The sequence below is a fragment of the Apium graveolens genome, chromosome 5 (genome assembly GCF_009905375.1).
Source record: "Apium graveolens cultivar Ventura chromosome 5, ASM990537v1, whole genome shotgun sequence".
Classification (NCBI taxonomy): Eukaryota; Viridiplantae; Streptophyta; class Magnoliopsida; order Apiales; family Apiaceae; genus Apium; species Apium graveolens.
In genome coordinates, this window is record NC_133651.1 from 31,174,471 (window position 1) to 31,246,559 (window position 72,089).

The window sequence follows — 72,089 nt, forward strand, 5'->3', positions numbered from 1 at the left end:
GAGCGGCATGAACTCCAAATCCCCACCCCGGACAAATATGAACTCCCGGTGCCATCCCTTAAGCGACGTCAACATGCTGACTGGGAGGACCATCTTATCAGAAGGATACCCACAGTCCTAGATCCTAAACATGAACTCATAAATCGGACGAGCGGTGGATCTCTTAATTTTGAAAATATGATGAAAAAGTTTGAAGGCGGGGAGGTAGTTTTTGGCATGACAGCAAGCTAAAAACCAACTTATCCATTTCATTGAATTCGGGGCTAGCTGTGTGAAAGGAATCCCATAAACATCCCGGCATAGGGATTTGGTGAACTGATGTAATCCGAGGTGCATGCCCCAGAGATGCTCTAATGGAATACCGACCCATCCCCCCTCCGGTCTGTGGTATACCCTTTCATGCTCCTCGGGCCATCTCCACTGGTATGTATCATCAAGGTTAAAGGCGAGTCTAAGGGCTCCATCTACCTCAGCGTCCGTATATTTCTCCTGGACCTCTTTATGAACCGCCCCAAACTCATACCTAGTCCCCGGGGCGGTGAAGAACTTCCTATTCATGTCATCTTCATTATAGGGCTCCCTGCCTTCCAAACCATCCGGGCCCCCATATGCCTCGGATAAGTCTCGGTAATAAAAGCACAAGGGCTTAGGATTCACGCGGTATTGGACAAAGTATTCGTCCACATCTTCCCAAGACCCATTCGGGTTGGACAGGGTACCCCGGGGCCTAAAACTAAGGTCTGGGCTAAAACTTGTTGAGGCTGGTCAACCCGGGGAGGCATCTCTACTGAACTACTGCTAGAAGAGGAAGAAAGGTAGAAGGAGTTAAGTTCGCCTAATCCGACAGGACGCTCAGGATACCGGTTCCTAAGGGTAGCAGTACGTTTAAAATGGGTACCCGGCATAAACTACGTGTATCTATATAAACGCACCCCGGGGTCAATGCCAAACTCGAACCCAACAACAACAAAAACAAAACAAAAATAGAAGAGTTTAGAAACAGATCATGTGCAAACCCAAACCCAAAAACAAGATCTGCAGCATATACATACACATACAACCAAAAACATATATCAAGAACACACCCCGGGCCCCTCAACTTTTTACACTACTAAAAACCCACTTATTCACATACAAAACTACCAAAATCCATGATATTTACATAAATCAAGCACAAAACCATTGCAAAAATTATGCAAAATCTACAAACTACAGAGATGCAAGGTCAAATAAACAAGACAGTCATGAAATTCGAGAAAGGGATATGAAGGGGCGAACCAAAACTCGCACAAAATGACTGCATGCATTGCAAGAACGAATGGAAAAGAAACGAAATAAGAAAGCAAAAGAATCGAGACAGTTACAAATGGGCAGGAGATAGAAATGGGGCTTCAACAACAAATGCTCCAAAAAATCTCTGTAAAATCTCTCTTAGCTCTCTCTGTGGAAATGTTTGCGTAAAATAAAAATGGGAGTGAAAATACCAGTATTTATAGAAGGAAGAAATAAGACGTGAGCGGTTTTTGGGTTAAAAGAACCGTCGGGGCCACGTGGCACCCCCTGATTGGCGTCAATTTAATAACTGCAGCAGTTATTACCACTACCGCAATCATGTCACGGCACGTCTTTTTAGGCAAAAAAGGGGGAAAATAAATAACTGGCAAACTCAAAAGATACGGATAAAACATATCTATCTTTGACCCCGGCTGGAATCCCAACAGTCGTTTGACACCCCGATTTGCAGCGTCAACTTTTCAGAGTCCGGTCAAATCAAATTTCAGGAATGTACTCGTCCACCGAACCGTGACCAAAATTCAAATTCAAAATGACTAGCCAAGTCAACCCCGGAGTCTCATCCCCATTGGACCCCGGGGTTAGGGAAAACAAATCAAACAACCCCCAAAATTTTTCTAAGCATTTCAAGGAATCCCACCTTAAACTCAAGTCAAATGACTAACCAAGTCAACCCCGGAGTCACATCCCCGTCTGACCCCGGGGTTAGGGAGAAACAAATCAAACAACCCCCAAAATGTTTCTAAGCATTTCAAGGAATCCCAACTTAAACTCAAGTCAAATGACTAGCCAAGTCAACCTCAGAGTCACATCCCCATCTGACCCCGGGGTTAGGGGCAGCAAATCAAACAACCCCCAAAATTTTTCAAATGCATCACGGCACAATGGTAATTACTCTACTCCCCCATCCGGGTAAACCCGCATAAGGGAGTGGGGGGCAAATGATAGCCTATAATAATTCTGGCCCAATAACAAAGGCCCAGGGCCCAATTACAAGAGCCAAAGGAATACTCAGTATTGACCTTAAGGAGCCCAGGACACGTGGCAACATCACCACCGTCCAGGTACCCGGGATCCAGAACGTTCCTACGGTCCGGATCTGACAGTACTCTGACGCATTCAGCTTTGACCTTGAGGAGCCCAAGACACGTGGCAACATCACCACCGTCCAGGTACCCGGGATCCAGGACGTTCCTACGGTCCGGATCTAATAGTACTCTGACGCATCCCAGGCGTCCAGATGCCCTACAGTCCAAAAGGCCAACCTACGGTCCAGATTAAAAGAGACAAACCCCTAAACCCTAGTAGGAGGCCTATAAAAGGTAGAACAGAAGGAAGGTTACAGGTTACAATCTTACATACTCTCTCTCATATACTTACATGCACACACGTACACCCCGTATATATATTCGCATAATCCCCACTTTGCCCTTCTTCTCCTTAAAAACCCTTTCTCATTCTCACGCCGGAGGTGCCGCGGGGATGCCACCCCCCTCCGGTTCTGTTTTGTAGGTTCTCACCCTACAGCTACACCGCACGCCGCCGCCGTCCAAAAAGAGTTTGAGTCCGGGCTCGGCAAGGAGAAGACCTCGGGGTGATTTAGGATTATCACATAACAACAGGATGGGCAATTTGATGATTTTCCAATAGTTGCATATCACTGGAATTCCGAGGGAGGAGCAGAGAAACAATTACGTTTAAGTTTTAACCACCGTGACCTTGCAACTGCAAAACATTATTTGAACACAAATTTTATTAGTTGATTAACCTTTGTCCATGTATAGTAAACATTATTTGAACACTGATTAACCTTTGTCCATGTATAGTAAAACCTCCATACAGTAATATTGTGGGGATCAATAAAAAATATTATTATAAAGAGTTTATTTTTTAGTAGAGGTTGACATGTAAATTTTGAATTTCAAAAATTAATTAAAAAGTATTTATTATAAATCTTGAATACATGAATTTAAAAGATATATTATAATTTTTTAAGAAAAATTACGTAACATAATATGGTAACTGTTTGGAAAATATTAAAATAAGTAACTTATAACTTAAAATGTATAAATGAATTATAAGTGATAAGTAAATTATAAATTATAAGTTATATAAGTGTTTGGATAACTTTACTTGAAAGTCTGAATTATTTTTACTTAAATGAACTACAAAATATTTTTTATATGAAATTATCTTAATTCATGAGTTTTGAATTAATATAATATTTATAGACATATATTTATAAATTAAAGTTAAAAAAAATCAAAAATCAAAATAAGTTAAGAAAAAATACGTCGTTGCTAACATTCAACTTATCAACTTATAAGTTGTAAATTCGACTTAAAAGTGGGGTCTACAAACATTCCTGGATAAGGTGTTACGAACTTATGAGTTATAAGTAGCTTATAAGTTGTCAGACAAACATGCCCATGAAATGCATGAATTTTTTGAAACAAAATGACAAAAAGGTGATCATATGGGCATATAATATAATATGCAGTGTTAATCAAAAGGATATAACGTTAAAAAAATATTTTAAGTCGTCTTTCATGTTTATTTATGTATGAAGACTATATATTATTAAATATACATTTATAACAAATACACACATATGTATATATATATATATATATTTGTATATAGGGTTTTGATCCACAACCCCGATGGTTGTAGTAACCACCGGGTGGCCCGCATTGTTTCATTGCAGCAGACCTCTAGCAATGAGACATTGCGGGAGGTACCTACCACAATGAAACAATGCGGCAGGATTCCTGTTTTTATTTTAGAACCACCGGGTGGCCCGCATTGTTTCATTGCAGCAGACCTCTAGCAATGAGACATTGCGGGAGGTACCTACCACAATGAAACAATGCGGCAGGATTCTTGTTTTTATTTGATTTCTAAAATAATAAAAAATCATATTTTAATGAATTAATTTTTTTCGATAATAACGGAGTTAGAAAATATATAATTAATGTTAACAATAATTTGTTCTATGGTTTCTAATTTTATTACTATTTCGCATTTATTATCAATTGTATAATGAGTTAAAATTTTAAAAATAAATTAGATATATAATCGAAAAAATAATTAAAATATTAGTTTTAATGAAAAAAATAAAAAACCTAAGATAGTAACTGAAATGTATGAATAGAGTACTGCAAGTATGATTGTTTATTGATCGAAATGTGTCTTCTTCTCTAAAACTTCTTTGAGTAAATTCTAATCAAATTATTTTAATTTAAATTTTAAATATGTCAAAATTATGTATAATAACACATTTGTACTCCTTAATGAAGTTATGATTAATTAAATATTTTTTATAAACAATTTTTAATTTTAAAAAACAAATGAGGATAAAATAATAATAAAAATCTCTCCGGCAATGCGTCATTGCGGGAGGTGTTCGGCCCAGTCTCAACATATATAAAATATTGCGGCGGGTGGTTAAAGAGCCACCTACAACAATGTTTCATTGCACTAGCCACAATGAAACAATGCTGTAGGTGGTAGAGGGTTTTTTTTTTTTACAAAAAAATGTTTAGTATTCTGGGGTTGAGTTGTTTTATATTTTTTATAGGTAATGAAAAATCGATCAAATTTTATTTATTTTAGTTTTCCACATTTTCAATTTTTAACATTATATTCGTTTATTATAAATTAAAAAATGATAAATTAAATTGGACAAGTATAAGAAAAATAAAAAAATATAAAACTCACAATATTAAAAAAAAAACATAAAACTCACAATATTCCGTTATAATAAAAATTCAAAAATACTATGTCGAATTAATAATTAAAAAAATACTTTTTTCACTCAAAAATTTAAATTCAATATTTAATTTAAATATTTTAGTTTAAAATATTAATTCAAAAAAATCAAAATATAAGTTCGAAAAAATATTTAAAAATATTAACAAAGAAAATAAATTAGAAAAAATAAAGCAGGCAAAAACTGTTATATTTAAAACAGCGTCCTCTAGCAATATTTCATTCTACTAGCCGCAATGAAACAATGTTGTAGGTGGCATAGGGTATTTTTTTTTATTTGTTACGAAAAGGTGTTTAGCATTCCGGAATCTGAGTTGTTTTATATTTTTTTATAGGTAACGCAAATCGATAAAATTTTATTTTTTTTAGTTTTCCACATTTTCAATTTTTAGCATTATATTCGTTTACTATAAATTAAAAATTGATAAATTAAATTGGACAAGTGCAAGAAAAATAAAAAAAAAACATAAAACTCACAATATTAAAAAAACATAAAACTCACTATATTTCGTTATAATAAAAATTCGAAAATACTATTTCGAACAAATAATTAAAAAATACTTTTTCACTCAAAAATTTAAATTCAATATTTAATTTAAAAATTTTAGTTTAAAATATTAATTAAAAAATATCAAAATATAAGTTCGAAAAAATATATAAAAATTCATTTTAATAAAAAAATAAATTAAAAAATAAAGCGGGCAAGAATCATTACATTTAAAACAGCGTCCTCCGGTAATGTTTCATTGCACTTACCACAATGAAACAATGTTGTAGGTGGCAGAAAATATTTTTTTTTATTTGTTACGAAATTTTTTTAGCATTCTGTGGACTGAGTTATTTTATATTTTATTATAGGTAACGAAAAATCGATAAAATTTCATATTTTTTAGTTTTCCACATTTTCAATTTTTAGCATAATATTCGTTTACTATAAATTAAAAATTGATAAATTAAATTGGACAAGTACAAGAAAAATAAAAAAACAAAAACTCACAATATTATAAAAAATATAAAACTCACAATATTCCGTTATAATAAAAATTCGAAAATACTATTTCGAACAAATAATTAAAAAATACTTTTAACTCAAAAATTTTAAATTCAATATTAAATATTTTAGTTTATAATATTAATTCAAAAATATCAAAATATAAGTTTGAAAAAATATTTAAAAATTCATTTTTAACAAAAAAAATAAATTAGAAAAAATAAAACGACAAAAACCGTTACATTTAAAATAGCGTCCTCCGACAATGTTTCATTGCATTAGTTGCAATGAAACAATGTTGTAGGGGCTGCCGACCACATGTGGTTGTGGAAGGGCACCCTTGCATATATATGTGTATATATATGCATATATATATATATGTATGTGTGTGTATATATATTAATGGAATTGATATTTTTTATGAATTTTTGATATTCTCTTATGCTGTGATTAATGATATTTGTAAATTTTTTTATGTGTTCGGGTTTATTATTCTCTAATAATTAGTTATCAACGTATTATTGGATGCGTACTAATAAATAAAAAAAATTCTACATATATTAATATAGATTTCAAAAATTAAAAATAATTCCTACCATTTAGGAACATATTTGAAATTCATTTTTATTATGTAGCGTTACTCTTGGTGTAATCGGATCCTATTATCTCAACTTCACTTGTATCTATCCCGGTCCCAATGAAAAAACTGCTGATTAGCTCACAGTGGGGCAAAAACGAGGGACCATGTCCCGGGACATTCAGTGGAAGTTTTGTGATGACTCAGCAGACAGATACACTTCTTATCTGTTTGGGACTGGGGACTTGGAGTTTCGATTTGGATTTAATTTTATTTTGCAGCAACTTGTATATACTTTATTATTTAATTCTGAATCAATATCAAAATAAATAAATTCATACTACTAGATTAAAGTAAATCTGAACCTTATCCAAACAGTTGAAGATAAATCAACTCTTTTCCAGGCAATAGTAATAATTTAAATGGATAAAAACATAAGATTATACCTTTTCAATTGTTAACATTTAAAATGAAATATTTGACACATATTTTAAGATTTTTATCTAGTATAATTATATAAATTATTTTTTAAATAAATATTAAATATTTAAACTATTATTCAGAAAAAAAAAATTCAAAATAAGTTATACAATATAGACAAGCCTTTCAACACTTAATTTCAAATGTTAATAATTAAGAAACTGAGAAACTATCACTGACATTATTGTTAATGTAATTAATACAGCTAAATCACATATTGTACTTGAGTTCAAAAATATGGTTGCTAGAGAGTTGAAATGCTTAATTACACATTACAAACAGTGACACACACGCTTGGATTGTAAACAGTGACACACACGATAGTATAGGATTTGAAGAGACAGAGATAGAGAGAGATGAAAGAGATCAGAACTTCAAGCTTAGAAGCAAAGGTAGGTTTGCAAGTTGAGGATTTGTGGGATGTTCAAGAACCTCAGCTTAGTCCTTCTGAAAAGCTTAATGCTTGCTTTGAGAGCATCCCTGTTTCTTCCTTCCCTCATTCTCCTAATACTCAAGGTATGTCATATGTGTATCATACTATCATGTATGTGTGTGTCTTTGAGAGAGCAGAGAGAGAGAGAGAGTGTCTGAGAGACACATATAGATAGAGAGATATAGAGGGAGAAAGAGAGATAGAGAGAGGTACAGAGAGCAGAGAGATAGTGTTAGTCTTTGTGTGTGCGTGTGAGAAAGGGAGGGAGGGAGGGAGAAAGAGAGAGAGAGAGGGAGGGAGGGAGGTGTATACCTGCCTCATGCAGATTTGCTACATTTGATGAATGGATAAATGTATTTTGATAATTTCTTTGGATGGTTGGAGAGAATTACATAAGTATGAGTAATGAGTTGCATTTTTTATTGATACTGAGCTGATGATCAGACATCTGCAATTTGTTGAATATTTCTTTAAAATCAATTTATGTTGTTATTCTCAGTAATTGAGATCAACTCAGATACTAGTGTTGCTGAAGCTGTCAAGTTAATGGCCCAACACAATATACTCAGTGTTCCTGTTGTGGATGTTGATGCGCCGGAGAATGCTACTTGGATTGATAGATATCTTGGCATCATAGAGTTTGCTGGCATTGTTGTATGGATTCTGCATCAGGTTCGTAACTGCATAATTGTCAAGTACAACCAGACTCTCTACATTTCTATCAGTCAAAACATGTTTATCCGTATCTTCGTAAATAGCTTTATATTTAATCCCCCTGTTTCAAGTTTACATCTTGTTTTCATAATTCCTGATCACAGGGTAACAAAGTCGAATCTTTTGACTAATTGATTACTGATATAATTTATAGGAGATAGATAGTTACCCGTGGTTGCTAATAAGTACTACAGGAAGCACAAGTTCTATCTCTAACTTAGTCTTCCATTTGATAATATAAATAATTAAAGAAATTGTTTTCAGCAACAAAATTCTATCTTTCCTTCATTACTGTAAATAAAGCTAGTTTACATGAGTTATATTTCCAATCTCTTGCAGTCAGAAAAGAAGGACGGATCAGCACACACTGATTTTATACCTGAATCAGAACCAGCTATGAGCTCTGCCATTGCAAGAGCAGCTTCTGGAATGTCTTCTCCAAGATATAATGGTGTGAACCCTTTTGATGAGGCCTCAATCTCTGGAGGTTTTTTTGTGGCTTTGACTAACTCTGAATTTTACAAGAATGCCAAGGTTTGTTAAACTTCTATATATACCTCAGTGTAATGTAAATCACTCTTTCCCCATTTGTATCCTACTTTACTTAATCTCCAACTACGCAGGTCGGGGATATGTCAGGGTCATTTCGTTGGGCACCCTTTCTTGCTTTGCAGTCTTCAAACTTATTTTTGACTATGCTTCTGCAGCTATCAAAATACAGAATGAAGAGTGTTCCCGTGGTTGATCTTGGGGTAGGAAAGATCGAGAATATTATAACCCAGTCCGCTGTTATTCACATGTTAGAGGAATGTGCTGGTCTGCAATGGTTTGAAAGTTGGGGTACTAAAAAACTTTCAGAACTTGGTCTTCCTCTGATGAAGCCTAATCGCGTTGTGAAGGTACTATCACTTGCAATACATATGCATTTATCTTTATGATTCAATAGGTAAATGACCATGATATATATTCTCTGTCGTGTAAGTAAGATTAAGGTGGGTTGGTTTAAATCTGGTCAGGGCTTTCCCGAAGCTAGCTAAAACTATGATTCAGGGTTGAGAAGGATCATCGGTTATAATATAATGCACAGAAAACAGCCGTAGTTACCTCAGATACTGGTTGATTCCATAATGTTTTTGCTATAATGAGTTGGGAACACACCACTTTTTGGTTCTTTGATCAGTATCTGGACTGCTGGACATATAAATTGATGAATTGTAATTCTTTTTCATTCACTTGTTCTCGAATACAGATCATGTACTTATAGGTATGTACAGGCTGCTAAATATGGAAAAACAAACCTACACTAACTAATTACAAAAGACCTGGCTAAGATTATGGAAATACAGACTTTATGCGAGAGATTGATTCTAATCACAGATTTTACCAATTAACCTTATTTACAGCTCATGCTAACACTCCCCCTCAAGTTGCTGCATGAATATCTTCAGTGCTCAACTTGTCTAAAGCGCTATGAAACACCTTGCTTGAAATACCCTTCGTAAGAATGTCGGCCAATTGTTCTTCTGATTTAACGAATGAGAATTGGACTATATTGGCCTCAAGCTTTTCCTTAATAAAGTGTCTATCTACTTCAACATGTTTTGTCCTATCATGTTGAACTGGATTTTGTGCAATTTGCATAGCTGCTTTATTGTCACAAAACAATCTCATGACCGAGTCAGATGAATAACCAATTTCCTTCAACAATTCCTTTAACCATAGAAGTTCGTAAAGTCCTTTAGCCATGCCACGAAACTCAGCCTCAACACTAGATAATGCAACCACTTTTTGTTTTTTACTTCTCCAAGTGACTAAGTTGCCTCCGACGAATGTTAAATACCCTGAAGTAGATTTCTATCAGTGATGTTTCCAGCCCAATCGGAGTCTGTGTAACCATCAATTCGGAGATGTTTATTATTTTTTAACATAATACCTTTTCCAGGAGATGCTTTTAAATATCGTAGGATTCGAGTGACGGCTTCCATGTGCTCTTCACCAGGATTATGCATAAACTGACTTACCAAACTCACAGCATATGCAATGTCTGGTCGCGTATGTGATAAATAAATTAATTTTCCAACAAGTCATTGGTATCTCTCTTTATTAGTGGGCATCTGGTCTGGATACTCTCTTAACCTGTGATTTTGGACTACCGGTGTCTCTGCTGGTTTACAGTCAAGCATACCGGTCTCAGCAAGTAGGTCAAGTACATACTTTCTTTGCGAGAGAAATATTCCCCGATTTGATCGAGCCACCTCGATTCCTAGAAAATATTTTAGTCCTCCAAGATTCTTCATTTCGAACTCAGCTGCTAGATATTTTTCAAGATTTGCGATCTCCTTCTCATCATTCCCAGTAATTATCATATCATCGACATAAATTAAAAGAGCAGTTACAGACTTTCCTCGATGTTTTAGAAACAGAGTGTGGTCTGAATTACTTTGTTTAAATCCGTACTTCTTCATTACCAAAGTAAACCGCCCAAACCACATCCTCGGGGATTGTTTCAGGCCATATAACGATTTCAATAACTTACACACTAATCCAGCGTGTGAGCCAGTAAAACCGGGTGGGATGTCCATGTACACTTGCTCTTCAAGATTACCGTGAAGAAATGCATTTTTGACATCAAATTGGTGAAGTGGCCAGTCTAAATTTGCAGCGAGTGATAGCAGTGCCCTAACCGTACTCAGCTTTGCCACAGGTGAAAATGTCTCTTTATAGTCAATGCTGTATGATTGTGTGTATCCCTTTGCAACAAGTCGTGCTTTGTACCGATCTACTATTCCATTTGCCTTGTACTTAATAGAAAACACCCATTTACAGCCTACTGTTTTCTTCCCCTCTGGTAGTGGTGTAAGATTCCATGTATCATTCTTTTCTAGAGCTCCCATTTCTTCAATTGTTGCACTCTTCCATTTTGGATCATTCAAAGCCTCTTGTACTGTGTTGGGAATGCGTTCATTAGACAATTTGTGCACAAATGTCTTGAGTGGTGGTGACAGCTTCTCAGTATTCACATGATTAGCAATCGGATATTTTGTCCTTCCTTCTACATGTTCTGCTGATTATCTATTAGGTGGCTTACCATGATTATACCTGAAAGGCAACTTGTAACCAGTAGAATAATCTTTAGTATCAGAATTATTTAAAGATGGTACCTCAAGATTATTCTCTGAAGAAGACATATCGGTTGATACTGGAACGAGAGGGGGGTGGTCTTGTACATCTTCTATGTCATTGTTCTCCTCCAAAGGCATGTCTCCATTTCTCGTCTCACCCACATCGTTTCCCATTTCATTCACCAATTTTACTAGAGCCATACTTTCAATATTTGTCACATCCATATTTATCACATGTGTCCTGGAAGCACGACCAATTTTCCCAATCATGATCATTGGAGATATTCTGATCTTTACTAGAAATTTCCCCCTAAAGAGAAGAATACCGATCTGGTTCCTGAAAAAAGTATTCATTTTCGAGAAATGTAACATCCATTGTCGTGTATAAACGCCTGGTAAGAGGATCGTAACATCGATATCCCTTCTTATGTTGTCCGTAGCCCAGAAAAATACATCTTGCTGCACCTGGATCCAGTTTACTTCGTTGATTTTTGTGTAGATAAACATAAGCCACACATCCGAATATTTTTGGCGGAAGCATAAGTATAGAAGGGAGAGAAACATGATGTGAGAGAACTTGTAATGGTGTTTTAAAGTTCAACACCCTAGATGGTATTCGATTTAGCAGATAAACAGCAGTAGTAATTGCATCTGTCCAGTATTGTTGAGGTGTATTTGACGAGGTTAAAAGTGCCCGGGCTGTTTCAAGTATGTGTCTGTTTTTTCTTTCCGCTATGCCATTTTGTTGTGGTGTTTGAGAGCATGTTTTTCATGTTGTAATCCATGCATTTGAAAGTATTCTTGCATTTCTTTATTATCATACTCTCCACCATTATCAGAACGAAGGATCTGAAGTTTAGCTGAAAATTGTGTTTTAATCATAGCATGAAAAGACCGAAAAATACCAAATACCTCACTTTTATTTTTCATTAGGTACAACCAAATCATATGTGTGCAATCATCCACAAAAATCATATACCATCTAAAACCAGTTGAATTTGAAATGGGAGCAGGTCCCCATACATCCGAATGAACTAACGTAAATGGTGTCTCGTATTTTTTCAAATTTGTTGGATAAGAAACTCGATGACTCTTAGCTAAAATACATGATTTGCATTTGAGCAATGTAATGTCTAGGTTGGAAAACAAACTTGGAAACATATGTCTTAGGTATGGAAAAGACGGGTGCCCCAGTCGGTGATGCCACACCCAAATTTCTCTTTCTTTAGTACTACTCTAACTAGCAATGTTCGCCTGCCCAACACTGAAGTCATCCATGTAGTACAACCCCTCTCGTTTAGTACCACGACCAATAATCTTCTTAGTGAGAATATCCTGAAATAAACAGAATTCAAGATAGATTAGAACACAACAATTTAATTCCTTAGTAGCTTGTCCTATTGATAATAATTTATTCGATAGAGCAAGAACAAGTAATGTATTTGGTAGAGAAAAAGAGGACGAAACAGCCACTTTTCCGGCCCCTGTAAATGGATATTTCACACCATTTGCATTTATAATGCATGACCTCCTTGGTTGGGTTGTTTTAGGGAAGTCTTTTGGATCAAAAGTCATGTGGTCAGTCGCTCCCGAATCAATTATCCACTTACAATTACCTGAGTCAGTGTGGACAAGATAGCAATTAGCAGCAGCAGCAGTTGACATATCCTCTTGAGTAATAAGAGAGAGATGAGGTTTGGTGGATAATGAAGGAGTGTTCTCAGCATTAACAAGTGCAACCTGACCACTTTCACGTTTTTTCTTTACCTTAAGTTCCTGCCACCAATCCGGATATCCATGTAGTTTGAAACAAGTGTCTTTAGTATGTTTTGTATTCCCACAGTGTGCACAACCTTCATCACTAATCTGTGCTTTTGATCTCATTGAAGCATCTGGTCTCCCATTTGTAATCATGCGAAGTGGAGTTTGTTGTGGTTTTCGTCCACCTTTCGGTAACATGACCATGCTAGATGTGGTTTCCTCTTTTGTTAATATTATCGTCTGTCTAAGATCTTCCCGACAGACATAGCTATAGGCCTGTTCAACCGTAGGAAATGGTTGAAGTTGAAGCACATCAGCACGAATTCTATCCAAACGATCATCAAGTCCGTCCAAAAAAATATAAACTCTATCTTCCTGTATCATAGAGTTGTATTTTTGTATATCATCTTCACATTTCATAGGGTTTGGCCGTCTAAAATCGATCTCTCTCCACAGGCCTTGGAGAGAGTTGTAGTATGTCTCCATTGATCTGCCATTTTGTCTGAGCCTGATCACCTTCCTTTTAATGTAATAACCCCAATTTTTGAGAAATTTTGAAACCCTTATGAATAGTGTTTTTGCTAAACGAGAAAACTTTTCATGCCACACTATGTAGGGGTTCTGTTATGGATATTCTGAGATTTTATTAGTACTCTATATGGTATATAAGAGTATGTAAAGATCGTCAGAATCCAATTCCGAACACTTTGATTTTTCCCGGAAATCCACTAGATACGGAAAGAATTGAGAAAAAGGTAACAGGATAAAAAAAGGATTTAAATTAAAGGATTATAGGAGAGGATCATAAAAGGAATATAATATATTGAGAAAGGTTAAGGGAACCTAAGTAATAAGATCCCGAGTATGATCCCTCAAACGATAAACGAGAACGAAAGATAAGCGAACCGTAAAACAAATAAGTGACCAAGAGACAAGCTTGTACAAGAAGCCAGGGATTGTGACATCATCAAACCACAAGGTGTGGACAAGTGGGAGCATTATGACATGTGCAAGGTGACATAGGCATGACAAAAAAGGAAGGAATTGTTGGATGATTGTAAACCACACAAAGTTCAAGGTTAGAAGGGTAATTAACCAAAAACAAAACCAAAACAACCTAGCTAGCCAAAACAAATCAAAGCAAACACAAAATTTTTCATTCTTCAAAGCATTGCTCTCGGCTTTTCATCTTTTTCAAAGGAAGAAAAATCAAAAATCAAGTTCCAAGCATTGTTAAATCACAAGGTAATTATCTAAGCTTCCTTGTACATAGATATGGATATGCTATAAGTTTAAGCTCCTAATTCCTTCCCAATCTCTTCCAATAAATCAAGGAAGAAGATGGTGAATAGTAACCTTCAAGAAATAACTTTAGTTTTCTTGAATTTTTATGAAAGATTAAGGTTATACAAGCAAGGATCAAGGTTCTTTAGGCATTCAAAGTTCTTGTGTTGTGTTAAAAAGCTTCAAGGAAGGTATAATCTCTTAACCAAGCTTTGTTATTGAATGTTAAGAGCATAATATGAGTATTGTAGTTCATGAGAGGCTTGATGGTTGTGTATGTAGAGATTAGTGAGTTTTGGGATGTTGTTGGATTGGTAAATGTTGTTGTTTTGATTAAAAGAACTTAAGTATGATTAAAGTTAAGCTTAGGCATAAGTATGAATGATTAAATTGAATTGGTTGGGGTTGTTATGATGTGATAAGGATGGATGTTGGTTGTATGTTGGATTTGAGGTTGATTTGGGATGGTTTTGAATGGTTTAAAATATTGGAAATCGCGTAAACATAGCCGTCGTAACGTCCGATTTTCTTTAGACTGTTTTTGTGCATAACATTAGGACCCGAGAACCCCCTTCTAAATTATGACAATTGCCATGTCTAGATAGATCATGTTACGAGCTTCGTTTTGATATGTAGTTCGTTCGATTCCGATGCACGGTTTAGGAGAAACGACCGTTTCAAGTAACGGCGTTTCGCGAACGAAACTTTTCCCCTCGCCTTACTTTGAAACATAGGTTAAAGACCAAAAAGGGTTAATTAATGTATGAAACATTTATGGTAAGTGTGTTAGGCAGTTGGTAAGACACTCGCGAAGGAATCGCCTTAAAACTCGTAAAGGTTAAATTATTAAAAATGGTGGAGCCGAGGGTACCCGGGTGACTTAAGCAAATCAGTAAGCGCAAAACGAGCGTTAGAGTCTGAGTTGGTTAGAGTATAGATTTACAAGTGACTTTGGTTTAATTCCAACTTACTTGTTGCTTATAGGTTACCAGACTCGTCCCGAGCCATTCGTAACCCCCAGTCGCTCAGGCAAGTTTTCTACCCGTTATAACTGTTGTTGTGATGAATATATGTATATGCATTATCTTGCGATAGATGCATGTTGGTTAATTAGCAAATGTTGCGATATATTGAAGCATGCTGATATGGTATATATATGCATGCCTGTTTCGTATTCTTGCCATATATATCTGTTGGTTCAGTTGATAATACCTATGCTAGAGAATAGTGGTAACTTGCATATATCCTTAGTATAGGGACCCAAAGGTGAAAACATTTTCTAAAACCGGGAGTCGAGGATCCCGAGTAGATTTTATATATATATATATATATATTTATATATATATATATGGTTATAGTTTTCAAAACTATTAATCGAATAAGGTTTATTCGATAACTTTATTTTATTAATGAATATTATCTTGAATATTCATTCGAGGACTTATGACTCCTTTATATTATTTATTGAATATTACTTGGATATTCATTTGAGGATGTATGACTCCTTTATTTTATTTAATGAATATTATTTATAATATTCATTCGAGGTATTATGACTCCGCTTATTACTGAAATATATTCTTTATTTTATTAAAGAATAAGGTGTTAATAATCAAACTTATTTTCGATTATTCAAATAAAGATAATACTTTCATATAAGTGTATCTTTGGTTATTTAATACTCGTTTCAAGTATAAGTTTTAAAACTTCTACTTCAATTATTTTTATAAAGATTATTCTTTATGGGAATATTATTTAAATAATAATATTCAGATATTTTCTAATATATCGGGACTGATTTATTTCATTAAATCAGCTTTACTCCAAACATTCTTAAAAATGTTTTCGAGTCTTCAAAATGATTTTAAAAGTTAGAGCGGATCCCAAAACTCGTTTTCTGATTTAAGATCTTCCTTTCGAAGGAGACTTGAATATTCGCTCAAAAATCTTGGGGATCCGGCTCTGTGGTGTATTTTATATTCGCAACATGGTTGCTGTTTTGAGAAAACAATTTGATTACTTGCCCAATGTTCGGGAAGTAAGTCCATCTGATTGAGTCGGCATAAGCGACAGGCCGGGGTACGGTCTATAAAGTGTAAGTGGCTGGGTGGCAGTCCATCAACGCGTGAGTGGCCGGGTAACGGTCTAGCGCGAGGTCCTAATGCGGCCAGGGTGATGACCGGTGAGGAATTCATCCATCTACAGTAGAAAAGGTTACTTATTGGTATCTTTGCCTGATCAGCAAGATATCTGGTTTATGCCAAAATTCTTTTCCTTCCAAATTCATTGGATATTGCAACTCTGTTCATACTTTACATGACAGAGGTTTTCAGGAAATGTATGGGAGATATATATGAATATATTTATATATCGGGACTTAATGAAGTATCTCGTAACTTCATTATTTATAATGATATTCAAAGATTGAATCTATTCAAATCTTGTCTTGTAGTCTCATCTATGTGATGAACCTTTGAAACTGATTATAACTTAAACGGGGGTAGTTCAAGTAGTATTTGGGAAAGATATAAGTATTTTGGGGTATCTTGTAACTTCATCTTTTAAACTTATATCTAGTTAATGATTATCTTATGCATGACAAAGATTTTCAGAAAAATGTTGAGACAAGGTTAGATATATGAGATCACCTTGCAACGATATTTTTATACAGTTATACACTGGAACTCTGTGTATATTATGCATGGAAGAGGACTTCCAAGATTTTGAAAAGTATATATGTATATATACTGAATATTTTGCGACTTCATCGCATTAAGATATCAAACTTGGTTCATTTCTTTTGACCAAGACTTTCATGAGTACTATGAGAAGGCTCATATATTGTAAATCATTATACATATTATTTTGGTGGGCTTGCTGCTCACCCTTGCTTTATTTCTTCATCACACAACAACAGTTAGGAAAGATGGCCAGACTCCAGCAGACCCAGCGCAAGCGCGTGGGAAGCGTCCCGCGTCTTCCCGTTGATGTTGTAGCTGCTATAGCTGCAGAGGTAGATCTATTGTAGATCAGACCATCTACTTTTGAGAATCAATTATGTATAATTATAACTTGTGGCAGATAATGGCAATTAACTGTAAATTTATCAAGAAATCATTTTGGGTTGTAATAACTTTTAAATTGTGGATTCAAAGACTTGTACTTATTTAAATTTCATCTCTGAGACTATAACGGGTTGTGGTGTGTGTTAGTGTGGGGTCACAGCATAAGGTTATTATTATTAATTAAGTGAAGTGATATTGTGGAAAGAAAGACCGTGACGACCCGGATCCCCGACCCCGGATCTGGGGGTGTTACAGAAATGGTATCAGAGCTAAGCGTTATAAACCTCAGAGATGATGGGACGTTAAGATAATAAGTTCACTAAGATAATAAGAACTCTTGCCAAGTTCATAGTCGGGCTACCTAACGTAGTACTGACAGTTAAAACCCTTATGGGAACCCTTATAAATATCGTGATAGGAGCGTAGTTCGTTATCGTATATGGTAGCGGGACTCCGAACCCTGAGGTTGAGGAGCAACATCGCGATGATATTTTATTACTAATTGGAGATCGGATTGTGGATCCGATAGAGTGTCCTAATGCAGGACCGGATGATGTTGATATTGAGAATTTAGCGGTTGAGGATGTTGTCCTAGAAGGGATAGTTGTTGAGGAGGATCCCATGGAGGATCCTGACAGGATTGGATAAAGGACCACTGATGAATTGATGACCATGGTTTGGTCGACTACCAGAGGTAGGATTGGCCGGTCACTACCGGAGGTTCATTCAAGTTGTAAAGATAGTATCCCCTTTAACGCGGCTTACTCGTAAGACTGAGAAGTTCGAATGGACAGAGAAATGCGAGAACAGCTTTCAAGAACTGAAGCAGAGGTTGGTGATGGCCCTTATGCTGGCGTTGCCGGATGGAAAAAGAGATTTTGTGAAGTATAGTGACGCTTCGCACAAGGGCTTAGGGTGCGTGCTTATGCAGCACGGTAAGGTAATTGCGTACATGTCAAGACAATTAAGGTAATATGAAATTCGATATCCCCGCTCATGAGCTTAGGCTCGTGGCAATAGTTTTACCCTAAGGATTGGAGGCACTACTTGTATGGAGAGAAGTGCGAGAATTACCTAAGCCATAAGTGCTCTAGTACATTTTCACGTAGAAAGAGCTCAACATATGCCAGAGGAGGCAGTTAGAGCTAATCAAGAATAATGATTGGGAGATTCTTTATCATTCTGGGAAAGCCAATATGGTGGCTGATGCCCTTAGTAAAAAGGAGAGACTCAAGATGATAATGTCTTTTGGAGAGTTTATAAGAGATTTTGAGAAAATGGAAATAGAAGTGAAGGTAACCGGAGCCGGTACCGAAAAGCTGTTTGAGATTGCAATACAGCCCGAATTATTGGAAAAGATCATATTGTGCCAGAAAAAGTTATGAATGAAGGCAGGGAGCCAACAATTAGATAAAAGATTAATATCGAGAAAGATGATAAGGGAATAATGAGGTATTCCTATAGAATTTGGGTTCCGAAAGTTCAAGAGCGTAAGGATGAGAACTTAGATGAGAGCCATAGTTTGAGGAATAAGATTTAGAGTAAACCCTGAACGTGATAGTCAGGGAGGTCGCCATCAAGATAGAAGGAACCCATGACATAATGGAGTGGAAAATGAGGATTTTAAATTAAAAGATGACCCCAATTATGGGGAGTAGGATGAAACATTTCATACTAAGGAAACAGAAAGTCGAGTAAGGAAAGGAGACCCGAGACGGTACTCCTATACGGCAATTCATGGACCTGTCTAAAAAGAACTTAGACTATTATCCCCAACCACCACCCTGAGGAGACAGTGCGGTGAGAAATTCTTTCAGGACCTTTAAGTCGCTAAGCTCTCAGAGTTCCATGGAACAAGCTGACCCAGCCGAGGCAAGAGCCTGGCTAAAGGAAATATAGGAATTATTTGAGATTCTAAATGATTGACGAATCACAAAAGACTATTTTTGTCACTTACCCTCCTAAGAGAGAGACCACCCGCTGGTGAAAGACCAAGAAAGTCACGGAGCCAGAGGTTATGATAAACTGATTAAAGTTCAGCCAATTATTTTCGGGAAAGTAATTCCCAAGGTTATGGAGAGAGTGTAAAAGCTTTAGAGCCAGAACAAAGGCAGACGAGTATGATGAATTGTGAATTTAAGTTGTAAAAGTTGTCAAGATTCGTTCTAAGGGCACGAATCCAGAATGACGGGATGTTTGAAATCAATTCTTATGTTGTGTTGGTTCATGAAATAATGATAAGAGAAAGGAAAATAAATAGAAATTGAAGTGGAAAGGAATATAACGGCAATAGAGTTTGAGGTATGATAAGGGAGTTGGGTATGAGGAAACCCTAACGACTCGTAGCAATAGAAATAGAAAAGTATGCATTCGTCGGGATGAGGGTGATTCACCATAAGTTAAAATTGATGGTTGAGGGCATAAGAGATACATATAGTTTATCCCCTGTAAGTTGGGAGGATTCGAGGAAACTTTGAGATAATTCGAAGGATAAATAATGAGACGCGGATAGACTAAGGGGATAAGGAAGTAAGAAATTAGGAAAAATTGGATAAAGGAAGTGACCTTCAAGAAGGTGAAATGTAAGACCGGTGGCTTGATACCCAGAAAGGGAGACGCCAGGTATGAAAGATATCCCAACATTGAGGTGACTGTTGAGATAAACAACAAAAGTAAATAAGGAATTATTAAGAAGAAGTTCACGTTGAACATGACCAATATCTTCCAGAACATCCTTGTTATCGTTACCAAATTAGGCAAGACAAGCGGATAACCGTTGTTATCTTTTGGAGGCCATATGGATTGACCTCAATTTGAATAAGGATGCTATTATGAAGTTAGGTATAGACTATCGAGGTGGGAATGATGAATATGATAATCTATCAAGGAAATATGACTTGATTTATTCGTGGAAGGATGCAGGTACCTTTTAAAGGTGGAATTAAGGATAGAACATTGGTAACTTAAAATGAATCCTAGGGGACTGCATAAAGGTTGGCATGTCACCCTTAATAGGGACATTATGAGTTTTGACAGTATGATTGGGAAAGGGTTAAGGTAACAACAACCTTTAAGAATCAGTGGAGAAATTTTGCAGAAGTATATAGACAATGGTTCTACTATTAGTAAATGGTATTGTGATATGCCCTGTATCTAGGGAATACAGGAGGAACGATTGAAGGATAACCTTAGAGGTTTTATAAGGAAAAAGGTAATATTCAAAATTCTCAAGAATAGAAATGTGGATAAAGGAAATATGACGTAATTATAATGATGCCAAGTGGGGCACGTGTTAAACCAAGAGAAAGTATGGATCGAACCAGTAATGGTCGAAATTGTTCAGGGCAATTAGGACTTAAGATAAAAAAAAAATGTTCTAAGTATGATTGAGAGTCAGTCTTGACAGTGATTAGCCTCTAAAGAATGAGGCAATAACTTATGGAAAAATGGTGATATTTTTTTTTCCCATCTGATTTTAAGGAAAACATCTTCACTCAAGCAATGATCGGAAATAAGGTAGAAAATTTATTTGGAGGTGGTTAAAATGACATTGACTGTAAGGAAATTTTACTATCAGGAAAGGCCAAAGAGGTGGCCGACACTTTAAAGGTAAGTGGATAATTATAGGCGCGTGTGCCAAAAGAATACAGTGATGATGGTTAAAAATGTGAAGATTGAATTATGGTTTGGAAGATTGACATTCCTTCTGATGACTGTGCAATACCCAACCGTAATAGTAGTTGGTAAAGGTTTAATTCGTGTAATCGCCATGAACGGGCTATCTATCTTAGAAGGTCCTATCTTGAGATAAGCCAGGACCATGTTTCAAAAAGGACTAGATGAACCCTTGAGTTAATTCTTCTATTTAGGGCGTATGATTAAGAATGGTATTAACCTGCTATCGTTGCTTTGATTGAAACTCTTCTGCACTTTTATCTGCTTCATGTCATGTATGTATGTCAGGATCAGGAGTGTTCTTCATGAATCAGGAATGGTGATTATGTTACCTCCTTAGAAGGATTTGATACGAGATGTATGGACTCTGTATGGTTAGCTATTAAGACTTCAGGGAAAATGAATGACTACAGTGGGTCAGTGGTGGACCATAGTAAGGCAGCAATGATTCTGCGAGTAGTGAGCTGATTACAACCATGAGAGTTGTATTGGAATGGGTGTTGAGATTGAGTACCACTAATCGGGTCGTGGTAGTGTATAAGTTATCATTGATAGACTAATTAAGTAGAGTATCTACCTGGTGAATAATTATTCTTTCTTATCAATAGAGAGTCGTATTATTATACGAGGAAGGTTGCGGTGCAAGCATAGAATTCTAGTAACGATGATGTATAGAATGAGATCCCAGATTCGATTTTCGATGTCGAGGGAGTTTCAAAGGTGATTATGTATAAGCTCGAGGAAGAGCATGGGTCCATAGAATGATGGACGGAATAGAAATATTTAGGCATGGGAAATGCGATACTATAATACTTGATGTTGATATAAATACATATATGTTTTGTTCTTCTATGACAAACCTCTATAGTTCAGAGGTAGATTCCAAGCCAGATATTTTATGGCAATAAAATTTTTTATGAATATACAATTCTCTTCAGTTCGTTCTTTTCTCTTCTTTTCATTTCATGTAAGCTGAGAAGAACAACCCTTCCAGAAAGGGGAGGTATTGCCGAATGACTATCTATCTGTGTGATAGAAGCCTAGTAGGATACCAGCTATTGTTTAATTGCTTGTCAAGTACTAAAGGCTGGCCACCTTCTGTACTAACTAAGCGATATAACAAGTGTTCATGATCATAGTGATCTCTCAACAAATTCCTTTACTTCTATATGAAGGATTAAGCTTCCAAAGATAGAAGCAGCTAAAAAGGAGTAGTAAAGTTATGGTGGTATTCAGAATGGAAACACGTTCATGATACTAAGGTTGACGTGGTTATTAAAAGGTTATAGAACACTAACGAGCAAAAGTGTAACCAGTATAATATTATGTACGGAAGATAGCAACGACTACGAACTGGAAAAGGATGGGTAGTGAGAAGCAAAAGATATAATGCTAGAAGCTATGATGAGAGCCGGTGCAATAGACTTGAAAGAATTTGGAATGATCACTTAACGCAGATTAAGTTATCTCACGATAATCGATCGTATGTTAGTATCGAGGTATCGCCTTATGAGATCCTTGAGGGAAGACAATGTCGATCTCCCTTATGTTAGGATTAAGTTGTAGAGCGCAAGATGCTCGGACCCGCAGTTGTCCAAAGGACCAGGGATATAATAGATCTAATCAGAGGACGGCAGGTAGTAGCCCAAGATGGACATGATAAATATGTTGATTTGACACGAAAGGACAAAGAATAGGAAGTAGGGGACCTAGTGTTGTTATAGGTATTCCCTTGGAAAGGAAGGATGAGGTTCGGAAAGAAATGAAAGCTAAGTCCACGAATTGTTGGACCCTTGGATATATTAAGACATATTGGGAAGTTATCATATGAGCTAGCCCTAACCCCGAACATGTAACAAGTTCGTAACGTGTTTCACGTATCAATGTTAAGGAAGTGTAATTCAGATGCCAGATAAATAGGGGCATATGAGCGCATAGACATGCAACCCGACGTAACCTATATGGAGCAACCAGGAAGGGTTATAGAGTGAAAAGGAACAAGTACTTAGGGGAAGGATTATCAAACTAGGCAGAGTTTGGTGGCAGGACCACAATGTGGGAAAATTGACTTGAGAGTTAGAAAGTGCAATATTAAGAAGGTATCCCCATTCATTTCTATCTGATTCCGGGACGGAATCCTTTTAAGGAGGGGAGACTGTAATAACCCCAATTTTTGAGAAATTTTGAAACCCTTATGAATAGTGTTTTTGCTGAACGAGAAAACTTTTCATGCCACACTATTTAGGGGTTCTGTTATGGATATTCTGAGATTTTATTAGTACTCTATATGGTATATAAGTGTATGTAAAGATCGTCAGAATCCAATTCCGAACACTTTGATTTTTCCCGGAAATCCACTAGATACGGAAAGAATTGAGAAAAAGGTAACAGGATTAAAAAAGGATTTAAATTAAAGGATTATAGGAGAGGATCATAAAAGGAATATAATATGTTGAGAAAGGTTAAGGGAACCTAAGTAATAAGATCCCGGGTATGATCCCTCAAACGATAAACGAGAACGAAAGATAAGCGAACCGTAAAACAAATAAGTGACCAAGAGACAAGCTTGTACAAGAAGCCAGGGATTGTGACATCATCAAACCACAAGGTGTGGACAAGTGGGAGCATTATGACATGTGCAAGGTGACATAGGCATGACAAAAAAGGAAGGAATTGTTGGATGATTGTAAACCACACAAAGTTCAAGGTTAGAAGGGTAATTAACCAAAAACAAAACCAAAACAACCTAGCTAGCCAAAACAAATCAAAGCAAACACAAAATTTTTCATTCTTCAAAGCATTGCTCTCGGCTTTTCATCTTTTTCAAAGGAAGAAAAATCAAAAATCAAGTTCCAAGCATTGTTAAATCACAAGGTAATTATCTAAGCTTCCTTGTACATAGATATGGATATGCTATAAGTTTAAGCTCCTAATTCCTTCCCAATCTCTTCCAATAAATCAAGGAAGAAGATGGTGAATAGTAACCTTCAAGAAATAACTTTAGTTTTCTTGAATTTTTATGAAAGATTAAGGCTATACAAGCAAGGATCAAGGTTCTTTAGGCATTCAAAGTTCTTGTGTTGTGTTAAAAAGCTTCAAGGAAGGTATAATCTCTTAACCAAGCTTTGTTATTGAATGTTAAGAGCATAATATGAGTATTGTAGTTCATGAGAGGTTGATGGTTGTGTATGTAGAAATTAGTGAGTTTTGGGATGTTGTTGGATTGGTAAATGTTGTTGTTTTGATTAAAAGAACTTAAGTATGATTTTGAATTGGTTGGGGTTGTTATGATGTGATAAGGATGGATGTTGGTTGTATGTTGGATTTGAGGTTGATTTGGGATGGTTTTGAATGGTTTAAAATATTGGAAATCGCGTAAACATAGCCGTCGTAACGTCCGATTTTCTTTAGACTGTTTTTGTGCATAACATTAGGACCCGAGAACCCCCTTCTAAATTATGACAATTGCCATGTCTAGATAGCTCATGTTACGAGCTTCGTTTTGATATGTAGTTCGTTCGATTCCGATGCACGGTTTAGGAGAAACGAACGTTTCAAGTAACGGCATTTCGCGAACGAAACTGTTCCCCTCGCCTTACTTTGAAACATAGGTTAAAGACCAAAAAGGGTTAATTAATGTATGAAACATTTATGGTAAGTGTGTTAGGCAGTTGGTAAGACACTCGCGAAGGAATTGCCTTAAAACTCGTAAAGGTTAAATTATTAAAAATGGTGGAGCCGAGGGTACCCGGGTGACTTAAGCAAATCAGTAAGCGCAAAACGAGCGTTAGAGTCTGAGTTGGTTAGAGTATAGATTTACAAGTGACTTTGGTTTAATTCCAACTTACTTGTTGCTTATAGGTTACCAGACTCGTCCCGAGCCATTCGTAACCCCCAGTCGCTCAGGCAAGTTTTCTACCCGTTATAACTGTTGTTGTGATGAATATATGTATATGCATTATCTTGCGATAGATGCATGTTGGTTAATTAGCAAATGTTGCGATATATTGAAGCATGCTGATATGGTATATATATGCATGCCTGTTTCGTATTCTTGCCATATATATCTGTTGGTTCAGTTGATAATACCTATGCTAGAGAATAGCGGTAACTTGCATATACCCTTAGTATAGGGACCCAAAGGTGAAAACATTTTCTAAAACCGGGAGTCGAGGATCCCGAGTAGATTTTATATATATATATATATATATATATATTTATATATATATATATGGTTATAGTTTTCAAAACTATTAATCGAATAAGGTTTATTCGATAACTTTATTTTATTAATGAATATTATCTTGAATATTCATTCGAGGACTTATGACTCCTTTATATTATTTATTGAATATTACTTGGATATTCATTTGAGGATGTATGACTCCTTTATTTTATTTAATGAATATTATTTATAATATTCATTCGAGGTATTATGACTCCGCTTATTACTGAAATATATTCTTTATTTTATTAAAGAATAAGGTGTTAATAATCAAACTTATTTTCGATTATTCAAATAAAGATAATACTTTCATATAAGTGTATCTTTGGTTATTTAATACTCGTTTCAAGTATAAGTTTTAAAACTTCTACTTCAATTATTTTTATAAAGATTATTCTTTATGGGAATATTATTTAAATAATAATATTCAGATATTTTCTAATATATCGGGACTGATTTATTTCATTAAATCAGCTTTACTCCAAACATTCTTAAAAATGTTTTCGAGTCTTCAAAATGATTTTAAAAGTTAGAGCGGATCCCAAAACTCGTTTTCCGATTTAAGATCTTCCTTTCGAAGGAGACTTGAATATTCGCTCAAAAATCTTGGGGATCCGGCTCTGTGGTGTATTTTATATTCGCAACATGGTTGCTGTTTTGAGAAAACAATTTGATTACTTGCCCAATGTTCGGGAAGTAAGTCCATCTGATTGAGTCGGCATAATCGACAGGCCGGGGTACGGTCTATAAAGTGTAAGTGGCTGGGTGGCAGTCCATCAACGCGTGAGTGGTCGGGTAACGGTCTAGCGCGAGGTCCTAATGCGGCCAGGGTGATGACCGGTGAGGAATTCATCCATCTACAGTAGAAAAGGTTACTTATTGGTATCTTTGCCTGATCAGCAAGATATCTGGTTTATGCCAAAATTCTTTTCCTTCCAAATTCATTGGATATTGCAACTCTGTTCATACTTTACATGACAGAGGTTTTCAGGAAATGTATGGGAGATATATATGAATATATTTATATATCGGGACTTAATGAAGTATCTCGTAACTTCATTATTTATAATGATATTCAAAGATTGAATCTATTCAAATCTTGTCTTGTAGTCTCATCTATGTGATGAACCTTTGAAACTGATTATAACTTGAACGGGGGTAGTTCAAGTAGTATTTGGGAAAGATATAAGTATTTTGGGGTATCTTGTAACTTCATCTTTTAAACTTATATCTAGTTAATGATTATCTTATGTATGACAAAGATTTTCAGAAAAACGTTGAGACAAGGTTAGATATATGAGATCACCTTGCAACGATATTTTTATACAGTTATACACTGGAACTCTGTGTATATTATGCATGGAAGAGGACTTCCAAGATTTTGAAAAGTATATATGTATATATACTGAATATTTTGCGACTTCATCGCATTAAGATATCAAACTTGGTTCATTTCTTTTGACCAAGACTTTCATGAGTACTATGAGAAGGCTCATATATTGTAAATCATTATACATATTATTTTGGTGGGCTTGCTGCTCACCCTTGCTTTATTTCTTCATCACACAACAACAGTTAGGAAAGATGGCCAGACTCCAGCAGACCCAGCGCAAGCGCGTGGGAAGCGTCCCGCGTCTTCCCGTTGATGTTGTAGCTGCTATAGCTGCAGAGGTAGATCTATTGTAGATCAGACCATATACTTTTGAGAATCAATTATGTATAATTATAACTTGTGGCAGATAATGGCAATTAACTGTAAATTTATCAATAAATCATTTTGGGTTGTAATAACTTTTAAATTGTGGATTCAAAGACTTGTACTTATTTAAATTTCATCTCTGAGACTATAACGGGTTGTGGTGTGTGTTAGTGTGGGGTCACAGCATAAGGTTATTATTATTAATTAAGTGAAGTGATATTGTGGAAAGAAAGACCGTGACGACCCGGATCCCCGACCCCGGATCTGGGGGTGTTACATTTAAGGTCATAAACTTGTGATGTATCAGTGCCGTCGAAATATGTTGTAGCAATAGCATCCCATACCGCCTTTGCGGTTGGAAATCTGATATAGTTTTCCAATTAGTTTTGGGTCCAAGGAATTTATTAACCAGCTTTTCACCACTGAATTTCCAGTTCTCCATTTTATGAAATTAGGATCAACTTCTAATGGTTGTTGAAGGTCTCCATTTATGTATCCCAATTTATCTTTAGCAGAGATATACATCTCTGCTAAACTTGTGATGTATCAGTGCCGTCGAAATATGTTGTAGCAATAGCATCCCATACCGCCTTTGCGGTTGGAAATCTGATATAGTTTTCCAATTAGTTTTGGGTCCAAGGAATTTATTAACCAGCTTTTCACCACTGAATTTTCAGTTCTTCATTTTATGAAATTAGGATCAACTTCTAATGGTTGTTGAAGGTCTCCATTTATGTTTTCCAATTTATCTTTAGCAGAGATATACATCTCCACCACTTGGGACCAGATTCCGTAATTTTTACCATCTAATTTGATGCCGATTGGTGTTCATGAATTGTTGAGGTTGTTGCGTGCCTCAGTATTTGTGATATACTCGATGTCAGGTCTGCAAGTACTGAAGGATCTGTTTGAGAATTTCCGATGGATGGATGTTGTGAAGGGGTATGGTCATCTGTTTGTGATTTTTGTGTAGCGGGGGTATCATCTCCCATCTTACACTGGTTTCTAAGATATTATTGTGAGAAAAAGAATGGAGTCCGCAGGCCCTAGGTTCTTGGCTCTGATACCATGATGAATTGTAATTCTTTTTCATTCACTTGTTCTCGAGTACAGATCATGTACTTATAGTATGTACAGGCTGCTAATTATGGAAAAACAAACCTACAATAACTAATTACAAAAGACCTGGCTAACATTATGGAAATACAGACTTTATGCGAGAGATTGATACTAATCATAGATCTTACCAATCAACCTTATTTACAGCTCATGCTAACATAAATGAGGACGTGGTCTGAACATTAATGCAATGAACAGAAAGGACACCATGTCTCATGGTACCTGCTTGATCTTCTTCCTTTTCCTATAAACATATGATTCCGTAATTTGACGGGGTGTCCTAACTTTTAAAGCATTACGCATGGAATCCTAAACAATATGTGAATTTCTAATGAGTGACAATGTATCTTTCTTATTGATATGCATAGCTAGACATACAGATAGCTTAACCCCGAAAACATACCTAAGGCTTGTGCATATTAGCTTCAAATTTATGGAAAAGTTATGTGGTTTGCTTCCGACTGAACTATTATAATTCTATCCTTCTGCTTTAAGGTGTGCGAGGATGAGCCAGTGCTGCAGGCTTTTAAGCTAATGAGGCAGAAGGGAGTAGGCGCAGTACCGGTGGTTGAAAGTGGTGGAGGCAAAGCAATTGGAAATATAAGCGTTAGAGACATTCAATTCCTTCTGCTTGCACCTGCTATCTATAAAAATCACAGGTTTTTCACTAAACTTTTGCATCTCTTGATCAGGTATAATTATTTTCAGTGTCGTGTATGTGGCTAACTGCCAGTATACTGAAGAATGCCAGTAGACCTAGTGTATGTGCACCGTTTGATTGGTTACCTGTGTTGTGTATATGTGCACCTTTTGATTGACTACCTGTGTTGTGCATGTAGCTTTAAGATATATCTGTATCTCTTATAATCTAGCATCATCCTTTTATCACGCTGTTTGAAATACCGAACATAAACTGGAAGCAGACAATTTCCAGCAGCAAGTTGGCTACTGCTCGAGTAGATGTTTTCAGTTTTTACATACTACTGAAGATGATAATGCTGATCATTTGCACTTTGTCAAACCTCTTTACCGATATCTGCAAAAAGTGTGATGACATCTGTTGACATGTTTCATCAAACTAATTATGTAAAGCTACGAAATACTCATTTAATTGTATCATATTCATGCATCACTACTACAGATCTATAACAGCCAAGAGCTTCCTCTCTGCTGTAAGAAGCTATCATGAAGAGCATCAAAAGTCTTCTCCAATATTAAGTGATGTAGTCACATGCACAAGAGACGATATGCTTAAAGAAGTAATTATGAAACTCGATTCAATGAAGATTCATCGGATCTATGTTGCCAATGGTGATGGAAAACTAGACGGTGTGATAACTGTAAGAGATATCATTTCAAAGCTAGTACACGAGCCTCGTGGTTACTTCGGAGACTTCTTTGATGGAGTATTACCTCAACCAGTCAACAACAGGGTCTAAAGGTTTGAATCTTGAAAAGAAGAGCTAATGGGATCTTTAGTTTCAATTAACCTCCTTTTTGTTGTATGTTTACAGTATATTTCTCTTCTTCCAACAAACTATTAGCTTGTGTAACCAGAAAAAAGAATGATCTGCTGGAGTTGGGTGTAAGTTAGGACAAAGCTTATTGTAAATAATCTAAATGTGACATTGTTAGTCGTAAGTCCTGAATTTCGGATCAGGATGAGGAGAAAGTAAGTTTCATAACTTCAAAGTATGCTCCTTGTGTTGTGTTTCATAAAATGCTTATATGAACTCTCAGCTTAATTAGCATTGTTAATGACTGCTTGACTACTTATTTCGACTTGCTTATTTTGTTTAGAATTAACTCTGGATTATGCCATGTGACAATTATTCCGTAAAAGGCCTGGGATTAAGGGAAATGCTTGTCTTCATCTAGGATCCCTCAGGATTATGGTATGTTACAGCTAATATTTTGCTTTTTAGTCCTGCAGGGGGGGGTTAAATTTTGAACAACAGATTTTCCTCCCGGAGGGACAATTGACAAACAAATATCTACATAATCAATTAAAGCCCTAGCTAGTGAGAAAGTCGGAAACATTTCTCAAGGCTGTAATTGTAATCTGATTTTCCGAAACATTTCCCAAGGCTGTAACATCTAATTTTTCTGTATTAGATTTTTTTTTGAATCATTCTGAATTAGATATCACTATATGAAGAGTACAGAAGGGATTATTATTTAGACAGAGTAGAATGAAAATGCAAATGCAGAAATTTCTTTTTACAACCTGTTACGACCAAATTTCTGATGAGGGTAGAACGTGCTTCGATCTTGTGAAACGTCCTTCGGTCGGACCTGCAAGGAGAAGAATGCGAGGGTTTGTCCCCCCGATTCACCTCCGGTGTGAGAATCAGTAATCAACCTTTCATGAGTAAGATGGAACGTACAAGAGCTATGATTGTCCCAAAATTGTATATGTTATTGTAGTTAAAATTGTGTATATGATTGTGTGCATATATTGGCGTAATTATCAAACCTTGGGTATAAATGCTTCAGCCATTACACTTGGAGGAAGATCAATGTTCCAGGGGGTTACGTTTCTTTGAATTATTATTCTAATAGTCGGTCCGTGGTTGCCTAATGGGCCTTCGGCTATTGGGCCTCATAAATCGGGCCACTATCACCAACATGTCCCTGTCTATTGATCGGACTAGTGTGCGGGCGATAGACAATATACGTGGCCCATTTTTGGGTATAAAACCTAAGGCCATTCTTCGTGGTATGGCGCTCAGCCGCATAGATCGAAGATAAACGGAAGATGGGAGAGGACCTAGAACTGACCGAAGAGAGGCGTTTTCATTCGGCTTTGATATGCTATTGAGAAGGCTCGTGGCCTTGACTGGAATCACAAGCTCCTTCTAGACGAAGGAATGGAAGATCCCGTCGGACGTACTATAGAAGAATTCGGGAGAGGATGAAGACCATTATGACAATTGATTTTTATTTTATCAATCTCCTCCCTTCGAGCTTACAACTTCTTCCTTCGGGATGTTTTTGTTATGCGGTGTTTTTCACATATTTGGATGTTTCTTTACATTGGTGCATAATTTATTTCTCTTTTACATTGGCTCTTCGGCTTCTTTTTACCTTAGCAATTTTGAAAAATTTTAATATATCGCATCTTCGGCTTTCGTTTCATCTCAATAGTGGTGTTTTCGTCCTAGCATAATTTTTGGGACCGAATAGTTCGGATTCAGAATTTCAATTTTTGACCTAGCATAATTTATTTTTATGCTTCTTCGGTCTCCATTCTATATTTCAACTATTTCACATATTCGGTATTTTACCTAGCGTAATTTTTAATTTACACATCTTCGGTGTTTACCTAAAATATTTTGTTACGCGTCTTCGGTTTTTGACCTGGCGTAATTTATTTAACTTACGCATTTTCGGTATTTTACCTAGCAATATTTTTAATTTATGCATCTTCGGTATTTTACCTAGCTTAACTTGTAATTTACGCATCTTCAGTGTTTTACCTAGCATATTTTTAGTTTACGCGTCTTCGGTATTTGACCTAGCGTAATTTATAGTTTACGTGTCTTCGGTATTTGACCTAGCGTAATTTATTTAATTTTCATCTCATTTTCGGCTTTTATTTCGCCCCAACAATGATTCAACTTTCATCGCATCTTCGGCTTTCATTTCGCCTCAACAACGATTCAATTTGCATTGCATATTCGGCTTTTATTTCGCCTCAACAAAGGTTCAATTTTGCATTGCATCTTCGGCTTTTATTTCGCCTCAGCAATGGTTCAATTTGCATTGCATCTTCGGCTTTCGTTTTACCTCAGCAATTTTCGAGGTTTTAACATCCATCTTCGCCCCGAGTGTTTGAGGGACTAGGGCCATCGTTCGGAAAGGATGTTCAGCTTTATTTGCCCCTTTTCCGAGGGATGGGTCTTGTGTCTTAAAGACTTACTAAAAATTCCATGATAAGTATAGGCGATACAGAGACGAAGGACCTATTATCTTCGGGTAGCCCCTAAATAGGTGTTTCGTCCGGAATCAAAATCTTACAAAGGAGTGGGGGAACGGATGAACTATTTTCTTCGGGTAGCCCCTAGATAGGTATTCGTTCGCCCCCTTTCTAAAGGTAATGTCATGCATAATGTTTCCTTCGAACGAAGGAATATTGTGAGGACGAAGGACTTATCTTTTCGGGTCCCGATTCACCTCCGGTGTGAGAATCAGTAATCGGCCTTTCATGAGTAAGATGGAACGTACAAGAGCTATGATTGTCCCAAAATTATATATGTTATTGTAGTTAAAATTGTGTATATGATTGTGTGTATATATTGGCGTAATTATCAAACCTTGGGTATAAATGCTTCAGCCGTTACACTTGGAGGAAGATCAATGTTCCAGGGGGTTACGTTTCTTTGAATTATTATTCTAATAGTCGGTCCGTGGTTGCCTAATGGGTCTTCGGCTATTGGGCCTCATAAATCTGGTCACTATCACCAACACAACCAATTTATGCTTTTTAATAGATTTTAATTATTCTTTATTATTCTTTGTTAAAACAATTGTGATATTCTATGTTAAAAGTCGAGATGGACGAGTTGGTCTAAGGCGCCCGATTAAGGTTCTAGTCCGATGTTATATACTTATAGTGTTGCACCACTGCATGTCATGTTTTGAACCAAGGTCAGTTTTTCGCAGACGTCAGTTTTTTTGCAGCGTCTTACTCCCTCCATCACAACCATTTCTATACAAATGGTTTGGGCACAAATGATAAGAAATTTATTAAAATAATACTACTCCCTCCGTCCCAATTTATTTGTCTTATTTAACTTTTTGCGGTCAAATTGACCCAACTTTGACCAAAATTTTCAAATAGTATTTTATGAAAAATATTTATATAAATTATAATTATAAAGTATATTTAATCTACTTTGATATGTATTTTTCAGTTTTTCAAAATAATGAAGAAATAAAATTTTAATTACCGTCAAAATTGAGTCAATTTGACCATCAAAAATTAAATAAATCAAATAAGACAGATAAAATGAGACATAGGGGTATTAGTTTTGATAAGATAGTGAGATGAGAGAGAAAGAAAAAAAATGTAATTTAGTGAAAAAAGGTATAAAATTGAGTAAAGTGATGGGACCGATCAATATTTAATGAGTAAAGTGAGTGTAGTGGGAGAAAGAGTAGATGTGGTTGATTTTTATATTATTAAATTATTACTATTTTTGGTAAGTTTGAAATATATAGAATTGAATGGTACATACAAAAAATGAAAGTGTATAAAAATAAATGAGATAGAGGAGTATATTGCAAGAATTTGAGGTTATTTTTCGCAGCGTCTTGAACCGCAAGATATTGAAGCCTTGAAGTTCATGCCCTGAGTACGGTACCTGTCACGAGACTCCGTGAAGGCATGCCTATAGGCATTTTGCCAAAAGACATGCCCAAATGGCATGTCATTTATTAATTAAATATAATAAAATTTAAAACATATTTATTATACTAATATATACAATGAACTTGAATGTAAAATTAAAGTTAGTTAATAGTAACAACTAGACCCGACAATTTTGGACACGAAACGACACAAAAATTTAGTATTTGTGTTTGCATTTTTAGTACACGACACGAAAGTACACGAACACGAAAGTACACGGTCAAAATTTAGTGTCGACTTTGTGTTTAACCTTCGAGTACACGACACGACACGAAGTATACGACATAAATAAATATTATAATTAAATTTTAATATTTTTTAGAAATATATGTAGAATTATAATAAATGTATGCATATTTATTTTCAAAATATTATTTGAGTTTATTATATTGTATAGAATTGAGATCTAAATATATATTTTTCATATATTTTAAATTTTTTTTACCTAAAAATCTTATATATTAATATATATTTATATTAAATTTAATATATATCAATATTCAATTAACAGGACATACACGATACGAAAGTACACAAACACGAATGTACATGAGCGCTAAACATGTCGATTTTGTGTTTGACATTCAAGTATACGAAACACGGAAATACACAATACGAACACGAACAAATTGTCAGGTCTAGTAACAACAACTGAATACCATCATAATACTCATTTACATTAGTAACTTTTTAGATACTCAAAGATATGTAAATATTTTATAATTATATTTGTTATTTCTGGATATTTTTAATATTAAAATAATTAGTAAAAAAAATTAGTAAAAAGGCATGCCAAATCATGAAAAAGCATGTCTCGCTAATTGACGTTATGACATGCCCATCTTGGCATGCCTGTGCCGTTGTGACATTCACCCTAGCCCAGAGACCAAAATCTACAAAAAAGAGATAAAATATGTTGTCTGTTTTGCGTGGTCTTGGAACGAACCTAATACTCCCTCCCTCCCAAAATGTTTTGCCTCATCTTTGACTTTTTCTACTGTTTATGGTAAATGATTGACTACTAATTTATGTGTAATTTATAAGATCTAACATAGTTATGAGTGATTTTATTTATGGGTAATTTAATACAATGAAATTTTTATATTTAATACCAGTACAAAATTAAAAATATTAGCTGTCAAAAATGTGCACCGACAAACGTATCCAACACAAACAAAAAACGTTTTTAGAGACGCATGAAGTAGGTAATAATCGTGGATCGTGCATTCAGAAGAGTGGAGGCATGACAGAAGTGTAGTAGGTATATACAAATGGGCAACCTGCTGAGAGGCGAATGGTTTAGTAAAGTAGTACAAAAACTAACTAAGAGCATCTTCAGCGCCTAGGGTCGGATTCCATTTCCCAACTCACATTTGCTGAACACCTCAGTTCAAAGTGGGTTTATTAAAAAAGTGACTCCAATTCATACAATGGTAGAAGCCCATTTTCTATGTATTGTAGGACATTCTGTATTCTTATTATAATATATATTTAATAAAATGACTTAGATTTAATTTCAAATTTAATTTTTTAGTATTAAAATTTAATAATCAAATTAAAGTGATTAAAATTTTTAAAAATATTATTAAATAAAAAACATGTTCCGTAATTAAAATACATCATATTATTAAAATCATGAAATAAAAAATAGCACACAAGAAAATGTTAAATTTAAACGTTACAATATAAGAAAACTTAACGATTATTATGAAACTGCGAAATATGCTCAACCAAGTCAGTTTGTAGCCGACGATGTGTCCGTTTATCACGCATTTGTAATGTATTTTGAATATACGTTTCATACGGAACAAATGGCTCTTCTCCTAAATTTGGTTGCGATAAACCATTTGTTGCATCGTCATAAATCGGTAAGGGACCAAATTGAGTGGCGTAAGTATCCCTCTCGTCTTCAACAATCATATTGTGTATTATGATGCATGCCCTCATAATTTTTCCAAGATCTGTTTTGTCCCAAAATCGTGCAGGACCACGTACAATTGCAAAACGAGACTGTAATACACCAAACGCTCGTTCAACGTCTTTTCGTTGGCTTTCTTGATAATTTGAAAATAATTTTCTTTTCTCACTTTGCGGACGTGGTATCGTTTTAACAAATGTTGCCCATTCGGGATATATTCCATCCGTTAAGTAGTATCCCATATTATAATTATTTCTATTGATGGTATAATTTACCTCCGGAGCACGACCTTCTAGTACTTCATCAAATACTGGTGACCGATCTAACACATTTATGTCATTATTTGATCCAGCAACTCCAAAAAATGCATGTCATATCCATAGATCAGATGAAGCAACTGCTTCCAATATAATTGTTGCAACTCCTTTGTGACCACTCATGAACATGGAGGAAATGGAAATTGGTACAAAGAATTTTGAGGATATGAAAATGGAAACTGAGAATTCTGAGAAGGTGGAAATTGGTATTGAGAATTTGGAATTTGAGAATTAAAATTAAAATTTTGTGGATTTGAAAAATAAGAATTTGGATATGGATATGAAAATTGTGGGTTTGGATTTTGAGAATTTGAAGATGGGAGATTATTTGGATTCATATTTTGATAGCAATGAAAATTAAAAAAAAAATAGGATGTGAAGAATGTAAATAATAGGATATAAGAAATGAGTATTTATAGAAATAAATATTAACGTTAGAAAATCGAACGTTAGAAATAAGAACGTTATAAATAAATACGTTAGAAATAACTAGCTGTTGAAGTACAAACTAGATAATCTGAACATTTAAGTATTCTATGCAATGAATTAGAAAAATAATAATATAATACTAAAAGGGTGAAGAAATGGGACAGCCCACTATGGTGGGACTGCCCACTTCATTCACATGTACTCCAACGCTCAAAAGCAAGTATTCATTCACCCAATTCCACTTTGTTTATCCCGTGAAGAGAGTTGGTCCCGCGTTGCGGGTGCTCTAAGGGCCGGGAACGACTACTTTCTTGTAACATTCATTGTTGGACCATATTTCCAACACCAGTGGCATTTGCTCCCCTGTTTCATCCACTGATTCAGATGTACAAGTAGGTTAGCTGCAGACTTTCAGCGTCATTTTCAATTTGCTTGGGACTTTTTCCGAGGCCACATCAGTACATCACAAAAACAGCAACTCAGGCTCATCAGCAGACAGCAGTATCATGTTTCAATTTGTAACGCTACACGCATAGTAAAGTTTTATGAAAAGGTTATTAAAAGAGTCTTAAGTCTTTTTTTCCCCCAATTTGTTCTATTTTTATCCGACCAAACACAATCGTAGTTTATTCCAACCAAACAATACGAGGCTTCTTTGAATAGGTAAAACCGAGTGAAATCCCAGTTTATATAGTTGACACAGTCTTTCTCTTACTAAATTGCAAGGAAACGAATATGTCTGAAATTAATTTACTTAGTTATATTAAAAGTAGTTAGTAAACAATAATGTCTTACGAAAATGAGTTGCCAACAGTGTTACATACTGACATTCCTCCAACCTTGGCTTAAACACAGCTGCTATCTGCTATTTTTTTTATAATATGCATAGCATATATGTACGGCTGCTAAAATTGTACGACTGGATGTCGCCAACATTTTTTGTTATCCAGTAACGCATTCCCGGGTTTATTAATATATCTGTATACATACATATTTCAATGTTGCATACTTCTGCTCACTAGTATCTTCTATTTACCGGTCTGCATAAACGCCACAGTTCTAGTTTTCTAGTTCTCATTTGAGTCGGACCCTGTGATCAAGTGTGTCATTGGACTTGAAATGCGATATCAGATTTGTTCGTACGAGTATCTAATTCTGAATTCAAACTCAGGATCATTCGTTAATTCTCTGGAAAAATTAAATTTCAAGAAGATGTACATAATATCAATATTTGCTGTTTTGTTAAAGGCATCTTTCAGTGCTGTTGCCCACTCAGACAAGACCGAAAAATATATTAAAACGAACTTACAGAGCATTGCTATTATCGAACTGAAAACGAATGTTTGGCAATTTCTGCAATTGTATATCATTGTTCCTTAATACATGTTAAAAATAACATGAATTCTTTAATGTTATCACCACCATTCATTAAAAATTCTAAGTAACCGTAAAGACTAATTTATTTTATTACATTTCAGCCCCACACATTTTCGGTTGGTATGCTTTTATTTGTTGTTCTTTTAATTGTTTTCATCAACAACATATAATTCTCTTTGTCCTTTCGATTGTCATTGTCTATTAGAAAAAACCACAAAATTTTAAAACAAATACTTCATTTGAATACTGGTTCCTTCTATATAATTAGTTTCACCAATTAAATAATAATAATAATGAGTCATGGCATATAATTTCATTGGTTGAAGTCTACATCAACACTTCTGAAAATTTACCTAATCACCACCACTTGTATGATGTTTTTAGTTCCTGGTAATGACCATCGAAGGCTGTAAACTAGGAAGCGAACGACGATACGGGTACCTGAATACGAGTGTGTAGTACAAGAATATAGAAATTTGACAAATATAATAAAGCTGGATACAAATGTATGGGATACATGAAGAATAAACAAAAGATTCATATATCTAAGTTTCATGGAGTCCATATATATATATATAATATAGTTTAAAATATTGCAAAATATATAATTTTCGATAAACATTATTATTTTATTAAAAATCTTGTAGATCATATACATTTTATAAATGTTTGTATCGCAAACATGTTGGAGAAAATACATATTATACTTGTAAATATATGAGATTTGCATGATTTTGTTGAATTAATGATACTAGTTGGTAACCCGTGCGAAGCATTGACCCGAAATTAAAAATAATAATATCACATTATTAATTGCATAAAACTGAAACTCATAATTTTTGCAAAATACAGATTTTAATATAATATATAAAATGTTGTTAAAATATGTAGTTAAAAAAGTCGAAGTTAAATGTAACTCTAAAATTTCAACGTAGAATTTTAGTTATGTATGCACCTAATTATTTACTTATATAAATGACATGTTAACTTACTAATACAATTATTAAACTGACGCCGGATGTTCAGCAACATATAAAAATTGAAGGGTAATAAAATTTACAGAGAATAAAAGTTAATTTTTGTCAGTTGAGATTTTATTACATAAAATTTTAAAATAATTGTATAATTTTCTAGTGAGTACCAAGATTTAGGACCTAAACATGATTTCCTTATTAATATAGATAGTTGATAACGCGTGCGATACACGGAACCGAGACTAAAAATATCGAATTAATATTTGTATAGAATTATTCATAATCCGTGCAAAACACGAATTAAAATTAATATATTAATATCAATATTAAATTGGTACTTGTAAAAAATAGTTATGTGGTTAAAAAGAATCGAATCAGTTATGAAATTTTCCACTATAATTCTAATTTTGCATTTTTTTACTTGATATATAAATCTAACATATTAGTTTTATTTTTGTGAAACGAATTGTATCTCTATTTTATGAACCAAGTATTTGTTCCTTAGATAATTTATTAGTAATTAATATAATTTGATAATTATCTTATAATTAGCCTTTGCAATATAGTTTATTTAATATTACTTAGTTATCGATAAAAATTACGATTGGATGAACAATAACTAAAAAGAAAATAAAATTTACAAAGAATATAAGTCGTTTTGTGTCAAAAACAAAGTTTATTGAGAAAAGAAGTCGACTTATATCAGGTACCAAATTTGGTACTTTGGTACTTTTAGCACCAAATTATACATTGTTTCACTTATTAATAAATTAAAATTAATATATTAATATCAATATTAAATTGGTACTTGTAAAAAATAGTTATGAGGTTAAAAAGAATCGAAGCAGTTATGAAATTTTCCACTATAATTCTAATTTTGCAATTTTTTACTTGATATAGAAATCTAACATATTAGTTTTATTTTTGTAAAACGAATTGTATCTCTATTTTATGAACCAAATATCTGTTCTTTAGATAATTTATTAGTTATTAATATAATTTGATAATTATCTTATACTTAGCTTTTGCAATATAGTTTATTTAATATTACTTAGTTATCGATAAAAATTACGATCGGATGAATAATAACTAAAAAGAAAATAAAATTTACAAAGAATATAAGTCATTTTGTGTTAAAAACAAAGTTTATTGAGAACAAAAGTCAACTTATATCAGGTTAGTACCAAATTTGGTACTTTGATACTTTGGTACTTTTAGCACCAAATTATACATTATTTCTCTTATTAATAAAGAGTATAGGTTAATGAAAAATGTTTTGCAAAATAACACGTTTTACAATATATTTTATTTGCAGAACATAGATAGACTCTGAAAACTCCAATAAAAAGGTGCACTTCGTAGAATTTTACTCAAAAATTCACATATATATATATATTTATGTTAAACATAATAAAATCTAATAACAAAACCAAAAATTGTGTGATAAATATGATACAAATGCATCATTTATTAATCTAAAATATCAAAATACAAGTAAAATATTTTAGTTTATACGAAAATAAATACGTTAATCAATACATTTTTGGTAACTAAGAGATATGTATAATTAATTTTGTGAATTTAGTCTGCTAAAATAAATTTTGACTACAATATTTAAAGATAAAATGTCCGCATGTCCGATATAAAGATACGTGTAATCCAAATATCCTACATAGATACTCGCCATGCGACTTTAAGTGTCCATACTTCTTAGGACGTAATTATATATCCGTGTATATATTTAATAGTGAAAATTGATGTGAACTTGTGAGGGTCACATCACGCAATTCACCGTTAATGTTATGATTGAGGGCGCTTTTTATGAATCAGCGATCGTATTTTACGTCACTCGATCCGTCTTTACCGAGTCATCATAATTTTATGACTGAGGGCGCTTTTTATCGATCAACACCCGTGTTTTTAACAAAAACTTCATTAAAGAGAAAAAAGTTTATGTTTAATAAACACTTGATGTAACCTTAACCCTTAGGTAGTTAAGTGAACCATAGTTAAGATATGAAGAAGTAGCAAGTGAGAGAATCCTTAGTTAAAAAAATAAGCTTTGCTATCGTCACTATGACAGCAACTAACATAACTTCGTTGAAGCTAACTCTTTATTTCTTTAAATATAAGTGAACTTATGGCTTGGTCTTTGTCCCTTGGATCCACATTTATCATATTCTTCTCAGCAGCTTCCTTTACTAACATTACTAATACCCCATCCAAATTCAACTATGCAAGTACTAGTTTACTGAAACAAGATTATCCAGTTCTTTGAGTTCTGTTTTGTCTCTCCCTCTGCTTTCTTGTTCCAAAAATGTTTCTTTAAGATTATAATCTCGATACAGGTCTTGGTCTTAATTTACAACAAAACATCTTTTGGAGAATATAGAGTTGGCTTTTGCTTCATGCAGCTCTAGATTTCATTAGGTTATGTTCTGTTGACGTGCATAAAATTTAGTTTTTACATCACAATTTTAAGATGGGGAGAAACAGTGAAGAACAGGTTATCGTACATAAGAGATCAAAGGTCAGTAGATTTGGCGCTTCTACTGTTATATTAGGAATAAAAAGTTTCTAGATTACATTTATATAGAAAGGTTCCATTATGTTCTGTAACGATAAATTTCTGACATTTTATGATGCACATATCAGGCAAGTATGGATATTGATCTGAGGAGAGCTCTATTTACTCAGAAGCCCAAGTCACCAACTGAAAATGGCAGGCCAAGCAGTATGGTTTTTAAGGTAAATTTAAGATTTTGTATTTTTTTTTTCAGTTGTATGCAAGGGTTTATCTATATTAGAAGCTGATCTATCATATAAACTTGGTAAAAACAGAAGGCTCACGTGGTGATTCCGGCTCATATAGTAGCAGAAGCAATATCAACACTTCATGGTCTTGATCTGAGATGGTCAGGGCCTATCACACCTACAGAAATGAATTATGTTGAACAGTATGTTCTAGCCAAGTATCCGGAATACTCGAATGCGCTTGTTGAAGGAGGAGAGAAGACTGACCTTTATGATCTTTGCATCAAAGAAGAGCCTTCACATCTGTTGCCAGATGACAAGCGAAAATCTCCCAGAGGTGGTTTTAGGGATTCAGTGGCGCCATCATTTGGAAGCAACCATCCTGATTTAGACAAGACACAGTTAGAACCGTCAAGGCTTCAAGACGTTCTCACAAAGAAATCATCCTTTTTAGGAAGTTTCATCTCCATCCCAGAAATCCAAGCTAGGAATAAAGTTCTGAAGCAGTGTGGATTACCTGATGAGGAGTACCTTGTTATCTTCACTTCAAATTACAAGAATGCAATGATGTTGGTTGGGGAGAGCTATCCCTTCTTCAGAGGAAACTACTACATGACAATTATAAAGGAAGGAGATGATTACATTAGGGAATTCGCAAGTTACAAAGAATCAAAAGTGATTGCAGCGCCTGAGACATGGTTGGATTTGAGGATCAGGGGATCACAACTCAGCCAGTATTTCCGTAGGAAGAGTAAGCACACTCCAAAGGGTCTATTTTCATATCCAGCTGATGTGGATGGCACCAAATACTCTATGCATTGGGTTTCTGAAGCACATAGGAATTCCTGGCATGTTTTGCTCGATGCTACTGGACTAAATGTTGGGGAAGATCGAATGAACCTGTCGCTCCATAGGCCAGATTTTGTTTTGTGCAAGCCTGACAATGCTAATGCTCACCCTTCTGATATCACATGCCTTCTGATCAGGAGAAGATCTTTTGAAACAGGAGCTTCAGTTTAAGATAAGCAAGCATTTCGCATCTCACAAAACACATTAGAATTAGTTGGCCGACCATCCCGGTCTGGATGTTGACTCTACATGGTCTTTAATCTAATTGCTGCCGGAGAATGTCTCATCCTAGACTAGTTCAGTTTAAAATTGTATATGGTAACCTCTGAACTGGACCAACTCCTCTCTAAAACTCAAGCTCAATTCACGTATATTAATGCGGTGTTTGACTGAGGGCTACGTTGTTAGGCCTATGTTACCCCATGAAGAATTCCTCCACTACAAATGTGATACCATAGTTTTCAACAGAAAAAAAATCATCATAGACAAATCTAGCATGTAAAGAGTTTCTAATCAGGTACCAATGATGACACGAATATTTGCTAAAACGTTGTATCTGCAACAGATCCTCCACATATGTGGATTATAAGTTAAATATAGTTGTGGACAATTAACCTTTGAAAGATGTATCTATTCTCTTTATTAATAAAAGAAACCATGTATAATTTGGTACTAAAAGTATCAAAATTTCAAATTTTGATACTTACCTATAATCTGTCAACTTTGTTTTTTTAACACAAATAAACTTCTATTCTTTGTAAATTTTATTTTCTTTCTATTTACTTCATAAAATAAAAATATTTTTTAAACGCTTTGTAAGTTATATTAAAAATTTATTAAGTTATGTTAAATTAAGTAAAATAATTTATATTTATTTTTAATTTTAGAAAAACTACAAACTACTAACACGAATTGACTTATATTCTCTGTAAACTTTAATTATTTATAAATTATATTAAAAAATTTGTTAAGTTACGTTAAATTAATTAAAATAACATATATTTACTTTTATTTTAAAAAACTACCAACTACAAAGTAAACTATTAACACGAATTGACTTCTAAACTGATAATAGCATTAAAAATAATTAAGTAATAGCAAATGACTTTATTAACATTTTATAACTTATAAACTGATAATTATTGATTTAATGATCGTATTTGTTACTGTCCATCACAACGTTTACATACATTAAATTAAAAAAACATATTTTAACAGTAACAAATTTATGGCCTGCATTTAGATTATATTTAGTAATATTAAATTAAGTTTAATAACATCTATTTACTTTTAATTTGTAAATTAATTTTTATCGATAATTAAGTAATATTAAATAAACTATATTGAAAAGGCTAATTATAAGATAATTATCAAATTATATTAATTAATATTAAATTGTCTAAATAACATATATTTGGTGCATAAGATAGAGATACAATTCGTTTCACAAAAATAAACTAATATGTTAGATTGTTTATATCAAGTAAAACAATGCAAAACTAGAATTATAGTGGAAAATTTCATAACTGATTCGATTCTTTTTAATTACATAATTATCTTTTACAAGTGCCAATTTAATATTTGATATTAATATATTAATTCTAATTCGTGTTTTGCACTGATTATGAATAATTCTCTACAAAAATTAATTCGATATTTTTAGTTTCGGTCTCGTATTTCGCACAGGTTATCACCTATCTATACTAATAAGCGAAACCATGTTTAGGTCCCAAATCTTGGTACTCACTTGGAAAATTATATAACTATTTTTAAAATTTTATGTAATAAAATCTCAACTGACAAAAATTAACTTTTACTCTCTGTAAATTTTATTTCCCTTAAATTTTTATTTGTTGCTGAACTTCCAAGCGTCGGTTTACTTTAAAATAATCGTATTAGTAAATTAACATGCCAGATTTATATAAGTAAATAATTAGGCGCATGCATAAGTAGAATTATACGGTGAAATTTTAGAGTTACACTTAACTTCAATTTTTTTAACTACATATTTTAAAAACATTTTATATATTAAATTTAGATCTGTATTTTGCACGGATTATGAGTTTCAATTTTATGCAAATAATAATGTGATACTGTTATTTTCAATTTCGGGCACGTGCGACACGGGTTACCAACTAGTAGTATAAGAAGTACTGATGATACATGAATACATGATCCCAAATTATTCAACAAATACAGTAGCGAGGTAACTTTTAAGTGTAATAATTAGGGCCTGTTCGTGAACAAGCTCGAGTTTGGCTCGATAAGAGCTCGTTCAGCTCGGTTCGGTAATAACTCGAGCTCGAACACAAAGATGTGTTCGTTAACAAAACGAGCTCGAGCCGAGCTTTTATATGTTCGGCTCGGGCTCGACTCGAGTTCGGCTCGAACTCGCTCGACTCGAGTTCGGCTCGTTAAAACTCGAAAAGAAGGCAATATTTTCAGAATATTTTGATAAGAATTATACACACAAATACATACATACAAAATTCAGCCTTATTTTCCCAACCTCCAGATCAACAAATTCATTCTTTCTAAACCCTCTGAAAAGTTCAGATGACGAATTCTTCTGCTCAAACTCCCTCAACTTAGCTTAAACGCCTTAATCGGCTCCCAATCTTTCCAAAAACCTTCCTCGTTCTCCCTCCGTGTTAAACCTCTCTTTAATCCCTCTCAAAAACCTCTTCTTCTCCTCAAAATCCTCCACCTCTGACACAATCGCATTCTTAGTCGCCGACAAATCAATCTGTAGTTTCGCCGAGGACTCCATTTCTCACAACAAACCAAAATCAAATCCTTTACACATACAAAACTCACCATACAATATACATGCAAAACTCATCATTAAAATCATAAAAAGAAACCGAACAGACAAGAGATTAGAATTTAGGGATTTAGGGATTTAGAAGATATGAAAGGGGAATAAAGAGAGTAGAAGAGAATTCAGTTAAAAAAAGGGAGAGAATGGACGCTTATGAGATTTAGGTAATTGGGCTGGGCCTAAAACAGTTGGGCTGAGCCGATAAAGGTTGTTTTTTTTAGAAACATTAACGAGCTGCTCGGTTACTATTCGGCTCGGTTCGGTTCATTTTTGTTCGCGAACAAGCTCGTGTTCGGCTCGTTAGTTAACGAGCTCGAGCTCGAACACGATTTTATGTTCGATAGGAAAGCTCGGCTCGGCTCGGCTCGTCAGAAAAAAAAATAAAGCTCGACTCGGTTCGGTCAAAACTCGACTCGACTCGGTTCGTGAACAGCCCTGGTAATAATGTATTGAGCGTCAAATCTCAATCATCACCATAGTAACTTCAATTGCAAGCTTAAGCACTAACCTGCATTCTAGTTTAATTTTTTATTTTTCCCAATGTTGGCGCACATACAAGAATGTATTTTTCATATATCTCGACTAAAATAGAAATAAGAAACTCGGAGAAGGTAACTAATGAACGCAATATTCAGACAAGTCAAAAGAACCCACAGTTCATTATCTACTACCTTCGTTCCTCAAAAACTGGCGGAATGTGAGTTTTTTTAGCAAAATAAGAATATACTTCTTTTCACCTTGTTGACAATACAAGGGACGACATAATGAGAAAAAAAACCAAGTTATCCATATGTGGAACTCCTTGCACAATTCTGAAGAACATTATTGCAAACAGAAATGAACAGGTAGCTCTGTTCCCGGTCTAACGGGTCATCATTTGCTCAAACCAAATAGTATTCAGTTGGCAGATTTACACAATCAACTAGAAACGGGCAAATAATAATTTGAGTTCTAGAAAATTCAGAAGAATAACTGTTAGATTGTATGACATAAACACCCAAGTCCTCATTTTAAGACAAAGGTACAACTGGTTCGTTAACTACATTAGAATAGTTAGCTCAGTACGATGGTCTCCCGTCACCATCAGTAATAACATATTTGAATGCTCCACCACTGGGGATCATAGGAAGCACATGCTCTTCATGTGGTACTAAAATATCTAACAGGTATCAGGCCCTGGATAATCCAACATGTTTTGGATGGCAACCTTAAGGTCACCTATCTTTGTCATGCGAGCCACTTCAATATTACATGCTTCAGCAAACTTCAGCATATTAGGAAATATCTCAGATTCATCTGCTGGATCACTCAAATATGTATGTGCTATGTTACCCTTATAGAACCGATCCTCTCATAGTCCCATTGAATAGCCATACCTAGATGTTGATTATTCAACACAAAAATCTTAATGGGAATATCTGAAGCCCTTACTGTTGCCAACTCTTGGATATTCATCATAAAACTTCCGTCTCTATCAATATCGACAATAACACAATCGGGTCTTCCAACAGCAGCTCTAATTGCAGCTGGTAACCCAAATCTCACTTCGTCAGCCACTGACGAGGCCTATTATACTTGTAAAATTGAGCTGCCCACATATGATGTTGATCAACGCCAATACTTATAATGGCATGTCCATTTGTCAGCTCATCAAGAACCTGGATTGCGTATTGCGGAGGAATAGAGGATAATTCATTTTCTGCTCCTTCAGTTATGGCTCCTTTCTCCAGGATGAAAAATTCGCCTTAAAACTTCCTCCTTTCGTCTTTAATATCTTATTAAAACCCTTCAAAGCTATCTTCGTATCTGTACAAACTGAGGCATAAGGTGTCTTAATCTTCCCTATCTCCTTTTAATCGATATCAATATGAAAAATCTTTGCCCGTCCAGCAAACGCTTCGAGCTTCCCTGTCACTCAGTCATCAAAACAAACCCCCAAAGCAAGCACAAAATCACTCTTATCCACGTCATAATTAGCATAAACAGTACCGTGCACTCCAATCATTTGCAGTGATAAATCATCCGATCTTCGATACACTACAAGACCCTTAGAGTACTTGCCACCGGGATCCCCGTCAGCTCCACAAACCTCTTCAACTCATTTCCAGAAATTCAAGCAGCCACCTCCCACATATAAGACATGTGTAAGACCCTTGGGCTGTATTAAAATTCTGGGTTCTGATTTACTAGGCAGCCAAGTGAAATTGGGACCAAGCGTCACCAGGCGACACACTGATTGGGCGCCAGGCGGGGACTCAGATTGGGCGCTATGGCGACTTAGGTTAAATTTGGTTGGCTGATTTATTTGTGGGAAATAGTGAGCTGAGAGTTTAGCTTGGAGTCCAAAAATGACTAAGGGGCAAGTTAAAAATGTGGGCACATGTGTGGCATATGAGGGCTGATTTATATATGTGATATATATGTGTACATATGCTGGAATAGGCATTAATGGGTTGCTGGAATAATTACCTTGCATTTGGGGCTCAAGGACTTGGTGAGAAATTTGAATTTAAAGGCATTTGAAATGCTGGAACTGCTAGCAGTTGGGGCTGCTATGGCTGTTGGTGTTGTTATGGCTGTTGGTGCTGTGTGGGCTGTTGGGGCCGCGACCAGGCTCTAGTATATATAGATAGGCATTTTCTGAATGTAATCTAAGTATCATTCTGTACAAGTTCTTATGTATTCTGTACTTGTACTATATGCTAGGCAGTAGGCAAAATCTGTAAGCATATCTTGGGGTTGTATCCTTATATTATTGGTCAATAAAAAGGTTGGGCATTCAAGCTCATAAATCTGTGGTGTCTTTACATTTACTGGGTAGCTAGACATACTTGCACACATGATTGGATCTTTGTTGTGCGTGGGTTTCATAGTTACATTCGCTTTTGGATTTTTGGGGTTGCTGGGTGACAACCTCACGAGAAGGCTGACTACTTGGGCATTGGGGCGATCGAGTAGGCCGCACGTATCAGAAAATTCAGGTTTGAAAATCTGACCCCGTGATAAGTGGTATCACAACCACGTTAATAGATTCGTGGATTCAACATCATGGCTGGTGGAAATTCTACAGGTGAAAGGTTGGCTAGGCTTGAAGATTTTCTGGGGGTGCCTTTGTCAACAAATGAGATTGATATAGCGAATCAGGTTCAGGTTTTAAGAGAGGGCTTGGATGAATTCAAGACCACGGTTGATGATCTTGTGAGGGTTATGATGCCCAAATTCAGGCGTTGTGTGATGAACTGGTGTTGGTGAAGCGGGCTGCCGTCGCTGGTTCGTCGAGTGGAAGGGAGGGCCACTCAAAGTTGAAAATTTCGGAGCCGAAACCTTATGATGGGGCGCGGGTCGCCAAGGATCTGGAAAATTTCTTATTGGACATGGAGCAGTATTTTCGGGCTGCCCATATTGATGTTGCGGAGCAAGTTTCATTCACAAGTATGTACTTGGTTGGTGATGCAAAATTGTGATGGCGGACTCATACTGATGGTGATGTGAGTGTGGACAGGCTGGAGATAACCACGTTTGAGGCATTGAAGAGGGAACTTAAGGAGCAATTTCTGCCACTTAATGCTTATTGGCTTGCTAGGGAGAGTTTAAGGAATCTTAAACAAACGGGAACTGTTCGAGATTATGTTAAAGAATTCAGTTCTTTGTTTTTTGATATAAAGAACATGTCGGATGGGGATAAGTTGTTCAATTTCTTGGCTGGACTTAAACCTTGGGTGCAGGCATAATTGAGGCGACAAGCTGTGAGGGATTTGCCGAGTACTATCGCCACTGCTGATGGTTTGGTTGACTATAAGTAGGTTGGTTCTCATGACGCTGAAAGGGGTAAAAACAGTGGCAAGAATCATAAGGGTGAGGACAAGAACAAGAAGAATGACTGGAAAAATGGCAATAGTGATGCCAAAGATAATAGGCAATCTCAAGGTGTTGGCGACAAGGGGTGCTTCATATGTGGAAGGCCGCATTATACAAGACAATATCCCAAGAAAGAGAGACTGAATGTTCTTCGTGTTGATGAAGAGAATGAAGAAAATAATGAGGGAAATGATGGGGTTCAAGTGAGGGTGAATCTTATGCGTTTGGTTGCACTAAGGACTGAAAAATCTGTGGAGGGGGATGGACTTATGTATGTCAAGGACTTAGTGAATGGGAATACAGTCATGGCTATGGTAGACACGGGTGTCACAAACAGTTTCATTGGAATGGATTGTGCTGCGGAGCTTGGGATAAAGCGGGAACCGAGTTCAAATCAGATTAAGATGGCTAACGCTGAGGTGCAGAAAATTGGGGGTACTTCGAATGTTGGCTTGACTCTTAATAATTGGCAAGGTAACTTTACGTTTCATATTGTTATCTTAGGTGATTTTAATTGCATCCCAGGTATGGGCTTCTTTAGGATGACTAGTAGCGCTATTATGATGCGTTATGGCGGGATTATGATCATGGATGAGGCATGTCCATGTTTTGTGAAAGTTGTTCCTATTTAATTGATAAGGGTAAAAAGAAAATGAAGAAGTTGGGGACTGTTCAGATTTTGGTCGGTGACATGGTTTGTGAAATTGGATCACAGATTGGAGACTCATCTCTACAAGGCAGCGAAAATGGAAATTTTCTGGTGGGGCCTAAGTCAATATCTCCAAGGGTTGGAGGCGCTACTGGAATATAAGTTAGAATGGAATTTGATGTGTGGGTGACCGGGCGTCTATACATGGTCATCAGATTTGGTGACGAAAGGGGTAAAATTATGGAGGTTAATATGATCAACTTATGGTAGCCGGTTGGGTTTGGCAGTGGCAGGAACCACAAACGGATTTGCAGCCTTGGTTCATGGGCATTGGTTTTGCTACTTGGAGAAACGGACTTCTCAGAATTATTGAAGATTTGATGAGGACATCAAACTCGGGAGGTGTGGGAGGGTTTGTAAAACCCTTAGACTGGATTGGTTTTGGGTTCTAATTTTAGGAAGCCAAGTAAAATTGGGACCAAGCGTCACCAGGCGGAGACACGGACTAGTCGCCAGGTGGCGACACTGATTGGGCATCAGGTGGCGACACGGACTAGTCGCCAGGCGGGGACTCAGATTGGGCGCTATGGCGACTCGGGTTAAATTTGGTTGGCTGATTTATGTGTGGGAAACAGTGAGCTGAGAGCTTATCTTGGGGTCCAAAAATGACTAAGGGGCAAGTCAAAAACGTGGGCACATATGTGGCACATGGGGGCTGATTTATATATGTGATATATATATGTATATATGTTGGAATATGCATTAGTGGGTTGCTGGAATAACTACCTTGCAATTAGGACTCAAGGACTTGGTGGAAAATTCGAATTTGAAGGCATTTGAAATGCTGGAACTGCTTGTAACTGCTAGCAGTTGGGGGTGCTGTGGCTATTGGTGCTGTGTGGGCTACTGGGGCCATGACTAGGCTCTAGTATATATAGATAGGCATTTTCTAAATGTAATTTAAGTATCATTATGTACAAGTTCTTATGTATTTTGCACTTGTACTATATGCTAGATAGTAGGCAAAGTTTGTAAGCATATCTTGGGGTTATATCCTTATATTGTTGGTCAATAAAAGGTTGGGCATTCAAGCTCATAAATCTGTGGTGTCTTTACATTTACTGGGTAACTAGACACACTTGCACACGCGATTAGATCTTTGCTGTGCGTGGGTTTCATAGTTACATTCACTGTGTTTGGATTGTTGGGGTTACGGTGCGACAACCTCTCGAGAAGGCTGACTACTTGGGCGTTGGGCAATCAAGTAGGTCGCACGGATCAGAAAATTCAGGTTTGAAAATCTAACCCCATGATAACAGGCTTCTTAGACTCTAAAATTAACCTAACAATCTTTTTTAAAAGCCCCAAGTCGGACAACTTTGGTAGCCTAGACAAAAGACCTAATAATCTCATTTGTTGATTTCAATTAGGCACGAGAAAGTCCTGCTTTATACCTTAGGAATATCAATCAAAACAGGTCCTTGTCGACCCGATGTAGCTAAAAAGAAAGCTTCATTGACAATTCTTGGAATATCTTCCACATCTAAAACAAGATAATTGTGCTAAGTAATCGGTTTTGTTACCTCAACAATCAGAATCTCTTGAAAAATATTAGTCCAGATTATTCTTTTAGGAACTTGACCCGTGATAACAACAAAAGGACTTTTGTCTAGAAATGCATCTACAATCCCACTGATCAACTTGGTAGCCTCAGGTTCAGCAGTGGCAATACAGACTCCAGGGCGTCCAGTGCATCTGCAATCCCATTGATCAAATTGGTGGCGCCGGGACCAGACGTGGCAATACAGACTCCAAGGAGTCCCGTGACACGTACATACCCCTCAGCAGCAAAAACAACGCCTTGTTCATGGCGAGGATGTATGTTCCTAATTTTATGACATCTAGTCGAAGCTTGATGTATCTCAGCAAAGAAGCCACTAGGGTAAGCAAATATATGTTCCAAGCCTTAACGTTCCCATGGATTCCACGAGGACGTCGGAGCCCCTTCTAGGCTCATCATTGGCATAACGAGAAATGAATTCTTGAAGGGGTGTTAGGGTGGGGTTGAAAAGGATTTACAAATGATATTGGTGAGACATATAGTGTTCCTTCGGGAAAATATGGGTTAATTATCAAGTGGGTCACTTACTGCGTTCAAATGTATCAAGTGAGTCACTGATTACAAAACTGACTCAAATGAGTCTCTCATTTGAAAATTTGTATAAAAAATATCACTCTATCGTTAGTTGCAATTCTTAAAAGTATTATGTGTTAAGTTTCACATATTTTTTATGAATGATATTACATCCAGATGAAATATTCAGAGTTCTAATATTTTAGATAATATTTTTATATTTTTAAAAATTTATGTACTATTTATTTTATTTAAATCAAATAAAATAATCAAAAAATTAATAATAAATAGTTGATAAAATTTTAAAAATCTAACAATATTATCTAAAATAGTAGAACTCAGAACCTTTCCTTTGGATTTAATATAATTCTTTAAAAAAGTGTGAAACTCAATATATAATACTTTTAAGAATTTTGACTAACGATATAATGATATTCTTTATACAAATTTTTAAATGAGTGGCTCATTTGAGTCAGTTTTGTAATCAGTGACTCACTTGATACATTTGGATGCAGTAAGTGACTTATTTGATAATTAACCCGGGAAAATACAGTTGAATTTGTGTGACGGCCTCAATCCTGGGGTCAGGAGTTGACGTTACCAAACACAATTACCGGAAATATAAACAAAAAGATTATTATTAATATTAAACTATTACGACCCCAGACCAAGATCCGATCCAGGTTCAAGTATGATCCAAGATAAACATTATTACAAATCATTTATTTCAAAGTCTGACACACACTAACTTATTCAGCAACTCATCAGACCGTACGTGGCCTGATACTAACTATCTCTGAGGAGTCGGGTCCTGAAGGGGCTGAAACACGGTTCTGCCAAGGTCTGATTGGTCTTCTAGGCATCTGCGATATATATATAACATGTTGCAAGGGTGAGCATAATCGCTCAGCAGTACCAACATATGAATAACAAGATAAAAACTGTAATGTAAACAATGATAGGAACAAAACTGTAATTATTCTAACAACATTATATAACGAAAAGCTGAGATAACTGGATATCACTGACTAGCATGCTTATAATAAAACAAACGTAGTAGTGTGCTGTGTAAGTACCAGAGTCCAATTTTAGCATGCTATTCACATTTATAAAACCACTGTATCTATTACTTATACCCTTACGGGAATCACAAAGCCAAATCAGATACGTAATGGATATGTGAAGACAGCTGATCAGACTATCAACACCAGACGGATCTAACTGCCATCCCACTTACCTGTTCTGGAACTCAGAGTCCTGCTAAGTCTCTGACCTGATGGACTAATCGGTTATATAGTGCGCACAATCGAATTAGCCTCTTACGCCACCTCGATAGGCCCCCTAGCCCCAATGTATCCCATATATGATCGTTTTATCCAGTTTTCAAAACACGTGCACCTATCTTATTTCAAAACCATTCATTTTAACAGCACACGTAGAAAATCCAGTTCACAAATCATTTTCATTCGAGATAGGTACACTTCGAAGTTACTTTTCCCCAAAACAGGTTTAAAACAGTGATTTATAACTACAGGGGATACATAACTTAAAACGTTTCTGTTCCTTTACGAGAATAAAACAACAGTTTATCCATACGTACTGAACCATAAAAGAATGGTCAGGGTACTTGCCTTGCAACGCTTTCGGAAACCCTAAGTAGCCTTTACGCTGACTTTGGTCCTGGCGAAACTCGACTGGGATCTACAAATATAGAATACCCTAATCAGTTATATCGACATGCTTGATATCCTCGAACCCTAATAACCCAATTTGATAACCCGATTCATATATTATTTATACACGTAATCACGTAATCACATAGTCCGGATACAAATAGGGGTAAAACGTTTAATACAATAAAGTACGTTTAAAAATAAATTTTAGAAAATTTTGGCAGCAACTCTTTTATTTATAAGACTACCCGTCGATTACAATCGACGTCAATATTCACAACCCAACACAATTCACAATTCCCAAAATTCCATAGTCACTCATATACGAGACCGATTATACAATTTATTCTATTCTATTTATTTATAAAATGTAGGACTCAGAATAAATTCATCACCGCCCACCGTCTGCTCGTAAAAATTCATCGCGGACGGCGGCCAAATTCTCGGGGCACTCGATTACTCGAATTCCAACGCGAAAATTTCACCGATAAAAATAATTTTCCCCGCACGAAAGTTTTAATTTCACGAATATTATTCATTTATTTTCCTACAGAAAAAGAGGAAATAAAAATAAATTTTATAAATATATCAAGCCCAACTGCATAGTCTTGGCCCAACAGTAGAGCCCAAAAAAAAGGCCCAACTGCAAGCCCAACAACAACACAGTCCAAACAGAACAGAGAAGCACCACACCACAGCCACCATCACGGCCAACACACGGCCACACACAGCCAACACACACAACACAAACGCATACACACAACACACACACTCACTCACACAATTGAACACACACAAACCTCATAAAACACATGAGCACACACAGATATATACAATCACACATATATATAACAACAAGAACGAATCGACTGGAAATCGAAACAAAAGCGGCCGAAAATAATTACCGAAATAGGAGGCCGGAGAAAGCACCGGAGAAAAGGGAAGAAGAAGAAGAACAGGGGAAGAAACGAGATGAAGAGGAGGAGATGTTTCGAGAGATTGAGTCAAAGAAGAAGAAAAAAACCCGAGAGCAATAGAGCAAAGAGACAGCCGAGACAAGAGATTGATGTTTGGGGGATTAGAAATGCAAGTAACACGTGTCCTACAAAATTGGATACGTGTTAACTTCTTATTATAAGATGTTAACACGTATCCCTGAATACCCACGGACCCGATTTTAAATCCCAAATTTGAGATTAACGAACCGAGACATCTCACAAAACAATTCTAAAAATCACGATACTAATCTTTAAATATTTTAAATGTCCCAAAGTTAATAAGAACATAAATTTCAAAATTTTAAAACAATTTTTTTGAAGTGTACTTTATACCCGCTTTTAACAATTAAACGGAACAGCGCGCAGGTGAAATTAATCCCGGAAATTTTCAAAATAATTTTAAAATTCTCAGAATATTATAAACTTAGTAAAATATGAATTTCATGATTTTTGAAGAATTCTGAAATTAAATATGGATTTTAAAATAAACACAATCAGAAAATCATGTAAGGGTAAATAATTAATGACATATTGATTTCTCAATTTTATAAAATCCTAAAAATAATTATTGAAATAATAAAATTATAAAACCAATTTGTTAGGTCCCAATGTGTTTGTAGAAGGGGGGGGGGTTGAATACAAACAGTACCGAATAATCGAATTAAATGCGGAATAAAAAATGTGAAACAAAATTCAAGTTAAATAAAAATATTATTAAACTTGAAAGGTGTTACAACAACTGTATCGATTACAAGGTATTAATCTCAAATCAATTATCACAAATCTAGAATAAATTCGACATGAACTTTTTCTATTTTTGCAATAATTAGAATCAAATGCTAAACGCGATTTGAGATTAAGTTCTAGGGATTTTGATCCGCTAGATTGTTACACAAGAACAAGATAAATAATTCTAGTGGTTTGGATTTAACATTAACAAACTAGAAATTGATCTTGAATTTCTGCAGAGAAGATGATTTTATATTTCAAGGCGGCTGCTCTTTTGTTCTTGACTTGTGTGTTGGATGATAATTGAAAGAAGGTCTTCTGCTTCTTTTTAATCAACAAAACCAATAGAATTGAATTGGCATGACAATCCTATAGCTGGCAAGACTTTCGGTAGGACAATTGAATGAACTAGCAAGACAATCTGAATGAACTAGCATGACAATCAGAATGAACTAGCATGACAATCAGAATGAACTAGCAAGACAATCATCCTCCTAGAGTAACTTTCGGTATGACAATGGAAAATGGCCTAGCATGACAATCGGTATGACAATCCTGATTGTCATGCTAGTTCATTTTCAATTGTCTTGCTGATTTAATGCTTGAATTTAATCCAATTAAGCTTCTGAAAATTCCTAAAATTCCTAGAATTAATTCAGAATTAATTAATCAATTAATTCAATTAATAAATAAATTATTCTTCGTAGATATAATTTATTTTCTTAATTAAATTAGATGACTTAATTAATTAATAGAGAATTAATTCTAGTCTTGAGCAGCAACCATTCTTCTGCAAATCTTCTGAAAATCACTGAAAATTATGAATCAATTCCACCACTTCAACGTTGACACTCGATGTACTGTCTGGTTCATGAGTGACTAACTTCCGTGACGTTTCTTCATGTCTTGACTCTGACACTTTGATTTTCTTCAGATTAAATCCTTGTAATTAATTGATACTCTGACGAGATCTCTGTCACTTGATTAAATCCACGATCTTGATTTATATCACTGAGGCATGATCAACTTCTTGAACTTCTTCCAGTGAATTACCTCCTCAAGTCTGTAGATGAACCTTGTTTCTGAATCCTTTGACATATATTATTTTGCGAGATCTCTCTGTCGGTCAATCCACTATTTACTTATTACATTCTTATTTGAGTTGAGTTGAATCCTCGAATATACAAATAGGCTATGACATATGACTTACACAATTTTAGAAATAATCCAAATATTTATGGAATTAAAACTGTAGTAAAATCACTTTGAGAAGCGTAACAAAACCACATATCTCAATAATAAATCAAAAAATCCAATCCCATATATCAACAAATCACAAACAAATAAATAATAATCCACACACTGCTACCAAAAATCAATACACATATTTTATTTAATTATTACACTTTTAAAATATTAAAAATAAAAGAAAATACACGAGTCGTTATAATTTGGAAAGGAAATTGTAAATCTCGGAAAGAGTTTCGAAGAGTTTGATCAAAAGAGAGACGAAGGGCTTTCTATTGATGGTTTTACAATAGTGGCTGCCATTCTTCAGATTGTAGTAATAATACATAGATGGGTACATTAATGTGCATACATTTATACAAATTTCATGAGTATATACTTGCACAAGAATCTAACTAACCTGTTTGGTGATGAACCAAATAGTTTGTTGATCAACCCTAAGATGTAATGAACCAATTATTTTGTTCTTTACGGTCTAAAATTTGGATCGATTGTTCCGCGTAGGACAAATCTGGCTAAAGTTCAATTGGTTCATACTCTATAACCTGATTTGAATCAGGAACATAGGGCTTCAACATGGATAAGTGGAATACATTGTGGATATGCTGTAACTGCGGCGGTAACGCTATCTCGTAGGCAACCTTTCCTACTTTCTTTAAAACCTCAAATGGTCCTATAAATCTAGGGCTAAGTTTACCTTTCTGACCAAATCGCACTAACCCTTTCCAAGGTGATACCTTTAGTAACACCAGTGCTCCTACCTCGAAGTTCATATCGTTTTTATGCAAATCTGCATTCTTTCTCTGTTTATCTTGGGCTGCTTCTAATTTTTTCCTAATCAATGCTACCGCATTTCTGGTTTGCTGAACCAACTCAGGGCCTAATATTTTCTTTTCTCCTATTTCATCCCAATACAATGATGATCTACACTTGCGTCCATATAGCGCTTCGTAAGGCGGCATTCCAATGCTGGCATGGTAGCTGTTGTTATACGATAATTCAATCAAAGGTAGGTGCTCGTCCCAATTTCCTTTAAAATCCAAAACACAGACTCTCAACATATCCTCTATGGTCTGAATTGTTCTCTCACTTTGACCGCCTGTCTGAGGATGATAGGCGGTACTCATATTCAACTTAGTTCCTAAACACTCCTGGAATTTGGTCCAAATCCGAGAATTGAACCTCGGGTCTCGATCTGACACAATGGACACAGGAACCCCATGTTTGGTCACTATCTCATCTCAATACAACTTAACTAACTTTTCCAAGGAATAACTTTCGTTGATCGGAAGAAAATGTGCTGACTTGGTCAACCTATCAATGATTATCTAAATGGCATCGTGATTTGCTCTCATCTTTGGATATCCCACTACAAAATTCATTGCAATCTCTTCCCACTTCCATTGGGGAATCTCCAAAGGTTGTAACAATCCGCTCGGCCGTTGATGTTCCGCTTTTACCATCTGACATACGTGACACTTGCTAACCCAATTGGAAATATCCTTCTTCATTACTGGCCACCAAAAGCTTCTCTTCAAGTCCTGGTACATCTTAGTACTACCAGGATGGATAGAAAACCTAAAGTTGTGCGCTTCGTGTAATAATTCATTCTTCAGTTCCATTACATTAGGAATCCAAATTCTGGAAGAAAATCTAAACAAACCTTGGTTATCCTTTTGAGCACACAACTCTTATCCTGCCAACGTATCTAATTTTCACTCCATAACTCCTTCTTGACACCTTTTGATCTTTTCCATCAACGCTGGTTGGAAGGTAATCTCATATAGTTGCTTCTGACTTTCACTTGGTACTCGAAACTCAATCTCCATCTTTTCTAAGTCTCGTGCTAGTTCGTCCGCAATCCGAACCATATTCAACTTCTCTTTTTTGCTCAAGACATCAGCCACCACATTGGCTTTGCCTAAGTGATAATTAATTGAACAATCATAGTCCTTGATCAATTCTAACCACCTTCTCTGTCTCATGTTCAAATCCTTTTGCGTGAATATGTACTTCAAGCTTTTATGATCCGTGTAAATATCGCACTTCTCTCCATACAAGTAATGACACCACAACTTCAGAGCAAACACTATAGCTGCCAATTCAAGGTCATGGACTGGATATTTCTGCTCGTGAGGCTTTAGTTGTCTAGAGGCATAGGCGATAACTTTGTCGTGTTGCATCAATATACAACCCAAACCTTTCAAAGAAGCGTCACTATAAATCATAAAGTTTCCTATCTCATCTGGCAATTCTAGTACTGGAGTTATCACTAACCTCATTTTCAATTCCTGGAAACTTTCTTCACACTTTTCCGTCCAAATGAACTTCTCATTCTTCCTGGTTAACTTGGTTAATGGGGACGCAATCTTAGAGAAATCCTTTACAAATCTTTGATAATATCCTGCTAGTCCGAGAAAACTTCTTATTTCCATCGGAGTCTTCGGTTGCTCCTACTTGGATACGGCTTCAATCTTTATAGGGTCTACCTTGATACCTTCCTTACTCACCACAAGTCCAAGAAACTGTACCTCCGTCAACCAAAACTCACACTTGGAAAACTTTGCATACAATTGCTTTTCTATCAACTTCTGAAGGGCAATTCGTAGATGTATTGCATGATCTTTTGGAGTCTTTGAATATATGAGGATGTCATCAATAAATATAATAACAAACTTATCCAAGTACTCCTTATACACCCGGTTCATTAAATCCATATAAGCCGCTGGCGCATTTGTCAACCCAAACGACATCACAAGAACTCATAATGGCCATACCTTGTTCTGAATGCAGTCTTGGGAATATCTTCGGGCTTTATCTTCAATTGGTGATAGCCGGACCTTAAATCAATCTTTTAAAAATAACATGCCCCCCCTTAAGCTGATCAAACAAATCATCGATGCGTGGCAAAGGATACTTGTTCTTTATTGTCAATTTTTCATCACTCTGTAGTCAATGCACAACCTCATACTTCCGTCCTTCTTTACGGATAGCATTGGAGCACCTCACGAAGAAACACTGGGTCGAATAACTCCCTTATCCAATAGTTCCTGAAGTTGTTTGACCAATTCTTTCATTTCCACTGGAGCCATTCTATATGGGGCTTTCGAAACTGGTTCGACTCCGGGTATCAAATCAATGAAGAACTCTATTTCTCGGTTAGGTGGTAATCCTAGCAACTGTTCTGGAAAGATGTTAGGAAATTCTCTTACTATGGGAATCTCATCCAAAGTAGGGGTCTCTTTCTTCGTATCCACCACATGAGCCAAATATGCTTCATACCCTTGTCGCAACAATTTCTTTGCTTGTAATACTGAAAGGAACTTCTTATCCTGCCTCTGTCCTTGATAACTGATCCTTTTATTATCTGGGGTATACATAACAACTCTCTTTTTCTTACAGTCAATATTTGCCTTATACAGAGACAACCAATCCATGCCTAGAATAACATCAAAGTCTCCTAACTCAAAGGGTATTAGGTCAGCAGGAAAAGTATATCCTGAAATCTCTATGGAGCACTTAGGACAAAATTGACTTACATGCACTTTATTCTTATTAGCCACTTCTATGGTCAAAGGTTCATCTAAGTCTTCCAACATCAATTGCAATTTATTCACACTGTTCATAGATATAAAAGATTTGGACGCTCCCGAATTAAATAAAACGTTAACAGGTACGGAATTAAGAGAAAGCGTACTTGCAACTACATCGGAATCATGAGCTGGAGATTTCTTGGTCATTTTAAAGGTTCTAGCTCTAGCAATACTTGTTACTGGTCCTTGGGACACACTCCTTCCAACACTACGTTGGGTCACTGATTTACAATTCCTAGCAATATGCCCCACTTTTCCGCAACTAAAATAGGTTACTCCTTGGGTCTCAGACTTGCACTCCGTGGAATAATGACCCTTCTGGCCACACTTAAAACAGTTAATATTTTCTCTGCACTGACCACTGTGCTTCTTTCCGAATGTCTTACAGTCGATCGCTGGCTTGCTAAACCTTGTCAGGTAGAACTACCAGAACTGGTACTGGGCTTAGCTTGGGGGAAATTCTGTCTCCTAAACTTCTTATTCTTATTCTTTCCAAACCAGCGCTGGAACTTCTGACTTACTCCTCCTGATTCTGACCAAGCAGGTCCATTTTCAAACTTCCTTTTCTTCTCATCTTGCTCTTTAGCAACTAGCCTTTGGTCACTTTCTATCACTAAGGCCGCTTGAAATACCGAAGTATACGTCTTGAGTTGTAAGGCTACAACTCCACTCCTTATTTCTAGTTTCAACCCTTGTTGAAACTGCTTTGCTCGCTGAGCTTTCGAACTCACATACTCTGGTGCTATACGGGCCAACTCTATAAACTTTGCTTCATAATCCGTGACACTCCTGTCTCCTAACTTCAACTCCAAAAACTCCATCTCCATCTGACTCTGGAGACAGTCTAGAAAGTATTTCTCCATAAACAGCTCTGTGAATCTGGACCATGGGACATCACCATCTCCTTCTAATGCTCACGTAGACTCCCACCAATAGTTCGAATCATTCTTCAGAAAGTAACTAGCATAATATGTCTTTAAATCCTTACTCACCTTGGTGAGCGCAAACGCCTTCTCCATTTCCTTCAACTATATTCTGGAAGCAACATGATCCACTTTACCTTTAAACTCTGGGGGTTTCACTGCCTAAAAAGACTTAAAACCAACAACCTGGTTTGTCCCCCTCATATTATGCTGTTGTTATTGCTGTATGAGCTTGTTGTTGTTGTTGTTGTTATTGTTGTTGTTATTGTTGTTGCTGGAATTGCTGTTGCTGTTGGGCCAGCTGGGTAGACTGCTGACGTAATAAATTCATCAATTCACTCATGGAGGGATACCCAGCAGATTCGTTATTGGGTTGAAAATTCTTCTTTAGTGGCATTCTCCTGAAACATAATAGTCATATATAAGAAAATGGATTGCTCCAAGCAGTTTATACATATGCATCAAGAGAGTGTTGCCACTAAGACAATATCCTCATCCTCAGTTTAATTGGATCCATCCTGAGTGAATGATCATAATATAGAAATGCCAGCAACAGAAGCAACAATAATAGTAACAACAATAATAAAAATGCACAATTATATATAAAAACTGAACAACAAAATAAAGCAGCTACGGTACAATAACCAACAGAAATCCAACTGGTACAATTGAAATCCAACTAAAAAGAAACCATCCAAACACCCATCAAAACTGGCTGTCATAGCAGCCTCCGCCTACTACAAACTATCACAACATAATGTACATATATAAGGAAAACAACTACAGAACTCCTGGAAGCCAACTCTAAGCTCTGTACCTCTCTGCTGCAACCCTGATCTAACCACTGCCACTGCCACCGATAAAATGTTAGGTCAAACACACTGTAGAAGGGGGTTGAATACAGTGTATAGCACAATCAAATTGAATTTAAAGAACACAAGTAACAGAAAACAAACTTTATTAAACTCTGTTACAATGTGGAACTGTCCTCTCTCAGTGATGAACAAAATATCACGAGAGCTGCTAGGGTTACAATGAATATTATTCTCGGTAATGATAACACATATAGTGTAAACCCTATGTATGTGTTTATATACTACACAGTTACAAGATAATCGCTAATTGATATGGAATATAATTCTGCTTCCTAAAATATATCAATCAGTTATCTTTTCTTCCAAGTATTCTATTCTTCATAGAATTCCTTCTTTATGCATATCTCTTCTTGCGTTTGTCTTGATCTTCTTTCCTTTCAATCAGCCGCCTTCCTTATCTGAAAGTCTCCTTAATCCTAATATTATCTCCTGATAAATATCTCCTGATAACTTAAGTTCTGATAACTTAAGTTCTGACTTCAGTATAAGTACTGATTTCCAGTGTAGTACTGATTTGTCCTGTTTAAGTAAGATCTGAAAACTAAACACAAATCATATTAGACATGACATTATCAAATATATCTAACAATCTCCCCCAACTTGTAAATTAGCATAATATACAAGTTTAACAGATATTTGATGATGTCAAAAACATTAAGTACAAATGCATGAGAATTTGACTAGATAACTACAACTTACAGTCCTTAAAGCTTTACCAACTTTAACTTCTGATAACAGCTTCAGTCTGTATACACATCAGAATTTGAGCAGTTATAGATCTTGACTTGGCTTCAATTACTCATCTCTTTGATGTCAGGTGTAACACCCCCAAATCCGGGGTCGGGGATCCGGGTTGTCTCGAGTTCCATTTCCTTTAATAACACCCAATCTTAATAAATAATCAACTACTCTGTACTGTGACCCCACCATAAACACACACACCACAAGTTATAGCCTCAGAGATGAATATCCAAAAATAATCACAAGTCGTTTTATTCCATAATTATATGCCAATACACCTTAAAAGGGTTTCTGAATAAATTTACATTTCTTTGCCATTATTACAATTCAGAAATATACATAAATCTGGTACATCAAAAGTTGAAAGCCTAGCCTATTGGTAGTTCCTACTTCAGCTACAGCGACATCAACGCCTATAGGAAACTGCGGAACATTTCCTATCCGCTCGCGAATTGGGAGCTTGGTCCTGTTCATCTTGTCTATCTGATGTTGTGTGATGAAAGAAGAAAGCAAGGGTGAGCAACAAGCCCACCGAAATAATATGTATAATAATTAACAATATATGAGCATTCTCATAGTACTCATGAAAGTTTTGGTCAAAAGAAATGAACCAAGTTTGATATCTTAATGCGATGAGGTCGCAAAATATTCAGTATATATACATATATACTTTTCAAAATCTTGGAAGTCTTCTTCCATGCATAATACACACAGAGTTTCAGTGTATAACTGTATAAAAATATCGTTGCAAGGTGATCTCATAAATCTAACCTTGTCTCAACATTTTTCTGAAACCTTTGTCATTCTTAAGACAATCATTAACTAGATATAAGTTTAAAAGATGAAGTTACAAGATACTCCAATATACTTATATCTTTTCCGAATACTACTTGAACTACCACCATTCAATGTATAAATAGTTCATCCCATAGATTAAGCTACAAGACAAAACTTGTATAGAATCAATCTTTAAAATATCATCAAAATAAAATGAAGTTATGAGATACTTCATTTGATGCAAATATCATTTTGAAAACTTGACCCTGCCAACACTCAACAATCGCCCAATCGTAGCCTTTCTATAGAAGTGCTCTGGGTAGTGTTGCAGAAATATCCAATTGGATGATGAACTCATTACGGGAGTTTGTCGCGCCAGGAAGACCACTTATGATGATCAGTCGTAGTAGTGCAACCCCACCATTTTCTACATGTAGAGGAGAACCTGTCGGATTTACTTGTCAACCGAACACTGGACTCCTAAGGAATGTACCGTCTTAGCGGAACTTCCAGGCCATTTGGGCCAATATATTAAGGCTGGGCCGGCGCCACTCGACCACTTACGCCCCTCCTAGTTCAGATGAAATCCATGACTCTGAAACGTAAAGCTCGTCCTCACTTTCCCCAAGTAGAAACTTGTTGATACGGCTCCACCAAGAAGTCGTATCTAGTTGGAAAGGAAAACTCACCGATATTTCCCAGGCGATGCCTGTTAATGGATTAACTTGTTCCAAGAATTTTACTTCCCGAGTGTTGGGTAAGTAATCAAAAACTCTTTTATCAAGACAGCAACCTTGTTGCAAATATAAAACACACCACAGAGCCGGATCCCTCAGGTTTTGAGCGAGTATTTAAATCCTCTTCGAAAGGAGGATCTTAAATATAAAAATGAGTTTTGGGATCCGCTCTAACTTTTAAAATCATTTTGAAGACTCGCAAAACATTTTTAAGAATGTTTGGAGTGATGCTGATTTAATTAAATAAATCAGTCCCAATATATTAGAAAATATCTGAATATTATTATTTAAATAATATTCCCATAAAGAATAATCTTTATAAAAATAATTGAAGTAGAAGTTGTAAAACTTACACTTGAAATGGATCTTAAATAACCAAATATATACTTATACGAAAGTATTATCTTTATTTGAATAATCAAAAGTAGGTTTGATTATCGACGCATTATTCTTTAATAAAATAAAGAATATTATTTAGTAAATAATCGGAGTCATAAGTCCTCGAATGAATATTCAAATAATAATATTCATTAAATAAAATAAACGGAGTCATATGTCCTCGGATGAATATTCAAATAATATTCACTAAATAAAATAAAGGGAATCATAAGCCCTCGAATGAATATTCAAAATAATATTCAATAATAAAGTAAAATTATCGAATAAACATTATTCGAATAATAATTTTGAAAACTATTCATATATATATATATAAATATATATATATATTTTACTCGGGAACATCGACTCCCGGTTTTTAGAAAAATGTTTACCTTTGGGTCCCCTGTACTAAGGGTATATGCAAATTACCGCTTATATCTAGCATAGATATTATCAACTGAATCAACAGATATATGTATCAAGAATACGAAACAGGCATGCATATATACCATATCACATGCTACAATATATCGCAAGAATTTGCTAATTTAACCATCATGCATCTATCAAAAGATAATGCATATACATATGTATACATCACAACAACAGTATAACGGGTAGAAAACTTTCCTGAGTGCTCCGGGGTAGACTTAAGCTTAGAGTGGGTCCGGTAACCTATGAACAACAACATAAGCCGGAATTAAACCAAAGTTGCTTATGAATCTATACTTTAACCCATTAGACTCTAACACTCGCTTTTGCGCTTAACGGTTCACTTAAGTCACTCGAGTACCCTCAGCTCCACCATTTTTAATAAATTAACCATTAAGGATTTTAAGGCGATTCTTTCGCGAGTGCCTTACCAACTGCCTAATACACTTTACATAAATTATTCATACTCCAATTAGTCCTTTAAGGTCTTTAACCTATGTTTCAAAGTAAGGCGAGGGGTAACCGTACATCGGATTCAAGCGTACCACATATCAAAACGAAGCTCGTAGCATGAACTATCTAAAAATGGCAATGGTCAAAACCTAACAATGAGTTCTTGGGTCCTGATGTTATGAACAAAAACAGTCTAAAGTAAATCGGACATTACGACGGCTATGTTTATGCGATTACCAATTTTTATCCTACTCCAAATCAACCACCAATCAACCACAATTCAATCATTCAACCTAACTCCATTCATACAATGCTACAACAGCCCCAACAACTCAATAATTCCAAATTTATACTACTTCCCCACATGAACTAAAAGCTTTACTTAAGTTCTTTAACTAATCAACAAGATTTACAACTCCAAACACATCACAAAACCAACCAATCTCTAAATACACAATAACCATGCCTCTCATGAACCATACCAAACATACTAACTCTAATTTATACAAAAGTAGGGCTAGGGTATGAGATTATACCTTCCTTAGTGAGTAAAAGTACTAGGGAGCTTGGAATCACCCTTGAAAATCCTTACCAAAGCTATATCTAAACAAAAACACAAGATCAAAATTTCAAGTTCTTGAAAAAAATACTATTCACCAAGAACTTTGATGAATTGATTAGCTATGATAATCATGGAATCTTGAGCTTAAACTTATGGCTCATCTAAGTTATGAATTATAGAAGCTAAAGAAACAAACCTCTTAAATTATGAAGGTGTGTAGCTTAAGTTTTGAAAAATTTCCCTTGCTTTTCCATGGAAAAGCCGAGAGCTTGATGAAGAAAATGGATTGTTTTGTGTTTTTTGTGATTTGTTTTGATTTGCCTTGGTTGGTTGACTTTTGTTTTGCTTTAATCATTTTAACCATGAAAAAAAATTGTGTGGTTATAAATCAACCACACCTCCTTCCCTTATGTCATGCTTATGTCACCTTTCCTATGTCATCTTGTTGGTTTGATGACATCATCATCCCTAACCTCCTTGATTAACTCTTAATTGCTTGCCTAATGACTGCTAATCTGTTATACGGTTCGCTTAACTTTTGTTCTCGTTTATCGTTTGAGGGATCATACCCGGGATTTTATTACTTGGGTTCCCTTAACCTTTCTCAATACATTATATTCCTTTTATGATCCTCTCTTATAATCCTTGAATTTAAATCCTTTCAATCATGTTACCTTATACTCAATTCTTTCGGTATCTGGTGGATTCTCGGAAAAAATCAAAAGGTTCAAATTTGGATTCTGACAATCTTTACATACACTTATATACCACATAGAGTACTAATAATATCCCAGAAGATCAATAAAAGAACCCCTACATAGTGTGGCATGCAAATTTTTCTTATTCAGCATAACACTATTCATAAGGGTTTCAAAAATTCCAAAAATTGGGGTTATTACATCAGGAGTTGTTCGGAGATAGTTCTTTAATAAACATTTCTCAGTATATTTGAGTTCATCAATCATCCTCCTTTTAGCATTCTTCAATTCAACTGTATCTTCACCAATTTGAAAGATAGCAGCCCTGAGATCATTTATTTTAGCTTTCCTTATGTCCTAAACTAGTCTGATCAAATACGCCTTGTCAGACTCAAGATTAAATTCTACAGCCTTATAACTCAGAAAGGTAGTTATAATCTTAGCAGAGTTAGGATTCATCTCGACAATATCACCCTTGTGATCTCTATATTTGGGACAGTATGTTCTGTCAGACCTTACAGAATAAAGCTTCTTCTGTCTCTGAATTTGAGTCTTCAAATAATTTGCAGCACTATCTGTTAATATGTTCTTCACTTGAAGTAGAAATAGAACATGTTCTAGTTCCTCATAGTACTTCAGTGGTATAGCAGTCTGCCTAATATGGTAAACCCTTCCATCTGTCATAAAATATAACAAGATGTGTTCTTTCAAGAAGGTATGGTAAACCATCTGTACAGATTCAAGTCGATTCAATCTTTCAGGAGTTGCTCCAACACCTGGTTCACTTAAGGAAGTTGGATCATTGGTTATGTTCTGTACTCTTCTTTCATCAGCACTACCCAATCCAAATTTATCTATTGCTTCCTTTCCTGTAACCACTCTTGCTTCAAAACCACCTGTTGCAGTCTTCAAAGGTTGAGTCTGTTTGGCTTTAGTGAATCCTGGTAGGAGTAACTTTGAGGATTTAACATGAGCAATGTCAGAGGTTTCCTTTAACTTATCTTCTGATATCAAGCCAACTTGAGCTATGTCAGAGGTTGCTTGCTTCATTGTCATATCAGAACTAACTATATCTTGACTCTGAACAACTTGAGCCATGTCAGAGGTTGTCTTAGAAATCTTCTTTGAAACCAGAGTAAGATTAGCATCTTCATCAGATATTTCTTCATTCATAGAAGGCACATAGACCTTTACAGGTTCACCAACTTTTTCTTTGCCCTTGGACCTTGGATCTATCTGTAATTGTGATTTGGCCTTAGTTGCCACATGATTTGTCCTTTCTTTTATCACAATGCCTTTAGCCTTAGGAAGTTTCTTTTCAACAACAGAAGCTTCATATTTGGAGTTGACTTTTTCTAACTTAAGTTTAGCTTCTTCTTCCTTTAGACTCTCAAAGTCCATTCCTGGATTTTCTTTCAGAAATAACTGTCTTAAAATTTCCTTATCAAGTTCCAGATGTTCATCAGAACTTAGTCTTTTACCAGTATCAGAAGTTATTCTTCTCCCAGTATCAGAACTTTTTCTATGACTTGTAGTTCCAGTTCTACTTGATGAAAGACCTCTACCTTGACCATGACCTCCACCCATTCCAGAGTTTCCCGGGTCATCATTTCCATCATCCTTTCCCTTCAGTCCAGGTTTGCATTTGGACTTAATTTTCTTTCTCCCCCTTTTTGGCATCAGTAGGTAAAAGAAGAGAGACAAGCAATTCCACTGAGGATTGGATCTCATTGAGTTGATTTTGATGAGAAGCTTGATTCTTCAAAATTTCATCAATCTGAGCCTGTTGCTTCTCTTGAGTTTTCTCAATGTTGGCAATTTTGTCAAAGGTAGGTTTGAAAAACAATTTCTTGTCCAGCTTGACAACCGTATCTTGCTGATTTAATGATTTTTGAATCTTGTCCACCTTGGCCTGAGTTACAGATTGTTGACCTTGAAGGTGCCTTGTACTAAGTGCAGTAACTCTTAGCTGTATCTTGAAATCATCATTGACTAGCATCTCATCAGCTTTTGCCAAGTGCTCAGCAAGAATCTTTTCAGAAGGAACAAAACTAACTGAGTTCCATTCTTTAGTCCACTCTTTTCCTCGATGAGTTTCACTCCAAGGTACTGGTGCATCTCCTCTAACAAACTTTTTAACTAGTTCAGCTTTTGAAGGAGCTTGTAGGGGTGCATGTCCAGAAGGACCAGCTGCATCAACATTTAAATTTATAGCAGCATTACACCAGTATCATCAGCATTTGCAGCATCAGAACTTACAGAGTCAACATCATCAGCATCCTCTAATAAAAGAACAGTATGAGAGGCTATGGAGGCTTCAACATCATCCTCTAAGTGCTGATCTCCAACTAAGTTCTGATCAACAGCCATATTCTGATGCTCACCTAAAATATGATCGTCAGGATCTAGATGCAGAGAAGGTGTTGTATGCAATTCTGGATTAAAATCAGCATCAGGAATTGGTGTTGATGGTGGAGTGATTGGAGCTGGTGGAGCTTCTAGATATAAAACCTCAGGCACAATCAAGTTGTGAATGTCAATGTCAGCACTTGTACCTGGGTCTTCAGTATGTACTGGATGTGTAACAGGAGACACAGGAGGTGTAGATATTCTGTCTTGAGTAGGTTTTGGTTGTGCTGAAGGAAGAAAATCAACAACAATTGGTTCTGTTGGGATCAGAGATTCCTGACCCCCTTCCTTAGCTCCTTCTTCCAGAGTTTCTTCAGAATGTGATGATACACTGACAGGCCTCCTGGCTCTTTGCTTTTTATGTCTCTTTGAAGGTGGAGAGACTGTAGGAGTTTCATCAGAATACATCCTTCTAAGCCTTTTGAGAAGCTTAGAACTCCCAGCTTTATTAGCTTTCTGAGAAGGAATCTTCTCATCTTCTACAACAACATGTTCTTTCACTGGAACCTGTTCCTCACTGTCTGACTCATCTCTCAGAACAATCCTCCTTCTCTTCTGTTGTGTCTGAGGTACAATCTTTGTCCTCTTAGGTTTGGAAGATGAAGGCCTCACAGGATGTGCTGATGGTGAGGGTTGAGATTTCTGTGATGGTTTGAAATATGTTCTGATGGAAGGTTGAGTAGGTTGAGGTTGAGAAGTTTGAGATGTAGGTGTTATATGTTCTGATGGTTGTTGTGGTAGCTGGGATGTGCTGGTGGGTTGAACATCAGGAAAAACAGATGTGTAGGTTTGAGGATCAGCATTTACAAGAATCTGTTTTACAGACTGAGGTATCTGTAAGGGTCTAACCACTTGTTTCTTTATGTCAGCATTTGACAAGTCATTAAAAGCCTGTTTTGCAAGCTTAAAGGGTGGAATTAAATCAGTGGTAGGTTGGGGTTCATCAGCACAACAGAATTTATATATAAGCTGACAGAATCTAGCAAAATACACTACATTCCTATCTTTTGTCATCCTATCCCCTATGAAACCTAGCACAACACTTGCAAAATCAAAGTGAGTTTGATGAATAAGAGCATACCCTATGTGCTGACTCATAATTGGAATGGCGTCAAAGTTGGAGCACTTATTGGCGAATGCCTTAGTGATACAATCGAAGAAAAAGCTCCATTCCTTCCTGATTTTTGCTCTTTTTAATTGTCCAAGCTTTCCCAAACTGGCCATGAGCTGCTGTAGAACAGGTTCCTCCACTATTGAAAAAATACATCCTTCTGGTAAATGGAGAGCTTTACGAACTACTCCAGGAGAAACCACATGTTCAACATCATTCACTTCAAAAATGATGCTTGGAGTACCAGCAGCACCACCATTATCAAATAACTCCCTTATCCAATAGTTCCTGAAGTTGTTTGACCAATTCTTTCATTTCCACTGGAGCCATTCTATATGGGGCTTTAGAAATTGGTTCGACTCCGGGTATCAAATCAATGAAGAACTCTATTTCTCGGTTAGGTGGTAATCCTAACAACTCTTCTGGAAAGACGTCAGGAAATTCTCTTACTATGGGAATCTCATCCAAAGTAGGGGTCTCTTTCTTCGTATCCACCACATGAGCCAAATATGCTTCATACCCTTATCACAACAATTTCTTTGCTTGCAATACTGAAATGAACTTCTTATCCTGCCTCTGTCCTTGATAACTGATCCTTTTATTATCTGGGGTATACATAATAACTCTCGTTTTCTTACAGTCAATATTTGCCTTATACAGAGACAACCAATCCATGCCTAGAATAACATCAAAGTCTCCTAACTCAAAGGGTATTAGGTCAGCAGGAAAAGTATATCCTGAAATCTCTATGGAGCACTTAGGACAAAATTGACTTACATGCACTTTATTCTTATTAGCCACTTCTATGGTCAAAGGTTCATCTAAGTCTTCCAACATCAATTGCAATTTATTCACACAGTTCATAGATATAAAAGATTTGGACGCTCCCGAATCAAATAAAACGTTAACAGGTACGGAATTAAGAGAAAGCGTACTTGCAACTACATCGGAATCATGAGCTGGAGATTTCTTGGTCATTTTAAAGGTTCTAGCTCTAGCAGTACTTGTTACTGGTCCTTGGGACACACTTCTTCCAACACTATCTTGGGTCACTGATTTGCAATTCCTAGCAATATGCCCCACTTTTCCGCAACTAAAATAGGTTACTCCTTGGGTCTCAGACTTGCACTCCGTGGAATAATGACCCTTCTGGCCACACTTAAAACAATTAATATTTTCTCTGCACTGACCACTGTGCTTCTTTTCGAATGTCTTACAGTCGATCGCTGGCTTGCTAAACCTTGTCAGGTAAAACTAACTGAACTGGTACTGGGCCTAGCTTGGGGGAAATTCTGTCTCCTAAACTTCTTATTCTTATTCTTTCCAAACCAGCGCTGGAACTTCTGACTTACTCCTCCTGATTCCGACCTAGCAGGTCCATTTTCAAACTTCCTTTTCTTCTCATCTTGCTCTTTAGCAACTAGCCTTTGGTCACTTTCTATCACTAAGGCCGCTTGAAATACCGAAGTATACGTCTTGAGTTATAAGGCTACAACTCCACTCCTTATTTCTAGTTTCAACCCTTGTTGAAACTGCTTTGCTCGCTGAGCTTTTGAACTCACATACTCTGGTGCTATACGGGCCAACTCTGTAAACTTTGCTTTATACTCCGTGACACTCCTGTCTCCTTGCTTTAACTCCAAAAACTCCATCTCCATCTGACTCTGGAGACAGTCTGGAAAGTATTTCTCCACGAACAGCTCTGTGAATCTGGACCATGGGACATCACCATCTCCTTCTAATGCTCACGTAGACTCCCACCAATAGTTCCAATCATTCTTCAGAAAGTAACTAGCATAATCTGTCTTTAAATCCTCACTCACCTTGGTGAGCGCAAACACCTTCTCCATTTCCTTCAACTATATTATGGAAGCAACATGATCCACTTTACCTTTAAACTCTGGGGGTTTCGCTGCCTGGAAAGACTTAAAACCAACAACCTGGTTTGTCCCCTTCATCTCATGCTGCTGTTGTTGTTTTTGTATGAGCTTGTTGTTGTTGTTGTTGTTGTTGTTGTTGTTGTTGTTGTTGTTGTTGTTGTTGTTGT

At 35.8% G+C, this 72,089-nt stretch overlaps 3 protein-coding genes and 1 pseudogene across 4 annotated transcripts; 2 read left to right on the forward strand and 2 right to left on the reverse strand.

Moving 5' to 3' along the window:
* The first annotated feature begins 7,286 nt into the window (after window positions 1-7,286).
* On the forward strand, window positions 7,287-29,904 carry LOC141723789 (SNF1-related protein kinase regulatory subunit gamma-1-like). 2 transcript variants are annotated; one of them, XM_074525679.1, is made up of 6 exons: window positions 7,287-7,628; window positions 8,045-8,217; window positions 8,599-8,793; window positions 8,967-9,158; window positions 28,705-28,868; window positions 29,351-29,904. In XM_074525679.1, the coding sequence occupies exons 1-6, from the start codon at window positions 7,469-7,471 to the stop codon at window positions 29,646-29,648; spliced, it is 1,182 nt and encodes a 393-aa protein (XP_074381780.1). In that variant the 5' UTR covers window positions 7,287-7,468; the 3' UTR covers window positions 29,649-29,904. The 2 variants fall into 2 exon arrangements, with proteins under 2 accessions (XP_074381780.1, XP_074381779.1); XM_074525678.1 differs by having other exon boundaries at window positions 7,290-7,628; window positions 8,883-9,158.
* Window positions 29,905-35,317: 5,413 nt separating this feature from the next.
* LOC141659954 (uncharacterized) lies at window positions 35,318-35,782 on the reverse strand. The gene has a single exon (XM_074466898.1). It carries the CDS (start codon window positions 35,780-35,782, stop codon window positions 35,318-35,320), a length of 465 nt encoding a protein of 154 aa, XP_074322999.1.
* Window positions 35,783-40,879: 5,097 nt separating this feature from the next.
* Window positions 40,880-42,874, forward strand: LOC141661412 (uncharacterized). The gene is made up of 3 exons (XM_074468422.1): window positions 40,880-41,167; window positions 41,293-41,385; window positions 41,479-42,874. Exons 1-3 carry the CDS (start codon window positions 41,120-41,122, stop codon window positions 42,409-42,411), a joined length of 1,074 nt encoding a protein of 357 aa, XP_074324523.1. The 5' UTR covers window positions 40,880-41,119; the 3' UTR covers window positions 42,412-42,874.
* Window positions 42,875-46,119: 3,245 nt separating this feature from the next.
* Window positions 46,120-57,820, reverse strand: LOC141661485 (acetolactate synthase 2, chloroplastic-like; annotated as a pseudogene).
* Window positions 57,821-72,089: the final 14,269 nt, after the last annotated feature.

What these genes read in the sequence shown, in the direction of transcription:
- LOC141723789 (XM_074525678.1), top strand. Translation starts at nt 7,469, where the DNA reads ATGAAAGAGATCAGAACTTCAAGCTTAGAAGCAAAGGTAGGTTTGCAA. An exon ending in AATTTTACAAGAATGCCAAG is followed by an intron (nt 8,794 to 8,882) that starts GTTTGTTAAACT and finishes CCAACTACGCAG; the next exon opens with GTCGGGGATATGTCAGGGTC. An exon ending in GCTATCTATAAAAATCACAG is followed by an intron (nt 28,869 to 29,350) that starts GTTTTTCACTAA and finishes TCACTACTACAG; the next exon opens with ATCTATAACAGCCAAGAGCT.
- LOC141659954 (XM_074466898.1), bottom strand. Translation starts at nt 35,782, where the DNA reads ATGGGATACTACTTAACGGATGGAATATATCCCGAATGGGCAACATTT.
- LOC141661412 (XM_074468422.1), top strand. Translation starts at nt 41,120, where the DNA reads ATGGGGAGAAACAGTGAAGAACAGGTTATCGTACATAAGAGATCAAAG. An exon ending in TCGTACATAAGAGATCAAAG is followed by an intron (nt 41,168 to 41,292) that starts GTCAGTAGATTT and finishes TGCACATATCAG; the next exon opens with GCAAGTATGGATATTGATCT. An exon ending in CAAGCAGTATGGTTTTTAAG is followed by an intron (nt 41,386 to 41,478) that starts GTAAATTTAAGA and finishes TGGTAAAAACAG; the next exon opens with AAGGCTCACGTGGTGATTCC.